At 45.6% G+C, this 63,185-nt stretch overlaps 1 protein-coding gene and 1 long non-coding RNA gene across 2 annotated transcripts; one reads left to right on the top strand and one right to left on the bottom strand.

Annotated features, from left to right (window-relative positions):
- Positions 1-8,933: 8,933 nt before the first annotated feature.
- Positions 8,934-30,011, bottom strand: NAA30 (N-alpha-acetyltransferase 30, NatC catalytic subunit). Its single transcript, XM_063399614.1, has 5 exons — positions 29,885-30,011; positions 28,671-29,600; positions 21,220-21,343; positions 19,130-19,185; positions 8,934-12,322 (listed from the first exon to the last, which is right to left on the bottom strand). The coding sequence occupies exons 2-5, from the start codon at positions 29,595-29,597 to the stop codon at positions 12,185-12,187; spliced, it is 1,245 nt and encodes a 414-aa protein (XP_063255684.1). The 5' UTR covers positions 29,598-29,600; positions 29,885-30,011; the 3' UTR covers positions 8,934-12,184.
- Positions 30,012-31,859: 1,848 nt separating this feature from the next.
- Positions 31,860-47,528, top strand: LOC134551700 (uncharacterized). Its single transcript, XR_010080661.1, has 2 exons — positions 31,860-33,029; positions 33,966-47,528. It is a non-coding gene; the product is annotated as an uncharacterized LOC134551700 (long non-coding RNA).
- Positions 47,529-63,185: the final 15,657 nt, after the last annotated feature.

Raw genomic sequence — 63,185 nt, forward strand, 5'->3', positions numbered from 1 at the left:
TGGCTTTGTGCTCATACCAGGAATTGGAGAGGGACACTCAGATCTGGAGCAGGGAGTGAATCTGTGAGAAGAAAAACCTCCACAGAAAATCTCTGCTCTTAGCCCTGATGTGTCCAGCTTCAGGAAAGGATGACTTCAGCTGACAGTGGCCATCCTTCCTGTTTGTTGTGTGGAGTCAGGGGAGCCCCTCTGCTCTGGAGCCAGGCTGGGAGAGCTGAGGGAGAAACCTCCAGGGAGAGCTCAGAGCCCCTGCCAGGGCCAGGAGGGGCTCCAGGAGAGCTGCAGAGGGACTGGGGACAAGGGCTGGAGGGACAGGACACAGGGAATGGCTTCCACTGCCAGAGGGCAGGGATGGGTGGGATATTGGGAAGGAATTCTTCCCTGAGAGGGGTGTGAGGCCCTGGCAGAGGGTGCTCAGAGAAGCTGTGGCTGCCCCTGGATCCCTGGAAGTGTCCAAGGCCAGGCTGAATGAGCTTGGAGCAGCCTGGGACTGTGGAAGGTGTCCCCATGGCAGGGGTTTGGAATGAGATGATCTTTAATGCCCCTTTCAACCCGAACAATCCGTGATCCTTTGGGGTTCGATGGTCACTGAGGGCCGCTTTCGAGAGCGTGGCTCTTCTGACACGAAGGTTTGGCAAAATCTGCGAGGCCATCACAAAACTCTGCTCAAGGTCCCAAAGCACTTCCCTTCAGACAGCTGCTGTCAGGAGGGAGATCATGAAATGAAATGATCATGAAATGCTTTTAGGGCAGCGTTTTCCCCGAAGTCACCTCCCCTCAGTGTCAGATGTTGGCAGCCGTGTGCAGACTCCCCTGAGGGACCACGGCCGTGAGTGAGGTGGAAAATGGAGCCTCCCCCTGGGGCTGCCTGTCCTGCAGGGCTCCCTGTGGCCACCCGGGCTGCCAGGCCGGGGATGTCACCTTCCACCCCTGCCCCGTGGGTGTCCCCTTCCACCCCTGCCCCAAGGGTGTCCTCTTCCATCCCTGCCCCAAGGGTGTCCCCTTCCATCCCTGCCCCGTGGCTGTCACCTTGTCACCTTCCACCCCTGCCCCATGGGTATCACCTTCCACCCCTGCCCCGTGGCTGTCACCTTCCACCCCTGCCCCGTGGTGTCCCCTTCCATCCCTGCCCCAAGGGTGTCACCTTCCACCCCTGCCCCGTGGTGTCCCCTTCCATCCCTGCCCCAAGGGTGTCACCTTCCACCCCTGCCCCGTGGTGTCCCCTTCCATCCCTGCCCCAAGGGTGTCACCTTCCACCCCTGCCCCGTGGTGTCCCCTTCCATCCCTGCCCCAAGGGTGTCACCTTCCACCCCTGCCCCAAGGATGTCCCCTTACATCCCTGCCCCAAGGGTGTCCTCTTCCATCCCTGCCCCAAGGGTGTCCCCTTCCACCCCTGCCCCAAGGCCCTGCCTGGATGTCCAGGTGGAGCAGGATTCAGCGGCACCGATTTCACCGATTAACACGCAAATCACGCCCAGAGACTGGATGTTTCCTGCCATTAATCACCCTCTTGGCACATTTCAAAGAGTCCAAGAAGGATGGTTTAAAGAAAAAAGGAAAAAAACAACCAACTAACCAACCAACCAAACAAGACCAAAAAACCAAAAAAAAAAAAACCCCAAAAAACCCCAAAAACAAAACAAAACCAAACCAACCAAACAACAACAACAACAACATCAAAACCAACCAACAAACAAACAAACAAAAAACAAAAAAAAACCACCCACCAAACAAACAAACAAACAAACAAAAAAAAACCCCACCCCACCAAAAACCACAAACCTCAGAAAAAACAAAGCAAACAACCGCCCCCAAACATGTGAACAGCATCAGCTCGGGTTTTCTGCTGATGTTTTTTCTCGCAGCACCAACTTCCCACTGCTAGGAGAAGGAAGGAGTTACTTCGGTGACCAAATAAATGCACACGAAGCCCCTGACCTTGAAGAAATGTCCCTGCTTTCAGAGGACAGGAAGTAACCCAACACCTGGAGAAGCAGCACATTCCCCACACAAAACTGTTAACACGAAACCCAGCCCTTCATCGCAGAGATGTGGGGTTAAATGTGCTGGAGATGGGGAGAGCAGAGCCTGGTGTGAGAGAACAGCCTGGGGTTCCTTCCCATCCCCTGAGGTGATGTTATCAGCCCTGACCAGGTTCCTAACTTGCCACACCTTGTGTTGCAGTGAAACTTCTCCTAAAGCTGCATGGATTGCAGCCCCTTGGTCCTTCACAGCCAATGCATCTCTCCCCACTGTGTTTTGTCAGAGAAACACAGTGTTTTGGCAGAGAAACACAGTGTTTTGGCAGAGAAACATCCTCGATTTCAGGATGAAGCTGGTGAGGTAAAGCTGTGGCTGTGGTGGAGGCTCTGAGGGATCCCTGAGCATCCATTTCCTGTCCTTCAGAGTGGACATAGGTGGCTCAGAGGGATGCAGCCCACACCTCCAGCCTCCAGAAGAAAAGGATTTTGCACAAATTTTTGTTGTTGTTTTTTTCCCTCTCAGTGCCTGGCCAGAAACAGCCAATAATCCCTAAAGTGTTCTAAGGACATAGAAAGCTTAACTGAAAGAAAACAACGGAGTTTCCAAATGGAAAAGTAGGATTTATCATTTCAGGTTTCCCAGGTAAAGCTTAAGCTTGTTTACCCAGACAGATTTGGCAGATGTGATTAATTCCCTGCTCTTAAACATGAAAACATTTATCTGCCTGCTTACACCATCCCAGTGGAGGCTCAGCTCTCTGCTGAGCACTCCTGGACGAGGAGGAGATCCTTCCCTGGCCACATGCATGGCAGGGGTGGGGTGGACACAGAAATTACGACCAGCTTTTGGAGAAGACCCTCTGCTTCCCTGCTCTGGAGAGCCACACCAGCCTGGAGGGAGAAAAATTAATCAGAGGGGGCTGGGAAGCCAGAGGCTGAAGGGCAGGTGATTGTCCTGGGGGAGATGGACACAAGAGCAGGGTTCAATCTGGGTTATTTTATAACTGATTTGGAAGCTGCTCCATGGGGGAACACTCAGGGAAGGTGGCCAGTGGTGCCAGCATTCAGCTGGGAGCTGGAAGAAGTCACTGATGGTGGCTGAGCTGCTCTCACAGCCAAAATACCGGGTCCTCCTCTCCCTGCCCTTGTTCCCAGCTTTTCCTCTGCTGGCTGAACCTTTCTGGGAGCTGGCTCAGTGGATCAGAAATACAGCAGCAGATGTTTATTTTTGCTGAGGGACACAATCTTCTCAGAGGAGGGCACACACCTGGCTGCAGACAGGGCTGCTCTTACACCCTGTTTCTGTTTTTCTGTAGTTCTGGTAGCCCATCCTTCAGCAGGAGTTCATTTTTTTCACCACCTCTCGACCTGTTCAGGTATCTCCTGGCCACACAGAATGCCTCAGCTGAATGAGGTGCTGCCCTTTCAGAGCAGACCCTCCTGATCCCTCTGCAAGAGGCATCACGTTGTTGTCATGCTTTGCAGTCCCAAATTATCTGTGAAATTCCCCTCCCAGACCCTCAGAGCACCCATCTCCATGCATGCAGGAGACACTGGGGACCGTTCACCACCTCCACACCTCTGGTTTCCTATCCCTGGCCACTTCCCTCTCCTCCCATCCCTCCCCAAGCCTTACCCCTTTTCTCCACACCTGTGTTACCCCACCCCATTTGAGGCACTTACTATCAAGGAAGAATCTGTTTCACCAGGCTTGGTTTGCCCCAAGTGTGTAAAGCACATAAAAATGGGAGTTCTGTGCCCTCTGCCCTGTGGCACTGCTTCATCCATCAGCACAGCCCTGCCTCCCTGCTTCCTCCTCCACATTTCCTATTAAAAACCAAGTGCAGAGATTAGACCTGAGCATCCCAACCTTCTCTTTCCTCATTTCTGTGTAAAGCTCTTATCAGCCAGCCCTGCTGCTGCAGATTATTCACCCAACACAGATGAGTGGGATCGCCCAGGCAGTGGTGGAGCAGGCTCCCAGCAGAATCCAGATCTGATGCAGATACTCCAGATCTGCAGGAAGCAGCCTGGTAATACTCGCTGAACCACGTAGAGAGCACTGTGGGGCACAGCTGTAGGAGCCAGAGGACTGGAAAAGCAGCTGGAAGCTTTACAGAGCCTTTCAGATGAAGAGTCTTGCTGTAAATTTTGACTTCCAAAGGTGCCCAGGTGGTCACATGGAGCAAAAAGTGGCTGCTCTGGATGAAACTTTACTCTTGAAAAGACAAATCCCTTGTACAGAGTCTGTATCTTGAGATTTTTGAGTGAATACCGTGTAATCAGGCAACAATGTGGAGAATTACAGCATCATTTAGGTTGGAAAAGCCCTCTGAGATCATCCAGCCCAACCCATTTCCCCAGCATTGCCCAAACCACCACAAACCCATGTCCTCAAGTGCCACATCCCCATGGCTTTGAAATCCCTCCAGGGATGGTGACTCCATCACTTCCCTGGGCTTGACAACCTTTTCAATGAAGAACTTTCCACCTGTATCCAATCCAGACCTCCCCTGGCACAACTTGGGGCCATTTCCTCTTGTCCTGTCCCTTGTACCTGGGAGGTGAGACCAGGAGGAGTCGGAGCCCAGCCCTGCATCCACGAGTTCACAGCCAACCCCATCAGTGCCTTCACTGTCTGCAGGCAAAGGGGGAAATTCTGCCTGGTGAACAAGCAGAAACATGGGAAATGTCCAGGACACGTGGGGATATGACTGTGGCTGTAGTTTCATGGCCAGGGGGTCGTTCTGCTCTCACTGCTGGAGAAGGGGAGCCGTGTCCCAAGGCAGGGTGACCACCAGGACGGCTGTGATGGGCAGCAGGGATTTACAAGTGCCAGTTAAAGCTATTGCCTGTTCCAGAGAGGTTTCAGAGAGCTGCTCCAGCTGAGACAGCTTCTGGTGTGGCTGCTGTTCCAGGAGGTGGTTTGCTTTATTACTGTTTTGTTAGCTGTAACCTACTGTGGTTCACCATTTCCCCCTCAAGTCCTAATTTTAAGGAAAATTTCAGTCTCTATTTGGCCAAGTGAGGCAGTCTAAGCCCTGAGCCTCATCTGAGTCACAGGAATCAGAGGCCCTGTCCTGTGTCAGGACCAGCTTTAAGGATCAAACCCCGGGGCTGCAGAAAGTCCCCAGCAAAACCTGCTTTGGCTCAAGTCCATGAGATCAGGCTCCTGTAACAACCAAGAGCTGACAAATGGTGACTCCCACAGCAAATCCTCGCTCTGCCCTTTTTTTGTGCCTTTCCCCTGCTGTGTGACCCGGTGTTTTAAGCAGGATAATGCTTGTTCAGGCCACTCTTGTTTGCACAGAGAGAAGAAAAACGTGGAGGATGAGTAGATTTCCTAAGGACACCCCTCCAGCACATCCCAAGCCTCTCGTCTCTGCAGGGTTTGGACAATCCATGCACTCCAAGGCATGATGACAGCACTTGCCTCTGAAGAAGCAGCAGTTCTGATTTCCAGAATTCATGAATCCAAAGGATTCCAGCAAACCCAGCCTCTCCTGCCTCAGTTTCCCCCTTTTTCTCCCTCTGAGGGCTGCAGCTCCTCCCCAAGCTGTCCTAAGGCAGTTTGCCCGATGCTGACTGACAATGCATCCACTGCACACTCACAGAAAGCAGTCTGGGGGCTGGATACAACCAAAAGAAACCCCAGAAAATAATCTTTGCATTTCAAGGAGCAGAAATTTGCAGCTCAAAGAAATCTAAATCCCCCTGGAAACTATTTACCAAGGAAAACTTACCCACAGTAATCCGTCCTTGGAGTGTTAGAACAGCTTGGAAGTAAAAGTTTGCAGAGCTCAAGCAGGAGGGGAAGAGGGGTGAAGCTGGCAAAAGATCATTAAGAAGATATTTTAAAAATGTTTTTCCGGAATTTGATTTTTATTTCCACGCTTGGATTAAGCTCTTCAGCTGGTGAGTAAAAAACAGGAGAAGTCACTTGCAGGATCTGAGAGAAAAAAAAGGGCTCTTTCTGTAGGTTCAAAATGTTCCTGGGATTTTGAGGCTGAAAGTTTTCCGAGAGCACATCTTGCAAAGGACTTTCCAAGAACACACAGTAAACTGCAAAACAACCTCACAGAGAACTAGAGAACTCCTGTTGGAGAGATAGAAAAGTTATTTCCACATGGCCAGAGCCAGAACACTGCAGTCTGACATTTCAATAAATGTATTTTTGGCCTATTTTGACACAGTACGAAGGACTGAGAATACTGAGATTATTACAGGGCCCAATGCAAGGCAGCACCTCTGTAAATATCTGCTCCATATTCCATTTGTCAGTTTATAAATGGAGCCATTGGAATAATCTCTGCCTCACTGACAGCCTGGAGATGGCCAGATTTTCAATTTCCCTTCAATACAACAAACAAAAAAAAGAACAAACCCAAGGAGATCACTTTTGCTTTTTAATCATATCCAGGCCTGTTTCCTGTAATGAAGAACTACTTTTCCAGTCCCAGGAGAGCAATTCTTCGAATGTCACTTTCAGATAGTGAGATAAAAATCTCTGCTATTTGCAGGAAAAGGCTCCGACTGCCATTTGTGGCTTCAACCACTTCCCAATTTATTTACTTTCTGAGGCTGTTTGCATTTTCAGGCAGCCCAGCTCACTCATCCCTAACAAGCTCAGTTTATTGCTGCAAGAAACGCAGCCCTGTGCCAGCCACAGGAGAGACTTTGGACCTAAGGACACCAAAAGGCTTTTGGATCAAGTCAAAAAATGGGTAAAATTGAGTAAAAAAATGGGTGGAAAAGAAAAAAAAAAATCCCATTTTCTGGTGAATTCTATCACTGACCAGCAGCAGGAGCCACGGATGGTTCAAACCCTTCATTAGGGCTGAACCTGAAACTGCTTTTGATTCCTGGAGAGCTGCAGGACTCCCAGATCAGCATGGAGAGGGGAGATGAGGGAGAAGGACATCCTTAATTTGTCTGAAGAGCAGCTGCTTTTCTTTTTTATATAATTATCTCCTCCTGCTCGGAGTCAATGGGGTTGGAGCACACTTAGCCCAATTCAGGAGTGTCACATCAACCCCTTTCATCAAATGCATCCAGCTCTGAGGGCTCCTTTGTTTGTTCTTGCTGATATTAAAGACTAATTTTGATTTAGACTGAGAGCCTTTCCCATCCCTTGGGAGGGAGCCGTGGCAACACGAGAGCATTCAATTAACTGTGTGCTCTAAATTACTCATGGAAAGGAGTGTGCTCACGTGGACAGGGCAGGGATTCTTCTGTCTGGAAGGGGGCTGCATGGCTAAAATAAAATAAAATAAATAAAATAAAATAAAATAAAATAAAATAAAATACATTTCCAGGAGCTGGGCTACTATGATCTTTATGGATCCCTTCCAACTCAGGTTATTCTATGCATCTATTTATTATTATTATTATTATTAGTAGTAATAACTTCAGCTTTACATAAACCTTTCTTACTTTAGCAAAGCTGCTCTGTCACCTACTTTTTCAACCTTCTTCTTGACTGGTTTTTTACAACCAAAAAAAAAAAGGGAGCAGCAGGTGGCAGCTTGTTACAGATAGAAAGTAGGAACCAGTTCTTATTAAGCTCCTATATTCAATTTTTAGCCACTACCTCCTCTTTGTCACCTTCTCTCAGTCTTTGGCACCTGGAGAGAACCATTCACTTCAGCAGAAAGTAATTTTCTTGTGCTGCTTTTGCTTTCTTTTTTTTTAAAGAAAATGCCCCAAAATCAAGGCAATAGCTGGTGCAGCAAATAGGAAAAACACCCCTCAGAAAAGTTAAGAAGCTGTTTAGGACATTTTTTGCTGGTGTTCTCAGGGTCCAGTTTTATTGTGGTGATTTCTTAAATCCAGGATGGAACGTGTGGTGGATGCAGGAATTTCAATCTGTGTCTCTCCCCTGGAGGTTCCTTATTCCAGCAACCTGCAAAGGCTGGACAGCTGGAGAATCGTTCATTAGAATAACAGGATCATGGAATGGTTTGGGTTGGAAGGGAGCATCTCTTTCCAACCCCATGGGCAGGAACAATTTCCACTATCCCAGGGTGCTCCAAGCCCCATCCAGCCTGGCCTTGGACACTGCCAGGGATCCAGGGGCAGCCACAGCTTCTGTGGGCACCCTGTGCCAGGGCCTGAACACCCTCAGAGTCAGGAATTTCTTCCTCATCTCCAATCTAAATCCACCCCCTGTCAGTCTGAAGCCATTCCCCTTGTCCTGTCACTCCATGCTCTTGTAAAAAAGTCCCTCTTTGGGTACTGGAAGCTGTAAGGAATCATAAAAGAACCTGCAAGAAAAGCCTGGGAGCTCCTGGCAGATGAGCAGCAGTCCCTGGCAGGTTGGTTACAGCCCTCAGTCACCTGCACACCCTGCACAGCCACACAGGCACAACTGCTGGCAAATTCCCAGTTTGAGGAGCCTGGACATAATGGTAGAGGGAATAAAGCTCAAAGTACATGAATAGTACTTTGAGAGGATTTTAAAAGTACATTTTTTCTAAGTACATACAGGACTCCCCTGTATGCTTTAAAGAGGGTCCTCAGCATTGCAAGGGCTGCCAGCAGTTCTCAATTCTTGCTTACTTGCAATCAAAATAACAAACCCTTCTCCTTACCTCCCAGGAAAATCCAGAGTGTCTGTGTTAGTCCTGACTTAACAGCCAGAACAAAAGGACCCATTTCAGTTCAGCTGTGACACTGTTCAGATAAATGATGTTCAAGATGCTCCCGACACAGGCACAGCAATTTTTAAACCAAGTCATGACAGACAGTTTTTCTCTTGTAAAAATTTTCCCACCATTTCTCTGTCAGAGAATCCCGGAATGGTTTGGGTTGTGACCTTCAGGACCAGCCCCTGCCATGGGTAGGGGCACTTTCCACTGGCCCAGGATGCTCCAAGCCCCATCCAGCCTGGCCTTGAGCAAGGGTGTATTTGTATTTCGTAGAGAAAGCAAAACAACCATTAGCACATTCCCGTTGAAAAGGAAATAGATAAACAACGTAACCATTTATTTGACTGCATTGTATTTAGACAACTTGTACATTTCGTAACCCCACTGGTTTTGTTCTCATCAAAAAGGATAAAGGGACAGAAGAATATAATCCACTCAAAACAGCAGTCCAGTATTTTGAGATACACTTGCTATTTTCATAGATGCCCACCTGATACCTGAACTCTAACACAGGTTGTAATGTTTATACAAGACCTGAAGTTTTTTCAACACAGCACTGAGTTGTAGCAATGTCTTGCAGTGCCCTGAAAAATAGTTTGTGACACTCTGCAACACCAATCTGCTGATGCCTTGAAGGTGATGAACCTGATCGTTTCTTAAAAAACAACATAATGAATGCAAACATCCAGACCGACGTGTCAGCCAGTAGCAACGTTTGGGCAAATTTAAATATAAAAGCAATCAACTCCTTAGTTAGATTTGTCAATGCAAAAAGGTGAGGGGGAGAGAACTGTGTTTAGCGACAGGAGAAAGAACCAACCTTTCCTTGCTAGATTCCTTTTGAAAACCTATGCAAATTGAAGGCTTCCCACTTGATTTTCTAATCCCAAGCAGTACAGAGAACAAATCTGTTTGACAGGACCCAACAAATGCAGCTTCTGTGTCTCCTGCAGTGAATTCTGTGACAGCAGCCATGGCAGAACCTTTCAGGCCATGTGCTCTTTGAAAAACAAAAAGAGAGACCTGCACTTACTTTGCTCAGTATTTTCAACACAGGCATGGCAGCAACCAACTTCTTACAATAACCAACCAGAACTGTATTTGAAGTCTGTTCCAGAGGCATATTTTTGGCAGTGAGGAGCGATTTCAGCTCACTTCCAAGTCAGCTTTTGAATCTGAAGACACCCACGGCTTAAATATTAACCAATAGAAAACTTGCCTGTCTGGCTTTGCAGATTGAAACCCCAGCAAGACACACAGGGCAGCCCAGTTTGCAATTTGTGATTCAAGCCCAACAGCTGCTTGCAAGGTCTGAAACCTCCCTGATCCAGCTCCAGAGCAATCCCTACATCCTGCAGCACCACAGCTGAGGGAAACCTGAATGGATTTGCTACCAACATTGAAGCCTTAACAGTGAGCAAAATTGTTGGAAAGCCACCCAGAACTGGCACCCCAGAGGGAACAGGGTAACAAAAGGTTTTGCTGTGTCACAAGGCAGCAAAGGCTACAGGCCGAGCTCCAGCATGGGAGTAACAGACCCCGCTTCCAACACTTTGTCTTGGGCACCCTTTTAAAGATGAGTTTTCTTTACTGAGGGGAACAGACCCCCTCGACAGCACAGGTGGTGTCTCTACAAGCAGAAAACTCAGCAGGGCCACTTTCCATTAAAAATCTTTATTTTCAAATACAACTCATGATTTGTACATGGTAAGAAACGTCCATCACCATGTGTGATTGGTCTGTGCAAAAGGCGGCTTTGCTCAAATCCAGTTTTCCTGCACAGGGCTCTTTTCCAAATGATACTGGAGGTAGGGGTTTTGTTGGTTCTGTTTTTAGTGTACAGTAATTAGCAAAAATGAAAACAAACAAACAAACAAAACCCCCAAAGCCAACCCCAGGACTCAAACCAAACCTTAAAAAGGAAAAAAAAAAAAAAAAAAGTGTAGTAAGGCAAATCTGGAGAATTCGCTCGATTCCGTGAGAGTTCATCCTTTTGATCCCTGTATGGACCATTCACCTCAGAGCTGGACTTGATCCTGGTCGGTCCCTTCCAACTCTGAATACTCTGAGATCTCTGATTACAGAGGCGCTTCCACAAGTCACCTAACACCTTTATTTTTGTCTTTCAAAATAAAATAAGAATTAAAAAAAAACCCCAAAAAGCCAACCCAACTGATTCATAGACCTGGGCTATGGAATCACACGGAACAAGAAAGCCTTGACACTGTCAGTACTGAAAAAATTGATGGGTATTGGTAAAACCTATGTAAGCCCAAATAAAGAAAGGAAAAAAAAAATAAAGAAAAACAGAGCAAGAGTGAATGCAAGAAAGAGACAAAATTCCTTCCCCGCTGCTTTGATTTTAGAGGGGAAAAAATCCCCCAATAATTTAGCTCATGTAAGTTGAGAAAATGAGAGCAGCTAAAAATGAATACGATACACCTTGAAATTTATTTCCAAGACCAAGAACCAAAGATTGAAGCATTTTAGAACACTGAAGCAAAGCAATCTGAATCTGAAAGAAAAAATTGTTCCAACTATCTTGAAATAGCTGTTTCTCAGAGCTTCTAGCAATAATTTTGATTAAATAAAAATCATACCAATTTACATTAATTTTCTATATCTTCTTTTAAAAGAAGTCCCTCACTCTTTTAATGAAAAAAGTGCATCCAAACCCAGCAGAGATTCACTGGTGCCACCAGGTTCTTTTAGCAGCTACTCAAGGTTTTCAAAATAGCTTACACTTCTTGCTGTAAGAAGGGCCTTCCAAACCCTTGTTTGGGAGAAGTATCCGAATTATAAAAATCTGAAATAATTTATTAGCAAATCCAGAATTTAAATAAAAGCAGATTTTTTTTTTCCTTGCAAAGACAACTGAAGAAAGTAAAAGAATAAAAGCATGCACTCCAAACTTAGAGGTGAAGACAAATATACTTATCTATACAGGCACTGGCAGACGCAATTTAATGGTTACTCGTTGTAACACACACCCCACCCTACAATACATTTTTTCATTCACTAATCACTGAGGTACCAATATTTAAGAATGGAAAAATTCAATATTGAAAAATAAAACCTAAAATTGAAGCCTTTTTTTCTTTTTCTTCCTCTTCCCCAGAAAACTATGGCAATTTTTGTATGAAATGTTAGTATACTTATAGAATTTTACAATCTACGTTGGCTTTATTTTGAATTTTCGGGAACCAAAAGCGGCGTTCCCATCCAGGTTTTTTCTCTGATAAAACGTTCACTGTGTGGATGTCCTAAAGAGTCAGCAGACTTGCAAATGAATGAACATATCTTGGCTATCACCTGGCACATCTGGCTGGTACCAAAAGGACTCGGAGTCTGAGACAATCGGCTTTAATTCGGAACAAATGCGCCATGCCAAAGTGCAACGAATGTGTGCGACACTCAATGGGACACTGACAGGTTTAAGAGCTGCATGGAAAGTACTAAAGTCCACCTTGCAAAGCAATTTGGGACAAATTGCATTGCATGCAAAGGACAACTCTGCGCTGCTGGGACGTCGCTCGCTCGCCGGGATGGGGTCTCCTAACGCAGCCATAGTTTCAGACGCAGTGCATCCACTCCGTTTAAATAGTATCTGAACAGCCTCTTGTCTCGCACAAAACCAAGGTTTTCATAAAGTTTCAAAGCAGACTTATTTGTGATTTCTGTTTCCAATACGACCTTCAAGGGAGAAAAGAAATAAAAAAGAAAGAAAAGAAGCGCGTCGTGTTAGTCGGCAGTTTCAAGTACCTGATTGCTGAAGCAATTCCAAAGGTTTCCTTTAAAGGTACGTTTGTTAGCTATGAATGGAATTCATTTCTTCTTATCTTTACTTAATTAAGCAATATTTCCACATTAAGCATCCGTTCCCACATTAAAAAAAATTATCAACCAGCAGTTTATCCACAACTGTAATTGTAAACAATATTCAAGATATTTAGTTCTTGGCTGTAAACAGTATTTCAATTCACCACCTCGTAACGAGGGTAAAAACCACAGCAACAAACAAATCCCCAACAGCCTCTGTCTCCCAACATTCTCCCCCAAAACCCAAGCAACCAAACAGGTTCGGGTCCAAAACACACTTTGAATGAGTAACTGAACTCCTGCATGTCACAAGCACTTGGCACATGAGGATTTACTTAATGATTTAATATCTTTGAGCACTGATTCCTTTGAGTTAGATGTAGATAAAAGCTTTGAATCGACGCCAGCTGTCAGACCCAACATTTGCAGTGAATATTTGTGCTCAACATGAGAATCACAGAGTGGTCTGGGTTGGAAGGCAACTTCAAGATCATCCAGTTCTGACCAGGGACTGGGCAGGGACAGCTTCCACTATCCCAGGTTGCTCCAAGCCTGATCCAGCTTGGGTACCAACAAATATCCTAAACCCAAATCACAGTGCACACCAGAAGAATAAGCAGAGTTTTCCACATTTTTCCCCTGTGTTGGTAAGATCCCAGTTGCAGAAAGACCTGTCAGAAATAACTCAGATTAAACCCAAGTCTAAGAGTAGCCCAAATTAAAACTCAGAATTGTCACAGAATTTTCAAGCACAGGCAAAAAAATACCCTGGCTTAACAAGACATTAATCACAAAACTTCAGAATTTTTCAGAATTGTTTCTCTCTCATTTCTCCACATGCACTGAACAGAGCTCTGCCATAACTGACGAGCTCTGCACCTCCTCCACATAGTAAAAACTAATTTTGCCTCTTTACTGGTGTCCAACTCAATCCTTTAAGGTTCTGCTGTTAGCAAGAGATCCTGGCTGTACAAGAACACGGGCTGAACCAACAAGGACTGGGCTCCATACACCCCTGGCAGTGAACACCCACATAATAGACAGGGGCTGATGGTCACTGTAGAAAGACCACAGAATGAAAATACAGGACCAAAATTTAGCCTGGATTTGTAGAGCAGCTTAAGTCCATCTACTTCATGGCTTCTGTGGGCTCCCTGCCTTCAGGCACACATTCTCATTCCCTTTCCCCCTGGCCTCTCCTGACAGGTTTCAAGGCTGGCTCCTGAGCTAATTCCAAAGCTACCAGGCAGAAAATCTTTCCTTTTTCTCTCCACTGGGTTTGTTTTCTGCAGTCTGAGGAGTGTGAAATGGGGAGGCAACCAGTGGTTAGACTGGCCTGAAACTTCAGTCAAATATATACATTAAATGGATTTTCAAATCTTGGAGGTGACCAGGCTAACCACTGGCTGCCACATTCCAATGGGCAATTCCACCTGTGTTTCTCAGTGTAAGGGTGTTGAAAGAAAAATAAACCTGTGGATAACAATCCAATGAACAATGTAAGACTTGGAAACAGCTCGTTTTACAAAAAGGAACTAAGAGGAACACACATTAAAATATTAATCATCAGAGTTCTTAAATTACAGCAGGGCAGTGTTGTAGCTGCACACTTAAGAGAACCTAATTCAATTCTCAGTTTTGTGACAAGAATGAGAGATTGAATTTCTCTAGTTGGCATTTCCCAGAACATTACTAGAAGTCCTGTGAGCTGATGGAGCACTCCTAACATCCTTCATCCATTAAAATGGATAACTATTCATCTGTAACAAATTATAGAAGCACCATCATTTTGCTGGAGAGGGATATTTCCTACACATTGTAGAACTCCTTAATTTCAATTTAAACAAAACACTGAAGCCAAGGGAGGAATCTGACCTGTGTAAATCCACTGTGCAGAGGATTATTTATTTGAACTCTCAGCTACCAAGGGCATTCACTCTCTCCAAGGTTCAGTAACCTGGCAGAGTGATGTAACAACTCTCTATTCAACTGAGCTCCAGCACCTGGCAATGCTAAAGCACTTCTAGCACTGCAGGTGACTGAGCTGAAGGGAGTGGTTAAATGTTGAAATACAGGTTTGTTGGAATCCCACTACCTGAGAGAATGCTCATCTTGAAAGCAAATGTAACAGATTTGCTCTGGTATTTCTAAGGAAGTCTCAGCACAATGAAAAGTAATTCCCTGATCTCAACATAGTGCAGCTGAAGACATGTTTCTGTTAGCTGAAAAGGAAACAGGCATATTTTATTCAGATTTCATTAGCTTCCTCTGGTGAAGAATGCATCTCTCCCTGTGTTAGATTTTCATTCAAGCTCCAAACCTTCAATTGTTACATTTATTTCTGCTCTTGTGGGTCAATTTTGTTGTACACATATGCCTGTTAAAATCCTCTGATAACACAGTAACATCCCTCCCAAGGGCAGCAAAGCTCTGATTGGGTTTAACAGCATTTTCTGCTCAAGTTGCAACTTCCTGAAGGTTGTGGCATTCTCTTTTATCTTAAATTTCATAAACTAACGTTTTAGCTCAACTCTAATATTAACTGGCTTTAGAAGCATGAAGATTTCTATATTAAGAGTGCAGTGCAATGTTCACTGTTGCTATATTTTCATACCTTGAATTTATTCCTGAACTGAAGCCAACTGGAGTGGTCAGGCTTTCTTGCTTCTTCAGTTCAAACTCTGAAGGAACTCAAGTTTAAAACCCAAGTCATAGAACGGATACAGCCAAATCAAATGAAGAAAGTCCTCTCAGCACTCACAGAGGAAGTTGCTATTCTTACTTTTAAGTCTGATAGATCATCAAAATCAAGTTTTGAGGGTTTGTCCAGTGTCCTTAATCAATTTAACTGCCTTAACCTTTAAAGAGAGGCACCACCCAAAAATCTAACAGTTTATACTTTATATCTTTTGTAGATTAAGGAGAAACTAAAATATCATTAATATAATGATTTCAAATAGGATTACATAAAAATACACATTTCATTTTTGCTAGAGTGGTGCTGAATTAAAATGATACACCTAATAGTGTGGCCAAAAAAACCTACTCTAAATCACCCTGAAGTTTCAATGGGAAGTCCCATGAGAATCTGTGGTTCCCTTTCATGTTCTACATTTTTGCTTAAAAAAGGTTGTTGAAGTCCCCACTAAGTGGAGTCTTATTTTCATTAGTTACTACTTGCATGATACATTATTTCAGCAATGTGAAGTGAATGGATTGTCTGCAGATTCCTCAGTCATTTCTTACAGATGGAAAACCTGCATAAGAACAACTCCTCCCTTCTAATTGTAATTAAGGGATGTAACAGTTATACAGGATGGTCTTCAGCTGTAGAGTTTTGGGAAATTGCTTGGCAGCAAAAACAATACAAAAAGCAGCCAGACACCCACCTTGCTGCAATTAGCATATGCTTTTCTTTCTTAAACTGGAAGAAAAATATCTCCAAAACTTTGGAGTTGGAAGTAAAACTATTCACCTTCACCTGATGATTTATTTCCACAGTTCACCTTTTCTATGCAACCAGCCCACAGTTATCCTAAATCACTGTGACCTACTGCAAACTCAGCCCATTACAGTTCACTACCCCAAATATCAGAATTCATGAACATCAAACACTTGAGAAAGTCACCAAGGTAAAAAACCCCACAAATCAGAGATCCCAGAGTTTTGTAATGTGGCATGCAGACACTCCAGCTGGAAGCTGCTGTCAAGTGCTTTCTTCAGGCCTGAAGGTTATTTCTGGTTCAAGCAGCCACCCCCAACACCAGATCACTTCCCTGGTTTCTATTCTCACGTAGGCCATGGCCAGCTCCTCCCCTGCACACAGATTCCATTCCAGTCCATTCCCCTCCTCACTCCACAGCTTTCCCAGAGAAACCACCCCTGAGCAGGATTTTGCACCCAGCACAATCTGCCTCTCAGGCAGGGTGCTGACCACTGTAAATCACTCATTCCATAGGCCTGCCTTGGTTTATTCCCACTAAAACAGCCTTCAGGGGAAAAAAAAAGTCCTTAAACACCAGAACATTGCAGCAGGCTTTGAAATGCCACCTATCAGCTGTGATTTGTCAAGATTTTCATCTGTGGTGTTGTATAAATGCTTTGTTTTTCAAGACTCAATGCTGGTACCTCCAAAGCCAAATCTGTGATACTTCGAAAAGCAACACACGGAGTGAGGCATTTATCAGATTATATGCCACAAGTTATTAAAATTAAGTCTATTTACTGCATCTATTCCATAATTAGATTGAAGGGAAGAGTTTCCAAGCAGCCTTTGGAAATTTTTCACAACACCCACAGCTGCATATTCATGTTTTTAATCCTATTCCAAGCAAGTTGCAGAAAATAGCATTTTGTTTTTAATTGTGCTCCATCTTATCTCAAAAAAGCATTATCTTTTTATTTTCATCAAGATTCTGATTTTATTAAAAGATGTAAAAGAAATACCCTAAAAGCTGCAGGGATGATTAAACTATTTATACATCTCACACAGACAAATTATTGTGATGCACTACTTCGTGTTTGATGAATTTTAAGCATCAATTAATCAGAAACTCATCTCCTGACAACTGTTGTGAAAACTGGTGAGGGCCAAGAGTTGGGCAGAGTTTTTAATGGGTGCCTAGTTAGATTTTTCAGATTCTAGTGTGACTGAAAATCCAGCACTCCATCACATAGCACAAGTGTCCCACATCCTTATTTTGCACTTGGTGGCAAAGAGAAAAAAAACATGAAAACATTGGCTGCTTGGCTGTGGATCACCTACATGTGGAAAAGAACAACATAAATAAAAACAAGTGTGGGTGTGCCTCAGTTGATGGTGCAGAAAAATCAGTAAAATACTCTGCTTGTATTCCATGCTCCCTAAAGGGCTCCCAGTCCAAAATTTTGTGCCAGCACAAGACTCAGGAGGTGCAAAAGCCCCCCCAAAAGCAGAGAATGAGTTTGGAATCATCATCCTACAAACAGCAGTTCCAAAATCAGCACACAATTCAAGGAGTCTGAACTGTAGTGCCTTCGAATAAAGAGAGAGAATCTGAGAAGTGCCCTCTGCCCCTGGTCCAAAGCATTTATACAGCATTATACAGCATTTATACCAGAGATGAAAATCTGGGACTAAGACTTAATGAGGCCTCACTGCAGACCTGCAACCCTTATCACAGTTATTTCATGTTTAGGGAGATAAAAAAACAGCAAAAAGGGATCTTGGATTAATATGACAGTGGTAGAGGAAAAAGACAGACACAGAGAGGTTACTGTTAGAGGTTACTGTTAGACAGTCCAATCTAGAAATGGATTTGCATGAGAAGTAGCACACAGACATTTAGAAATTATACAGTAATTACTGCAACTCAGAGCTTGAGTAGAAATATCCAGTTCTACTCCTGACTCTCTAATAACAGTAGGCAATTCACTTCCCTTCTCTGCATCCCACTTCTGCAGCTGTGGTGTGAACACTGTAACCCTGATCCTCAAGTATTTTGCAATTTTTTTAAAATCTTGACTAGTCTAGAAATGGGAAATCAACTCAAGACCATAGCAGAAAGCAATGGGGAAAACAAACCAACCTCTTCTTGATTAGTTCAGTGTAGGTAAGTGGTAAAAGAGATTCGAGGAAAGCATTTTAAGAAAGCATGATAGAAACAAGAAGCCAAAATAAAGAACTTAAAAGAATTACAGACTGCACTGTGCTGCCCAAGTACAACATAAATTAGAAGGTGAGGGGGAAGAAGACACCAGCAAGCAGAGGCATGAAGGGATCTGAGGGGAAGAATAAATCTCTCAATGAATGCAGCCAGGGCATAGGCAGGGATGCTGCAAGAAGTGAAACACAACAAGTGGAAAAACAAACTGAAGTGTTGTGCCAGAAGTCCTGTGACACCAATTGTAGCTTTGCATAAGAAACTTCCCACAGGGCAGTGGGACAATTGAGGGAGCAGCTGAAGTGAGATAACAGAGACATCAAAGGCTCATTTACTGTGACACTGAAATGACAGTGCTCCCGTATCAGGAACAACTGCATTGTGCCACGGAGCTGGAAGTTAAAGGGACAGATAACCTGGTTAAGGAAGATGGATGGATGCAGGCAGAGCTCCTCACAAGTTAAACAAGGCACATAACAATAGAGTTGCTTTATGTATATACTTATATTTAAAACAAAAAGCAGGAACTGTAATCTGGTAAAAGAGTAACAACTTTTAGGGCAGGGAGGTCTGCCAGTGATTCAGTGACTCCCCTTGCACGCCTGTTCTGTGCAGTGTCAGAACAGGCTGACGAGTGGCTGTGATAAATCCACGCTCTGCAGCAGCACAGCACACACTGTTCTGTGCCTCTGTGTGCTCTGGAGGGATGGCAGGGCTACACAGGACATGCTCAGCCCACAGCTCAGCTGCACCTCAGACTGGGGCCCTTGCAGGAAAAGGAGCCTGAGTGAAGGCAGCTTCACAAGGTACATTGCTAAATTTCAGCATTTGGGACAAATTTAAAAAGTCCACCTCCTATTTCTGCCATACTTTTTTTTTTTTTCTTTGAGGTTGTTTTCCCTTTTATTATAAAGGAGCTTTTTACCAATTTATTTCCCATCTGAAAAAAGTCCTGTAGAAGAAAAACCTGTGAAATGAATCCACATACAAGAGAGTGCAAACCATTTACATTATGAAAGTTTTGATTATAAAATCTTACCTCATCACAATCTCCTTCAACCATAGCATAAATAGCTTTCTTAACCAAGTTTGTACCTGAAACACAGATTTCAGTAAGTGTCAGAGTTGAAGTGCAACAAAAAAAAAATCAGTTTATACATGACTAATGTGTGCTACCTACATGATATGACACCTGGGGAAAGCAGAGAGCAAAGAAAAACAAGGAGTTGCAGTCAAGCTGCAGTCTCGAGTTTGAACACTAAAAAAATCTGTGAAGTTATCCAGAGACTCAGCTCAAGTGCAAGTACAAGATTCTTGTAACACAAGGCTATTAGAAACTGGCTGCTCTGCTCAACATGGTGTTATATATAGCCTTCCAAGATGTGATTCATTCTTTTTTGTTGCATTTAAAGTCAAAATCTGCTGGCAAGTACTTGAAGGACATTCATCTTCCAAGGGAATTTCCTCTTACTAAAACAAATACTTCTATTAGTAACAGAACTTATGAAACCACTGTTCTTATGGCTCACTCCCATTTGGGTTTGCTAGTATCTAATAATATTCTTGAAGCCCATCCCTTCCCCTCAGTCAAGCATTAGTTTAATTTTTTAATCATTATTTGTCATCTATTTCAGAACAGTTCTACAAATGTAATATCCCTGTCTGTAGAATTAGGGTGAAATTGGAAGTTGATTTCAAAGTTATTAGTGGAAAAAACTGCTGTTCAGTGAAATTGCATAAATCTCACTTCCATAAGAAGGCTATGGAAAAAGGAAAAAAAAGGAAAAAAAACCCCAAGGAATCTACAGAATGTTTTAAAATATTCTCAAAACTTTAATCAATTAAGATTTTGCATTGAATGTTATGATAAAACTGTTCTACATTTAAAGCAGATCTTCAGATTAACAGCACACTCTGAGAAACAGCCAGGTGGCAAATGTATGAAACAGTCAACATACACAATGCTAAAGAAAGCAAGGCTTGAAAGATAAATTCTATGTATGTAATTCTAATTTAACAAACTGACTAAAGTGAGGAAAAAGTCTTGCAGTCATCTTCATAATAACAGCATTAGTTCTTATTTACTTCTGAATCCAAGCACCTGCAATTAAATTATGGCAGACTCCTTCATGACTCAGCTAAAAGGAAAGGAGAGACAGTGATTTCTCAGTATCCTCTTCCTCTGCTCCACTACAGAAACCAACAATGGCTTTTGAATTACACTGGGGAAAGAAAAAAATCTGCACATGCTTGAACAGTCGTGGTAATGTGTTTTTATGGAGGGTTTTTTTCTGGAAGAGAGCAAAAACAGTGATACATTCTGCAATGGATCACTGTATTTTTCGATTGCAAGTAATTTTCTGTCTTTAATCACGGAAACATGAGCTGTTCACTGTGGATCAGTGGTGAAGCACAGTTCTAAGCTTTGGAGCTGATGGCTACATTTAGTTAAAAATACCTCACAAAATGTAATTTCACAATAACCAGCATGAAAAAATTAAGTTCCATAAGAACAGATATTTAATTAAGCCAACTTGGCTAACTGGTGTTAGAATGAAAATCCCTTCACCAGGGCAAAACTGATTAATGAGGAAGGGCAAATTCCCTGCCAAGAGTGATTTCTTTACCACGTAGCTTCCCAACAAAACAGATCTCCATCTCAATCACTCAAGTAACAATATACAGCTATTTTTCTTCCCTGATTAATACAGTAATCAGCTCCATACATTCTCCCTGATGGGTGATATATGCATAATTTATAGGGGGAAGTAAGGAAATCAGTTCACTGTAAAAAAGGAGCCTGAACACAACATGGAAATACAGTGATGAGGGCACACAAAACCACAAAGCAGTTCCCACTGTTGTTATTTGGTAGAGGCAGAGGTAAGGGGCTGCTGCCTGCCTTCCCTTTTGTCCTTATCAGACCCCAGGTGAGAAGCTCACAGGGCATTTCAGGTTATTCTCACAAAATCAGAAAAGCCACTGGGGAGCTCGTGTGGTTGAGGAAGGCAGGGATGACACACAAAGCACCACATCCTGAAGTTCAGTTCAGCTTAAATCTTTATGACAGCTACAGTTATCCCAGCTAGAGGATTTAAGGAAGAAAGAACAAAAAAAGGCTATTCTTACCAATTCCTTTTCTTCTGTATTTGGAATCCACTGCTAACATGGCTATATAACCTCTGCGGAACATCTTTTTGTGCATATCCAGCTTGCAGACGATGGCACCTACACACTCCTCACCTACCATGGCCTTAAAGACAAACATACACGGATGGAATTCTCAGTTTGGGATCCACAGTGCCACCAAAAGCAGTCAACCAGTTCATTTTTCAAGGGAAGGAGACACACAAAATTTGTTTGTATAAAGCCATGAAAAGGTAACGATGTAAATTTTAAAAACGTCTCCTGAAGTATTACTACGATTAAGAGACTCAATTGCCTTATTACATTCTAATAAAGTTCCAAGTCAATTACCAATCAGTGAATTATTCCTGGAGAGAACCACATTAACATTTCACAGAGTCTACAGGCAAGAACACATGTGATTAAAAAGGGAAAAACAAATAAAAGACCAGGTTAAGGCATAAATTACCCCTTCTTATGGGCTTCTGCAGAGGAAAAAAGTCCATTCCTGTTTAATAGTGACCTGAATTTTCCTGTACAAGGGCTGTGGTGGATAACATGCTTAATTTTTGTCTGGTTTTAATGTCAAGGTCACAAAGGATCAGAGAAAAGTGTTGCTGCATTTAATCTTTAGACACTGTCGTTTTCAGTCATATGACACCCAGAGAACAAACAAAAAAGCACAGTTAATTTCACACATTTTAACTATTGGGAGATTTCATTTGTTAAGAGCAATGCACTGCCAGTTAATCCCAGTGGCATTGTCACAGTAACCGTGGTCAAGGAGACGTAGGCATTCTGAAATATTAACAAGAAAAATCCCAAAAAGGAAAGGACCCAACCCCTCCCCAAACATTCATCAAACCACTTGCACACCCACTGCGTTCACCAAAATTTTACCATGAGAGAAAGGAAAACTAAGTCATGTTAACTGAAGGATTAGGCAGCATAAGGGATTAATGACATTATAACCTGCAGCAGTAAAACTGAGTAATGCTGCAGAGTGGGACAGCATCCAAGGGGAAAACAAATTCCTGTGCACTCCGGAAAGATGGGCAGAGATAAAAAGAAACTCATAATTTTATATATGGGTGTGTGAGTGGATCCACAGCCTCTGACAGACCTGCAGGGAGGGCCAGCCTTAGGCTCAAGTGCAGCAGCTAAACCAGAACTACAGCACATGATTGGCACAAGCACGTGCTGGCACAGGAGCTGCTGGATAATCCAAATTTACGACTCTGAGACATGTCAAATGAAAAGGACTTGCTAGAGCCAGTGCTGCCAGGCCTCAGAGCAGCCACCTGTGAACACAGAGCTCCCTTCTCCCAGGACTGCGGTACAAACTCAACCCCCTGAACCTTCGTGCACAGCTTGTAGGTTAAAGCTCCATGGACAGAAGATTCCTTCCTGCGGGTCACACTGCAGGCACAGTCTCTTCACCCCAAAAAGAAGAAAGTCTTTGAGCATCTCCAACTGGATGGTGGGTTATTAACCCAGACAGCTGTCAACTAGGAGCTGCAGCAAAGGGGAAATGAAGCAGCCAAAAAAAAAGTACAAGCTGCAGTTCCAAAGCCCTATGATACAGCACGATCCTAACTCCATTTCTAATGCAGCTGAAGCAAATATAACTATTGCTAAGTTTTTATTTGGCAGGAAAACACATTTCATCAGTATCCAAGAACAACCCTGAACAATCTTAACGAGTGGTTTTTAAAACAACAAACAAAAACCATAGCATGATCTAACTGGACTGAAACACAGAGCCTCTAAGCAGTCTTTCATTTGTTCTAAAACACAGTTTATTCCACAGAAAAGAGGAGCTGTGCCCCTACTCAAACCGTGTATGCAAAGTTTCAGCTCAAGGCAAGTTCTGTATCTCGGCTCAGACCTGAGAAAAGTGGGGAGTTAAATAAAGAGTATCATCAGACAGACTGCTCAGAACACTGCTATAATTATGCAGAGTACCTAGATGTAATCTTATACCTCACTTAAAAAAAAAAAGCACACCACAAACTAGCATGTTATAGTTGTGCTTTGCCCTGGAGTGAACACGTGCAAACTGGGTCCTAACAGTTCTGTGCAGAATTTTCAAGATATATGTATTTTTTTTACATGCTTCAGGAGCAGTGACAATCTAGACACTTCATATCTGAGCTCTTTCTTGTTCAGGGCACTTTTCAAGAAAGTTATATTCATGAATCATATATTTAAAATGCTACATGAACAGCAAAGAATTTTGTTTCAGTGATCAAAGAAGCAAATACCCACTGGTTTTACCACTGCTGCCAGAGAGCTGAATAAAGAATGATTCTGTTACCAGTTCTCCAAACACTGAAATCTATTTCTCTCTGTCATTAGGCAGGTAAGTCTGGTAGCTAATCTACAGCTGTTCCACTCACAAAGGGAGTGCTCATTTAGAGGGGGTTTTGTCGCCTTTCCTCTTCTTTCTCCTTCTTTCCAACCTTATCTAAAGCTGGAAATGAACCTAAACCATGATGCAAACTTTGCAATTTAATTTCCTGGAGAAGGTTAAACTGTGTGAATAAAAAAAACACCAGACCAGACCGAAATAGGGAGAGTCGTGAGGAGGGAGGAGAAGTAGCTCCCACACAACATCACTTAGCAAAAAACAATCATGGGCCAAATTCTCCTTTCAGGTATATGAGGGTACTTCTACACATGCAATTTTCTACAAATAGAATTCAGCCTAAGTCACTATTATATATTATAAACTCCACAGAATAGTATAAGATTTACTCCAATACTAGGTTATTAGTAGCAGGATTAACATACATGAATCCAAATCCAATATTTGCATCATCTTTGTTCCTATGAATAAGTTTAAATGCTTAAAACAAACCAGATTTTAATGTACTGGAAGAGCTAGTAGAGAAATGTCTGTTAATCAGCAAGAACATTACTTTTCACCAAATTAATCAATTTGTATTAATTTCATTATCAAAGATGACATTATGTCTATCAGCCAGTCTGAGTATGCATTTAATATCCAGATCCTGTAAATTTTGTTTAAAGGAGATTAAAACAGCCAAGTAGCCCCAAAGGGAAATATTTTGCAACTCAAACACTGCAGAACCTGCACTACTGCACTGCATTTTCCTTTCACACCTGCCCCAACGCCCACCCCAAAGTACCCCAGGCACAGGTGGGTATGAACTGGTTCACATTTAGGGATCACGTTACCCAAAGCCATCAGAGGATACATTCAGGGTAATGGGTTTAACCTCACACTTCAGCCACAGCTTTCCCGGTACCTGGCAAATCACCACAAATCACCACAAATCACCAGGTCCCTCTGCTTCCATCCATGAACCTGGACAGCAGCAATTCCCTCCTGTGTGAGGAACACCCTCTGGAATGACTGTCCTGGCTGTTGTCACCTGCTCAGGTGCTGTAGGGACTTCAGTTTTCACAGTGCCACTGACACTTGAGACACTGTCTGATGTGTGTGATCACTCCTAAAATCAAACTGGAATACAAGGCTTGCAAATTCTCCTATGAAACAACTTCTTCCTACACCTGCCACGAGGCCAGGAAGACTTCTCAGACAACCTCCTAACTTTTTTGGTTCTTCCTTTAAGCCCCAGGTTTTCCATAGCTGAAGAACAGGGATGATGTCTTACAAGTCTTAATTTCAACATACCAAGACTCTTGAATCAAATCCAATTTAAAAAAAAATGCAAAGCACTAGTATAAAACAAGACTTAACTGCAGTCATTTAGGATTTACAACACATTTAAAACCACTTACATGGAATTAATAGGTTATTTTTAAATTTGTGAAAGTTTAAATTAAATGCTGCTATAGCTGGTAGCAAAGTTAAGGACCCAATAAAAGCACAGATTTTCTAGATTTTTCTTAAAAGGCAGCTGACTGGTGCAGTGAGTTACAGGAGAAGTTACAACACTCAGCCAGAACTCTGCTTTTATTATGTTCTGTCTTATCCAAACTCTGGCACAGAGCAAGGTTTCCTAAGCTCACCTCTCCCACGCTAAAGGATTTTGAAAACAATTTTCTGAAATATTTAATTTATCAGTCTGAAATGCAAGCTTCAGAACTTCAGCACTGCTAAGACTAGAAGCTACAAAACCACTTTAAAAGAAAGCTACAACGTCGAAAATGCATTTACAATCCATCTGGGGACAAAGATGTAACACTGCTTAAAAACACTTCACATGAAACAGAAGATGCCCCTTGCCCCTGTCATTTTTTGACAGAGGAGTGGTTATCATTTGAGGAGAAACTTGGCTGACAGAGTTTCTGAGCATAAGTAAAAACCAGGCATTTATTGGGCACCCACACCTAATTTACAGTGCAAAGCTGCTCTTCTGAAGACAGGCAGAACTTGAGTTTAACCAGACAGCTGGAGCTGGAGAATCCCAGAATGGTTTGGGTTGGAAAAGACCTTAAAGATCATCTAGTTCCAATCCCCTGCCATGGGGACAGGGACACCTTCCACTGGAAGTTTATTATTACCTTGTCACAGTGTGACACCTCAGCACTGAGCAGTATTCCCAACTTGCTACCCCTGAAGTCAGGATAACACTTATGTGGATAAGTTTGATATTTAATTTAACAGAGTTTGGAGATTTCCAGGATCTCCAGGTCCTCTTAAAGTGGAATATTAACAACTTCTTTGAGTGTGCAGTCAGGAATTTGAGCCTGAAAAACTCTGGTCACTACTGCTCAGCCAGGGCTGGTCCTCTGCCTCCCCTCCAGCTGAGCTCTCCCACCTCTCTCCTTGCCCCGGTGCCTGTGAAATCCTACAGGAATAAATCTGGAGCTCTAAACCAACAGAGCATCACCCTAAAACATCTAAACACACACACATTTACAAGGATATGCTGGTCACAGGGGTACCTTGGCTCCCAAAAATCACAGAAACACTAAACAGGCAAGAAGAGGGAGTTGAAGAGAAAGGAAGAACAAGCAGCAGCCTGGGCTGCACCAGCCCTTAGAGCAACTGGGCAACTTGGGAAGGCCAAGCCAAAATTGAGTATAAATACAAATTAATACAAGTTTCAATAACGTTAATAAAGTCCCCAGAAATTAGCTTTGCACTGACAGAACAGGGAAATTATGTTTTAGATGGTTCACTGGATAAACCATCAGAAAGAGGCAAGTGCTGATTATTTGGGGAAAATACACATCCCATCTTAGATTTCAGTGGTGTCAGTCCTTTCCCCTCGCAGGGAGAGAAAAGGGAAGGTGCCATGACAGCACTGGGGAGACAGGTGAATGTGCTCTGGAAGAATTTCAAATGGTAATGGGGAAATTCAGTAAAGGAATTGATTGAACCCTTACAGATCTTTTTCCAAATACAGTCAAATCACAGGCTAACCCCTCTTCCCAAGACAATCAAAACCCAGCCAAAACCTGAAACCAGAGGGGTGTGAGGCCACAGAACATTAAATCAGATGATTCTGTGAGATCAGGCACTGAGCTTCATGTTCACCATCCTGACACTTCTTGCTAATTGAAATATGCAGTCCCTGACTGAAGATAAATATTTTATAGGGATTTATTAGAGAGAAGTAGTTCAGGAATCCATTAACTGCAGGAACAAATTATAGTTTATAGAACAGAAAGTTTTCAAGACAACCTCTAAGAAACAAACCTCAAAAATATTAAAATCAGTCACAAAAAACCTCAACCCCTCACACATAAATTTGACTCAGCATGCTGCAAGACTTTCAAATTATTGAACAGATCACAATTTGTTGGCTTTAGATATTCACAGCCATATATTATTCTCTACACTTTTATGTACTTTACATCGTTTCACATTTAAAAAAAAAAAGCAAATATATTGAGTTCAAGGAAAGTTTTGTTGATTCTTCAGGGCTATCAAAAATGAAGCTGTCATTACAAAATAAGCTTTCTCTTCCTTGAGTGATATCTCACTCTTTAAATGCACTTATTAGAAATCATCTGTTTTAGTTCTCTGTCAAAAAACTTGTCACTGCTCTTCTCACCACAAAATTCTCCAGTTATTCCCCGACAAAAAAACCCCCATAATGACTGAAAGTCTAAACAAATGCTAATCTAAGAGAGATCTGAGAGTACCCAACATTGCCTTGGCTTTTCCAGGGGTGCACCTGATGCTCAAAGTATGGACTTGTGCAGTTCTTGAGCATTTTACTCTCAGTGTGAGGCAAATCAGTCCCAGGCAGAGCTCAGTGTCTGAAGAACATCAGTGTGCTCTGATGAGCATCCTTGTCATGGCAAACATGACTTTGCATCCAACAAGGCTCTCCAGTATTTTCATATTCTGTTTTGTTCCAGGTCAGCTTTTCTCTTTGCTCAGTTTCCTGTAATCCCACTGTATTCCCTCTGCAGGGTTTTAAGAGGCACAGTTCTGAAAATCCTCCTATAAACCATATCAATCCTACTATAAATTATACCAGATCCCAAACCAGGAGCATTCAGGAAGTTTAAGGCCTCACCTCTTGTACTCTATCAAAATTTCAGAGACACCCCTGAACTGAAGGATGTCTTGGCTCTGCCTAAATCAGACCTGTCAGATAGGTCCAGCCTTAATTAAAACATCAAGAGAGATGAATTCATCATTTTCTTTATAAGGAAGTGCCACAAACTCCCCTAAACGTTCTGTTTTGCAGCTGTAAGTGTTCCTATGAGTAAATCGAGCACAGCTAAGCTCTTGCTATGCACATACACTCCTCAGGCCAACTTCTACTCAGTTTCATTTACCTGTGGATGAATTATCATCCTAAAAGCGTGCAACTGAGACACAAAAAGTGCTAAACATTTAGGAAGGCAGGGGGCAGCTAAACCAGCCTTTCAAGAGTGCAGCAGGAAGAATACAACACTAAATACGCTGTTAGTGCAGGGAGCCAACGTGAGAATTCCTGCATGCTGCGAGCGCTCTCACACCCGTAAAAGCAACACAGTTGGACTTGTCTTTGTCAAAGGAAGCTCACAGATCAAAACGTCTACCAAACCTTTCACGGTGCCTCTCCACCTAGCACTTCACATTTACGTGCCAGCCCTGCTTTAGTCAGTTTTAAAACCATTGTGCAAGAATTACCAAGCAGTTACAAGGCATTAGTGGACTAAGTACTTTCTTTTATAAATCCAAGCCCAGGAACTGAGACAGAATCATAAAATGAGCTACCAAAGGTCACAAAAGTCAATGTCAAAACCAAGATTAGAAGCCCTGAATTCCTGAATCCTAGCCTTGTGCTGAAACCCCTTCCCCATCCCTTAAAACATGTGCTAACAAATGCAGAACTTCTGGCCCATGCTTTACTTGTACCTGCACAGCTCACAAGGGGACAGGTATTTCCAAAAAAGCTTGGCCTTACCCACAAAAATATTATTAAAAGTATTTCCCCAAACGTCAACCCTTCCATCCTCTCCTCCCCAGCCCCAAACCACTCCCAGCTCCTGCCCTCCCTGCTCCCTCTGGCACTTACCAAAAAGCAAAGTTGTGGCCAGTTGTGGATAAAATACCTATATGTGTAAATGGAGTAGGGTTCAGACAGATCTTTGGTGATCAGTCTCATGATATCGGGCATCTGCAGCTCTGACTCATACTGGACGTATCGTATCGTTAGGTCCTCCTCGGGCTGACAGTCCGTTCCCGAGCCTTTCAAACTGCAGGCCGCTGCCAAGGACCCGGAGAGAAGCTGCAGGGACTCCTCCTCCTCCTCCCCTCCTTCATCCCCCTCCTCCTGCTCTTCCTCCTCCAAGCCAGTCTCTCCTGCCAGCCCATTGCGGGCTGCAGTCTTAGCAGCAGCAGTCGTGGTTGTGGCAGCAGGCTGGCCCCTGTCCCCCTGCGCCGGGGGAGAAGGAGGAGGAGAGGGTGCAGTCCTTCCCTGGGGAGGCAGGTGGTTGGCGTGGGGGGACGAGCAGGGCGCTGCGGTGGGGGGCGACGGCTGCTGCTGTCCGGAGCCCATTGTTTTGCTGGCTCGCTTGTTCTCCAGCCCCTCGGGGGCCGCCGCTGCCTCCGAGCCCAGGATCTTGCCCTTGAGGGAGGCCCGCAGGTGCCGCAGCTCGGGGCTGATGAGGCCGTTGAGCTGGTGGTTGTGGTGCGGGGGGTGGTGGTGGTGGCGGTGGTGGTGGCGGTGCTGCGGGCCCCCCTTGCCGCCGTCGCTGCCTCCTCCTCCTCCTCCTCGCTGCTGCTGCTCCCGTCCGCCCGCGGGTCCCTCCTCTTCCTCCTCCTCTTCGGCCTCCTCGTCCTGGGCGCCGGTGCAGGCGGCGGCGGCGGCGGCATAGGAGGAGGCAGAGGAGGAGGAGGAGGAAGCAGCCCCCCCTCCTCCTCCTCCTCCTCCGGGGAACGGGGAGAGCGTGTCCCCCTGCGGGGACAGGACGCTGCTAGGCCCCGGCGGTACCTCGGCCATATCCTACGGGAGAGACCGACACAAACTCACCGGGGAGGAGGAGGAGGAGGGCGCCAAACCGAACGGGAGCGACGGGAAGGTGGGGGGGAGGCGCGGCGGCCTCACGGGCCGCGCTCGGCGGGGAGCGGAGGGGGGGGGGTGGGGGGGGCGCGAACAAAGGCACGCACGGTGCCCGGGCCGCGCCTCGCCGCCCCGCCGCCCCCTCTGGCGGCTGCCCCGCTGCCCCCGCGGGCGGGGCCGTTCCCGGAGCGCTCGGGGCCCGGGGTCCCCCCGCCGCCGCCACTCACCGCCGCGTCTGGGCAGCTCCCGCTCCGCCGCCGCCAAGCGCGGCCGCCGCGGCCGTAAAACCCGCGGCCAGTTCCTGTCGGGATTACGACACTTCCTCCCTTGGCGGCGGTGCCTGGCGACGGCGGGGCGGGGCGGGGAGGGGCGGGCGCCCTCAGGGCGGTCCCGGTGCGGGGAGCGGGCCTGGGACGGGACAGGGGGACGGAATCGGTCACAGAGGAATCACAGAGCCAGCTGGGCTGGAAAACACCTCTGAGATCCCCGAGTCCAGCCTGTGGCTGAACACACACAGTCTTTCATAGATTCAGGGCATCCTGAGCTGACAGGATCACAGGGACCATGGAGTCCAGGACACGCCAGCAATGCCACCCTGTCCCTGAGAGCGTTGTCCCAGCGCTGAATTCTGTCGAGTTTGAGGCCGTGCCCATTCTCTGAGGAGCCTGTTCAGTGCCCCAGCACCCTCTGGGGGAAGAACTTTTTCCTGCTGTCCAACCTGAACCTCTCGTGACTCAGCTTCCTGCGGTTCCTCGGCTCCTGTCACCGAGAGCGAGCGGATCAGACCCTGCCCCTGCTCTGCCTCTCCTGAGGAAGCTTTGGCTGCTCTGTGCTCTGACCTCTGCTCCGGGCTGGACAGACCAAGTGTCCTCAGCTGCTCCTCATGAGGCCCCTCCAGACCCCTCCTCATTCCTCTGGATCCTCTGGAATAGCTTAGTGTCTTTAGCTTTCAACACCTCCAGGGATGGTGACTCCACCACTCACCTGGGCAGTCCAATCCAATATCTAATCGCCCTTTCTATAAAGAAATTCTTCCTAACATCAACCTAACCGTCCCCTGACACATCTTAGGAGTATGTCCTGTTGTCCTGTCCCTGTTCCCTGGGAGCAGAGCCCGATCCCCCTGGATGACCCGTCCTGTTGTGCAGAGCCACAAGGTCCCCCCTGAGCCTCCTTTTCTCCAGGCTGAGCCCCTTTCCCGCTCCCTCAGCCTCTCCTGGGGTTCCAGACCCTTTCCCAGCTCCATTCCCTTCCCTGGATTTGTTCCAGTCCCTAATTGTCCTTCCTGACTTGAGGCATGCAGCTCTGGACCCAGGGCTGGCAGTGTGGCCTCAGCAGTGCCCAGCACAAGGGACAGTCTGCTCTGGGTTGGTTTGACCAGCCCAAGCCTGAGCAGGCACAGGCGCTGCCCACAAGGACGTTTCCAGCTGTGTTTAGTCTGAGGACAGGCGCCAGAGGTGTTTTGGTGACACCCTGTTGCAGATCAGGGCTCAGGAGTTGTTGCTTTTCCTTCCAAAAGCTGCACGAGCTGCCTGGATAAGCCTTGGGCTGCGTTGTGTGACTGCTAACTGGAAATTCAGCAAGGCTCAAGCCATCCCTGCTGCCCTTCTGCCTCAAATAACCTCTTTTAAGAGTGCTGCTGATACCACAGCAACAAACAAGTCCCTTAGATGTGAATATTAATACGCACACACAGCCCCTCAAAATGCAGAGAGAGTGGGGTTTTTCCCTTTTCTCACATGAAGCTTTGCAGGGCCCTGGTAAGAGTTTCTCATTTTCGTTTGCTACAGGTATTTTTCAAGGAAGTGACAGATCTGGGCTTAAAAGTAAAATCCAGGAACTGCTCTACATGTCCTAACAGGATTCTTTAATTAGGAAGAATAAATGGTGTGGGGTTACAGCCTCCTGTTTATTAACTGCTTAGTGCTGAAGTAAAGTGGGAAAAGAGTAGAAGACCTGTTGGAAATTGAGTGAATTATAGGCTTTTATTCAAAGTAACTACATATGGAAATAGTGAAATTTTGAGAAAGAAATGGGTTTCTGAATCCTTTTAGATCTATTTATTCTTTTCCAAGTCTCCTTTGCCCATCCCTGGAAGTGTCCAAGGCCAGGTTGGATGGGGTTTGAAGCAGCCTGCTCCAGTGGAAGGTGTCCCTGTCAATGGCAGGGGCCTTGGAACAAACTGATTTTTAAAGTCCCTTCCAACCCAAACCATTCTGTGATTATTCTATGAATCAGAAAGGTTAATTCATATTATCTCTATCCATGTTGGCTTTGTGTCCTGCAGTTGCTCTGCAGATCTGCTTTTAAACACTTCTCTCTGTTCCACAGAGGTGTTCACATACACAGCTGTATTCAAAAAGTTTTCATTTTTATTCTTCTGTGTTTGTTATCAGGCACCCTTGCGGGCCCGATGGAATTGCTCTGGCACAAGTTCACTGGCCTGGGGTAGTTTAAACAGAAAGAGCAAACAAATATCAGTGCAGGACTGGCCCAAATTCTGCTCTCACTTGCCATGTTGCTGCTATGGGACTGGGAGAGTCAGAGCCACATGTTAGGGTGATGTCTGTGTGAAGAAGACAATCCAGGCCAGGAAGCAATGTTAGAGAGGGTGAAGATGATCTAAATTATCATGAAGGCCTGGTCTAGTGGAAGGTGTTCCTGTCCATGGCAGGAGGGTTGGAATGAGAACATCTTTAGGGCCTCTTCCAACCCAAACCATTCCACAGTTCTATGATTCTGTGGCTACTGCTGAGATATTCTCAGTCTAAATTCCTACTATGCTTAAGGTTGTCTTAATTCTCCTGTCTATTATGAAAATGCACATTTTCTAATATGAAAACATGCTTGAAAATGCATGTTCTCAATAAGAAGCCACACCTTTTTATTTTTCCTCCTAATTTTAGGTAGATTTTGCTCCTTAGTTTTCCTCTCACTGCTTTTTGAACATCCCTCAGCCCTGAGCACACTCATGCCCTCGTGGTCACAAACAACATGTTCCGAGGCAGGGATGGGGCTCAGACACAGGCCTTGTTGTTTGTGACTCTTTGTTCAGTAACTCTGTGACCTTGGAGGTAACCATGGTTAATTTGTTAAGGAAACAGCAACTCAGCAAACTTTGGAAACTTAGTTCCAATATCTGTGAAAAGAAAGGGAGCTGCTGGTGGCTTTCGTCTTCCTTGTTTAAGGCAAGTACCTGCACTTTGATTTAGTTTCACAGTTGCTCTCAAGGTATTATAGTAGAAAATGAAAATATAAACATGCCTTTGTTCCCTATGGTAACAAAGTGACGTCCCAGCTGCACCAGAAATAAGGATCCTGGGGACAAAATATTGAGCTGTACTTAATCTGGGCAATAAAATGTAGGAGCAGGTCAGTGCTTAATAAAGAAATTGTTGGGTCTTTTTCTCAAAGAAGGGAAAGTAGTTTGATATGAGTGTTTGACAGGCAGGTAGAACTGAAAAGTTCTCTGTTCTTCACTTATTAACAAAAATGCTTTTAAAAAGTTACTCCTAATGGTGACAGCATTACTTGTGCTCTGAGCACACCAGCAAAGCAGTAGCTAAGTCTGTTTTTCCTTTCTACCTGTCCAAATCAAAAATAAATGATATATTTTGGAATCTGCTTTTTCACGTGGGCAAGTAGAAGTTTTTTTGGGACTTCTCAGTGCTATGGCTCTGAGGGTGGGTTTGCCCATTTGGGGTCAAGGTCAGCTTTGAGATAGGTCCAGCGTGACCATTCCTGCTTCCCCCTGTGCTTCCCCATGGACTTGTTGGGCCATCTGGGCTCTCAGCTGAGCCTGCTCACTGTCACCAGGGTGTCTCTGCTTGCTTTGCTCAGGTGTGTTGGGCTGTGCCTGGCATAGCCAGGCCACCCTAATGTCCTCACCTCTTCCACCCATCCCACCTCTCTGCCACGCTCAGTCCCCAGCTTCCCTTCCCTTCCCTTCCCTTCCCTTCCCTTCCCTTCCCTTCCCTTCCCTTCCCTTCCCTTCCCTTCCCTTCCCTTCCCTTCCCTTCCCTTCCCTTCCCTTCCCTTCCCTTCCCTTCCCTTCCCTTCCCTTCCCTTCCCTTCCCTTCCCTTCCCTTCCCTTCCCTTCCCTTCCCTTCCCTTCCCTTCCCTTCCCTTCCCTTCCCTTCCCTTCCCTTCCCTTCCCTTCCCTTCCCTTCCCTTCCCTTCCCTTCCCTTCCCTGTCCGACCCTGCCATTTCCTGAGAGCAAGCCCACACCTCTCCATGGTGAGCAGGAATCCTGCACTGATTATCTTTTTTTTTTTTTTTTTTTTTTTGGTGATGCTTTCAAAATTTAGAGACAGGCACTGTGTGGGCAAAGATGCTGTCATTCCACTGAAGCAGCCTGGCTCTGGTCCTCTGCAGCTCCAATAAATACAAGAGAATAGCAAAGATGCAAAGATGTACCTGCAGATCTGAAATTTCTGCACTCAACTCTGCATTTAGAGACGAAATGCAACACGTGCTGGCAGAGATGGGAATGCCAGGTCTGTCCAAGTTCCTGAAGTAGCAAACAGAGAATCATATAAAACAATAACACAAAAACAATAATAAGGGTTATAGGCACAGGGAAGGAGGAAATCAGTAAAACCAAAGTGTATGTGCATGTTTCAAATGGCGTTGTTCAGTTCCCGCTGAGGAAGGTGGCTGTTCAAGGGCAGGGTTCGTGCTCAGGGAGGGAATCTGCCGTGTAAAAGAGGTTAACCGGGAAAGGCTGCGGCTTGGAAAGTGTTGTAACGAGAGAAATCACAAGAGGGGGGTGTTGTACAGCACTCCGGCGTCTGCAATCCCCACAGCACTGACCCCGTGCCATAATCCGAGTTTATTTTACCAGAGGAAGATACAAAAGTCACCGCCTGCATCTCTTTTGACAGCAGTAACATTTTTCTCCGTGTGAGACAAGGATTTGTCATGTCAAGATCAATAAGCAGGAGAACTGCCATCTCCACCTCTGTAGCTGTGTTGAAACCAAGTGTGAAATGACAGTGAGAGAGGTTTGACAGGTTAAAAAAGAATCCAAACCAGAGATCTGTGAAGGATGAGTCAATCATGACGATATTTATTTCATTTCTTGGTCTTACCTCTTTTTTCATCCTGTGAGTGAAATCCTGTGAGTCTTTGATCACTGACTGGGAGCTGGCTGCTCCTTCCCTGTCTACTGTCAGTGGCAGGAGGAAATCATGACTCAGCAGGTGGAAAAGGTGTGTCCATAACCTCATTCTCCTTCTGATAAGATGCTCTTTAAGCTTTTCAGGAAGAGTTTCCTTCTGTCTGCCACCCTGCCAAGACTCCTTTTACTTCTCCCTGTCTCCTGAGAACACAGCACCCTTCAGTAGTGTTGGAAAAAATGATGCAAGGAGCAGAGAAAATCTCTTTCTGTCAAGCCCCAGTGTGATGTGAAAATGCACTTAAGAGCTGAGATGCTGCTCAGAGATGACTTCATGGAAGAGGATTGACTCCACTGTGTCTGGCATCTGGCCTGGGAAGCTGATGGGGAATGATTAATTTCAAATGATGCACTGCACTGTGGATAGCTGGAGACAGCTCTCCTCTTCCCAAACCTTAATTGAAAATGGGGAGAAAAGGAAGAGTTTGGGGCACGGGGCAAGTGTGACCTCCAGGAAAGCTCAGTGTGTGGCTGCAAAGCTGATGCTGGCAGCTGATCTGAACTGGACCCACTGCACTGGGGGCAGGCCCTGGCACAGCAGGGAGGGTGCTGTGAGAATCAGGCACGTCTGCCTTTCTCATCCATCATTGTTCCCTTCTCCCAGCGTTGCACAAGGAGGGATTTGCACTTGGGCAAGTCAGTGTGTTGATCTCCTTGCATGAACTGCTCACCCACACACTCTGACCCATCCCACTTCATTGTGGGAGAGGAGAACACTGGCAGGAAATTCAGGCCTCCTTTCTTGCAGCAACACCCAGCAACAGTGCCAGGCTCAGGCTGGCCACTTTGGCTGGGTTTGGTTTATGGCTGTCAAGGAGAACAGTTACAGCACATTAAAACATCATGTGATGCTATAAGCCAGCTTGCTGAAAGCTGTACAATAGGGACAGACCAAAACTGTAGTGTTTGAAAAAAAAAAAAAAGAAAACCAAACCGAAACCCAATAATAGCCTGCCTAAAACTGCTTAAAATATCATGCAGTCATTAAAGTCATTAAAATATGATCATCTTTTTGGAATGTCCTTTGCTAGTTCCTGATTTGCTGATAGATTCTCTGAGATATGAAATATTTGATGAGTAAGTACCTTAAAAAATTGAAGGTGAGGATGGAAACTTAGTAAATAAAGGGAGGGTTGAAAGGAGCTAGGGAATTACAGACACATCAGTTTACCTCCAATTTCCTGAGAAATCCTGGACCAAATAATCAAACAGTTTGTAAGCATGTAAGAGAAGACAATGAGACTAGAGATAGTCAACATGGATTTGTCAAGAACAAATCATGTCAAGTCAATCTCATTTCCCTCCATGGCAGAGCAACAAGCTTTGGGACAGAGAGAAAAACATTCCAGTTGTGAGTCTTGACATTAGTTAGACCTCTATTGGGAAAGACATAAGCAAGACAAGGAAATGTAAATATGGAGTTATAAAGAGCTGAGTGCAAAGTGTTTCAGGAAGGTGTAAGAGATGTGTCTGACCAAGAGAATTCTGAAAAATGTGACCTGTATGAGGAGTGAAGTGCTGTAATAAACTCTTAGAGAGGGTTATCACGGGAAGCTCTCGAGAACAAAAATCTCTCAGCTGCTCCTGCCCTGTTACACAGGAACAGAATAGAGAAGGTTCTTGAAGTCTTTGTACTCTGCTTCTATTGCAACTCCAGCCATATAAAAATCTTTGATTGTCTGAGGTGGATTTTACCCCACAGAATTGCATGTCCAGCAGGAAGCTCAGGCCATATCACTCACATTAATATCACTGGCAGAACACTGAAAACAGAATTACAAAAGCATTTTGTGACTCCTAATCTAATTTAGTGAAAGTTACATTACCTGAGTATTAATCAGTGTTCCAGTGTAAAGTGGTGGATGAAACTGTTGCTTTCTTCTCTTATATGACACCACAGAGACAAATTCCCCTTTCAACAGGATTCCCTCAGGGAGCAGAGGGAAAATAGCTGGCCTGGGAAGTGAAACTCCTGCTTGCTCCACACCACACTGCACCAGTGCTGGGCTTGTCACCCTCCCTTCACCATGGCATAGATATTTGAGATAACTAGAAACAGAAACTCCGAAGTGCTGCAGGGAATTAGGCAACTTAAAACACCATCCTCACTAAAATTTATTACTGTGCATGCAGAAACCCATTTTTAGGCACTTAAGTCCAGTACATCCAGTTCTGGTATTTTACTTGAGACTGTTCATGACCTTAAGCTTAGATGTGGATTTAAGTGTGGTGCTGGCTGTGATCTCACAGTTTTGCTTGGATTCTTTATTCTCCCATTCACACTGAATCAATTCCTGATGCCACTGAACAATAACTCAGCTCTGGTTTCCCCAGGGGAGGAATTCAGCTCGTGGTGTGTATTCTACGCTGAGGCTCAGCTGGCTCATGCATGGCCAGGGACAGGCAGAGGTATTTTGCTTTTGGGGAGGAAACCCAAGTTTCCACACTCCCTTCTGAGGCAGAAAAGAGCTGCCTGCAGTGCTCAAAATAGTTCAAGGGAATTTTTGTAATGCTTCAAAAATATCCTCCAAAGTGAGCCTTGGCAGTGTCTTCTGCACCACCTGCTACTGGTACTCTGGAAATCAGGAGTGGCTGAAGGAGGATGGTTGCAGTAAAAGCTCCCTGAGAATGTCACCTTTGCACTTGTTTTGGTGCTCAGCAAAGCCAAAATAAAATAACAAGGTACTTTTTCCTCTGAATGCTTTGACTCTGTTCTTTCTTTCAAAAGTCTGATGGGGAGATTTTAACCACAAAGCTTCAGGACAGAGGATGTTTCGTTGATTCTTGGTTCCTGGATGATCTCTGGATGTTGGTTTTGCTCTGTGCATGCACAGAGTGACCATCCAGCACAGGCAGTGGCAATGCTTCTGCCCAAAACTTCAGAGGGCTGGGACACGAGCCTGGTGAGGGCAAAGGGCAGCTGGGAACCTGAACCTTGTGTGTTTTGTTGGCTCGGAGGGCAGGAGGAGGTGAGACTGAGGGCATGTTGGATGGACAGCAGCTGTTGGATATTGGTCACACTCAGTGTGTGAGCTGGGCACAAGTTTGTCTGGAACAAAGTTTCCAATATCCCATGCAAACCTCGAAACCCAAAGGAGTACTACGTGTGCGTGGAAAAGAGGAAGACAGCCTAATTCAAGAGGGAGAGAAGTCAAACCTCTCCCACAATTACAAATGGGAGTACAGGTTTGGATCCATTTTGGTCTGTGTATCATTTCCACATTTTCAGGTAGTGGTGTCCAAAGTACTAAAAATCAGGGATGGCTCAGGGTGAGCTTTTCTTGTGCCTGTGTGGTCAAGGAATGGCCTGTGTTGGAAGGGACCTTTAAAGCCCATCCAGTTCCAATCCCCTGCCATGGGCAGGGATGCCTTCCACTATCCCAGGTTGCTCCAATTCCCATCCAACCTGGCCTGGAACACTGCCAGGGATGGGGCAACCACAGCTTCTCTGGGCACCCTGTGCCAGGGTCTCACCCCCCTCACAGCCAAGAATTTTTTCCTAATATCCAATCTAGTCCTACTCTGTGCCAGTCTGAACCCTGCTTACACTACATGGGAACAGTCAGTCTGGCTTAAGCCATGGATTGACCTTTTTTTGGCCCAGAAATGTGTGATTTTGCAGTGAGATCAGGAATTGCAATTTCCTGGTGCACGAGGGGTGTCCAAGTGTTTGCATCAGGACCAGCTGGGCACTTTAGCACTATGGATGAGTGTTGGATGCTGCAGACACTGGCCCCAGCCACACAGAACTCCCAAATCTTGTGTGTGCAGGCTCACAGCCCAGCTGAGCTCACTCCAGCCCCTTCACTGAAGGATCCTTGAATATTGCCTAATTTGAGCCCGGGGACTCAGCCATAACGAGTGGGTGATTGAGTGAATCATGCCTCGCTTTCTCTTCCCCAACACAGCAATTCACCCACATTTGTTCATTACTCAGACTTGTTTGCCAAATAATTTATGCACATAATTTCGGGGTCGGTAATTCATTCACATGCAGCCTGGGTGAGTGTTTAGCAATTGAAATGAGAAAGTCAAGATGTTTTGTTTGGGCTCACAAGTTTTTGTTTCTTGATTAAACTCTCAAAACCGTGTTGTAGGGGTGACTGCTCGTGTCAGTGAATTCAGAATGTAATTTCTGCATTTACCCTCTAATACACACATACATTCATGATGTCTTCACTTGCTAGTAAACACGTTGATTGCAAAGTCTGTGAAAGGGGGACACAAAAGGAGCCTAAATTAAGCCAATTATTTAAAACAATGAAACATATGGAAAACTAACCTGTTGTGTGATCTTTTTATTCTGTGCAAAAGAAAAAACGCTACACTGAAATCTGGCCAAAAAGCAAAGTGATAAAATGTGTACTGGATGCTTTCCAGCATCCTCTGAAACATTCAGGGTAGAAAATGTCAAACTGCTTGAATTTGAATCTTTTAAAGAGAAAAAAATAAGCATCAGAAGTGTAACCAAGAAATCTCCTGGGTATGGTGATGCTTAGCAGAGGAATGGAAAGTGGTAAATGTGGCACCAGATTTTAACGCTGTTGTGTCATGATGGAAATCCATAACTCATAAATCCTTCTTGGGTATCCCAGCTCTGGTTCCTTTATGGATGTGGAGGGATATATGTGCATATATACATACAGGGGGGTGGCAAAAGGCTGTAGATAAGGCGGAATTGGGAATTACAACACTTTATATGTGTTCAAGAAAACCAGAGGGAAGCAGCAACTGAGGGTTTCCAACTATCTATAAGTATTTGGCTCAGGTAGTTCCCAAGAGGAAAATTATTGGAGGCTGAGAGAGCATCAGAGGAAACATTTTATGCTCATCCTGCTGCTGTACTTTCCTAGATGTTCACTTTGGCCAGTGCTAGAGACAAGATAAAAACAAGTGTGGGTTGGATGAGTCTGGATCTGTGTGGTTGGAGCTGGGAGAGGCAGGAGGTGTCTGGAAACCACAGCCTGGCAGCTCTTCTTTCTGTAGCAGGCAAATTGGCAGGGATCACCTGGGATACTTGGATATACTGGAGACTGTGGAAGATCAGTCACTGTAGAAAGATTTTTAGCAGTTTTATTGCAATCATTTTTTTAAAAATTATGTTATTATGGTGTAAGATGAAAGCCCTGTCAGGGATTTCTAATTGTTCAATGAAATGAGAGAAAATACAGAAACAATGATCATTTTTCACTACAGAGAGGTGTGAAAGCAGGATGCCCTAAAGCTCTAGATAAACTCTTCAGGAACTGACTGGAAAAGAAGGGGATTTCTGAGGTGCCACGGCTTGCTGGTGTCACACAATTACGTGGGATGGTTTAAGATAAAGATTTGTGTAGAGGAAGAGAATGGATCCCCACTCCTGGTGACTGCTGGGTAAACTCCAGGGAAATTCTGTGTTGGTAAGTCCCAAATAATAAACATGGGAAAGAGTAATTAACTATATATATGTAATCATAGTCTCTGATGGGTATTACCTGCTCAGGAAAGAAATCTGAGTGGCAGTATTGATAACTCCACGGAGACAAGAATTCAACTCCCTGCAAAATGCAAGAAGAGAAATAAACCACGAGACAGAGAAGGGAAAATCTGTGTCCTAATAATGTATTTATTTTTTTAAAAATACCATAGAATTCCTAATAGACTTTAAGTAGTCAGATAGCTTCCAAAATGTTCTCTGCTCTCATATTCTCATAGCATGAACATTCACATGTTCTAACCTCCCGTGTATTTGTGCAAGAAAATGTGATATCAGGAACAATGGAGAGATAGGGCTGGTCACTGGTCCTATTCCAGAGAGTCAGCAGTGACCAGGAGTTCCTTGACCTTCAGATGAGCAACATGCCAGCTGAGAGCACTTTTGGAACCAAGTGTCTGTCTTGGCTGTCTTGTTTTTCCTGGATGCCGTGCAGATCCATGGCCATGTCCAGGCAGGTGCAGATGGCAGCTGCCAGCAGAGTTAGGTCTTCATTCACAACTGGGAGATAACAGGGAGCTGCTGCCAGCCCCAATCCATCTTCCCCATCACCTTTGCTGGGAGGGAGATCAGCTTCACACCCAGCCCAAGACTTGGCAGCTCAGCCTGATTCCTTCACTGGCTCCCACCAGGGATGTGGGAGTGCTCAGCTCCAAACCAGACCTCAGCTCCTCGCTAGGAGCCCTCCAGATGGAGCTGGGTGCTGGAAATTCCCAGCCCTGTGGAGGTCAGCAGTCACTGGTGTTGGTCTGGACGTGAATTTCAAGGCTCAGAGCTTTGCTCCCAAGCCTCTGCAGACAAAACTCTCTGTGTTGGGCCTTGCAGCTGGTGCTGGCTGCAGAAAGCTGCCCATCTGTGCAGAGGGAGAAGCCATCAACACTGACTCACTGCTCCACCACCTCCTACTTTTGGCAGAAACAGCACAAGCACACTCAGAGGACCCTGGCAGAACAGAGCACTTGCAGTGAGGGGCTGGGGTTGATGCTGAAGGGATGTGACATCAAACCATGCTCAGAGCAGTCATTCCTAGGTGAGTGAGTGGTGTCCATGGTCCTGCATGGACTCATGGAATCACTGTGTGGACTCACTGTGCCCTCAGAGAGCTGATCTGCTGGAGGGCAGGAAGGCTCTGAGAGGGATCCGCATGGGCTGGACCCATGGACTGGATCCATGGGCCAAGACCACAGCGTGAGGTTCAACAAGGCCAAGGGCTGGGTCCTGCACTTGGATCACAACAACCCCAGGGAATGCTCCAGGCTAGGGCAGAGTGGCTGGAAAGCTGAAAGTGGAAAAGCAGTAGGTTGGCAGTGGCTGAACATGAGTCCAGGTGTGCCCAGGTGGGCAAGAGGCCAATGGCACCTGGCCTGTAGCAGGAACAGCGTGGCCACAGGACCAGAGTAGTGACTGTCCTGTGGTGCTGGGCACTGCTGAGGCCACACCTCGAGTGCTGTGTCCAGTTCTGGGCCCCTCGGTACAAGAAGGACACTGAGGGGCTGGAGCATGTCTAGGGAAGGGAATGGAGTTGGGGAAGGGTCTGGAGCACCAGGAGAGACTGAGGGAGCTGGGAAGGGGCTCAGTGTGGAGAAAAGGAGACTCAGGGGGGACCTTGTGGCTCTGCATAACTCCTGACAGGAGGGGACAGCCAAGGGGGGTTGGGGTCTGTTCCCAGGGAACAGGGACAGGAAAAGAGCAAACAGCCTCAAGCTGCATCAGAGGAAGTTCAGGTCAGGTGGACATCAGAAGGAATTTCTTCACAGAAAGGTTGTCAAGCATTGGAATAGGCTGCCCAGGGAAGTGATGGAGTCCCCAGCTCTGGAGGTGTTGAAGAAATGATGGAATGTGGCACTCAGGGCTCTGGTCTGGTTGACAAAGTGGTGATCAAAGGCTGGGCTCAATGATCTTTTAGATCTTTTTCTAACTTTAATGATTTTATGATTCTGTGAAAGCAGGTCTCAAACAACAGGAGCGATTTTTCAGACCAGTTTCTGACCAAACACAATATCTGACTAAACACCAACCCCTAGAGCTGGACTAAACAGCCTTGGCTCTTTACATGCCTGAAATACACTTTTTAACCCTGCAGTCTCATCCTACAGTCACTGAGTGAAGTTTGGATGGGCTTGCCCTAGAAATGCATATTCCTAATGAAGAACCTGAGTAACCAGCTCAGATCATGGAAATACAGAATCATTAAAGCTGAAAGGTCATCAAGGCCAACAATTAACGCTGCACTGCCAAGGATGAAGTTAGGACATCTCATAAAGATTGGAGAGAAGAACCTCACCCTGCAGATGCAGGGACTCATCTCCAGAGTTCACAGCTTTAAGGAGCCTGAAAATAAAAACATCCTTGAGGCAGAAAATCCCTACCCAGGCATGCAACAAAAGACTGCCTGCTCCAAAATCCTAATCTTTCTCTCCAGCCAAGACTCATGGCTGGTCCTTAAAGAGAGGGGGATCCTGTGTGGGTAGGAGAGCAGAACCAGGACCCTTCTCTTGCAGAGGAGAGTTTTTATCATCATCACAGCTCCCATTTCCCAAAGCTGTGGTGCAGGCACACTCTTGTGGCTGCACAGAGCAGTGCACGCTGCTCGAGGCCAGCTCTGCTCCAGGAGCCCGCAGGAGCAGAGAGGATTTTGTGGCTCGTCCTGCCCCTCCGAGAAGGCACCGGCTCCTTCAGCCACCGCACCCACAGTGATCCGGGATACTGCGGCAGCCCCCGGGATGCTGTAAGAGCTTTCCTGAGCGCTTTTCTCCAGCTCTGGTCAGAGCAGGGTGTGTGCCCTGAGGCAGGGAATAATTCAGCACTGCGGATATTAACGCTCCACCGCGGGAATGAGCCTGGTTCTGGGAAAAGGGACAGCCCAGCTGCTGGGCTAGGGGTGAAAGTTTGGGGTCCCCAGTCCATTAAGAGTCATGGGATTCGTGTCACCCCACACAGGGCATCCTGTATGACTTTATTTATCCTGGGAAGAGGCTCTTATTTACCCTGGGAGGTGCCTCCTCATCCTGCCCAGGTGAGCATCTTTGGATGCTCTCCATCTCCCACCCTGCAGCCTCGGAAGTTGGCTGGGGGTGCTGAATCTCCTCTGCCTCTGCTCTTTGGGGTTTTGCTGAAGGAGCAGCAAAACCCTTCCTTGCTGGCAGCCTGGGTGAAGCCCATCAGCCCTGCTCACACCCGAGTGAGGAAAAAGCTGTTGGCAATTGGCTGTGAAAATCAGAATGTCACCAAGTGGTGCTGAAAGTGGATTTTTTCCCCTTCCCTTTCTTTTTTTTTTTTTGTTTTTCCTTTACTGTCAGGACATGCAGATCCCAACCAGGAGGCTCCACTGTGCATTGCTTGGGGTCCTGGGGTCTAACAGAGATGGAGCATCAGTCACCCCACTGAGTTCCTTGCAGTCGGAGCAAAACCTCCTTTTCCCCTATTTTTGGGAGTGTCTAGAATCAGGAGGATTCCCCTTGTTTTTTCCCCCTCCTTCTCAGCTGCTTGCAGCATATCCCTGCCCTCTGGAAAACACAGAGGCTGTGGCTCTGCTGTACCTACTCCATGAGCTGTGCTGCTCATCCAGACCCTCTGCTTCCCAAAAATCATCTTGGTGTAGCTCTGATCTGTGGGTTTCAGAGCAAGCTGTGTAAGAACAGGGATCCCTGAGACATCCCTGAGAAAAGCTGTCTCATGCTGCCAGTCTGAGCTACACGTGGACATGAAAATGGATGGGAAACAACTGGGACTGAAGTGGGATTACAAATGGCAGCATCAGTTGTCTGCTCTGGATGCATTCAAATACATACTTCAACATCAGGTTGTTCTCTGAGAGATCCTGGGGTTGTTCCCTGTATAAATCACCTTGTTCCCATTCTGCCCTAACACTGGAGGCATCATTTGAGAAAAAATGATTTAAAAACCACCCCCAAAACCCCCAAGTGCAGCCCTGAACTGTTTGGTGGGGCTGTAAGACAGGGAAGTGGTTTGAACAAACACAGTGCCTTGTGATGAGACTGGCAGAAAATCCCAGAGACCCTGGATCCCTGAATTCCAGAACCCCAGAATGGTTTGGGTTGGAAAGGGACCCTAAAGTCCACCCAGTTCCAACTCCTGCCATGGCAGGGACACCTTGCACTATCCCAGGTTGCTCCAAACCCCATCCAACCTGGCCTGGCACACTTCCAGGGATGGGGCAGCCTCAGCTTCTCTGGACAGCCTGTGCCAGGGCCTCACCATTCACAGGGAAGAGTTTCTTCCCAATATCCCATTTAACCCTGTTTTTTTGTCAAATTGACACCATTTCCCCTTGTCCTGTGAATCCAGGCTCTTGTCCCCAGTCCCCCTCCAGCTCTCCTGGAGCCCCTTCAGGCCCTGGCAGGGGCTCTGAGCTCTCCCTGGAGGTTTCTCCTCTCCAGGTGAGCACCCCCAGCTCTCCCAGCCTGGCTCCAGGGCAGAGGGGCTCCAGCCCTTGGAGAATGTTTGTGGCCTCCTCTGGACTCACTCCAGCATCTCCACATCCTTCTCAAGCTGGGCCCTCAAACCTGAACCAAGTACTGCAGGTGGGTTTCTAAATATTAATTTTTATTTTCTTGCTGATGGGAGCCATGGCATATTTGCATTTTTGAGCCTGAATAGTTTTAATTCGGTTTTTTATTGTACAAACTCAAGAGGAACATTTACTTTGTTTTCACTGATTAGTTATACAATTATTCCTTTCAGATACCACATGAACCATGAACCATAATATTGTATTCTTTGCTAATACATTTTGGCTGAGGTATTTACATGAAAACACAATACATAAATGTAATGAATTTTTCAAATGAACACATCGGTAATATAAAGTAATCTTTTTTTTTTCCCATACACCGAAAATTCATTAAACTTTTCTCAATTAGCAAACTGACTTTTCTAAATAAGCTGCTGATTGAGCACGAGCCACGAGCTGGATTTGATAATGTTGGATGGTGCCTGTCACCAGGGAGGGAGAGATTATCTCTGCCAGCCCAGGGCAGGAATCTTCTGCTGGATCTGTCACCTCTTGAAGGGGGTACCACTTCCAGCTGCTCACCAGTGAGGAGTCAGGGCTTCCCAAATGAGAATAAATGAGAATAATCTTCCAACTAGGAGGTGAAATGAAGTCCTGGGCTGAGTCCAGCCTTCAGGCCTGTATCAGCATCTGTGCTGTGGCCAGCCAGGTCAGGGAGAGGAGGAAATGGGAATGAGGGAGGACAAAGCCTGGTTAATTTTCAGCTGGATGAAGGCACAGATGTGGCTGTTCATGTTCCTGCAGAGCTACAAGTGTTGTGAAGGTGTCCAAGGCCAGGCTGGACAGGGCTTGGAGCAGCCTGGTCTGTTGAAGGTGTCCCTTCCCCCTGGCAGGGGGTGGAACTGGATGAACTTTAAGGTCCCTCCTAACCCAAACCATCCTGTGACTCTGTGATTATGTTCCATGATGACACAAACTGTTACAGCCTGGAGAAGTAAAGTCATGCTCCTTCTGAAGTCAGCACCTTACTCTTTTATTTATTTTTAATTTTATTAGTCTTCTTTTTATTTTCCATAGAATCCAGAGGTAGTAATTCCTTTTGTGGACTCCTTTAAATATGCTCTGCAGAAACCAGGGACTGATGCTGAAATCTTGGTCTCACTGAAGTTAGTGGGGATCTTGCTCCTGGCTTTGTTGGGGGGATTTGGTTCTGGCCGAGTCTCTTTGTGTGAAGTGGAATAAATCCATCAGGAGTGGAGTGTCTCAGCACAATGAACACCTCCCAGTGCCTTTCACACAGATCACACTGTTATATCATGTGCCTGACCTACTTTGCTTTAATAAGCTCATCTGTGTGCAGTGGAAGATAAGCAAAACCACTCTTCTGACACGAAAATCCATCCTGCCTATCAACACGTGTGTGCTGCTCTTGGCAGGGGCTGATCCTGGGCTGATAAGGGCTGCTTTTCCCTCTCATGGAAGTAAAACTTCCACTGGCATCCAGTGAGACTGGGAGGCACTGGAAAAGGTTGTCCAGAGAAGCTGTGGGTGCCCCATCCCTGGAGGTGTTCCAGCCCAGGTCAGATGGAGTTTGGAGCAACCTGGGATAGTGGAAGATATCCCCAACAGGGCTGGATGATCTTGAAGGTTCCTTCCTACCAAAACCATTCTAGAATTCAGTGATTTGACCCCATTACAGGGGTGGGAAGGACAAGAAGTCAGCTTCAGGGACTGGCTGTGGACAAAAGAGCAAGGAGTGGGATCAATAGTGGGATTCAAAAGTTATATCAGATTGTTTCTCATGTTGGGATACACAGGGCTCAGGTGGGGATTTGTGTCCATCTCCTCCTGGATGAGCATGAATGTTTCTCTTTGGACACTTTGTTCTCCTGGTACAATTCCCCAGGATCACCATGGGGCCTCCCAGGGTTGTTGCTCCCATGGGACAGTCCAGGCTTTTGCTCCTGCAGAGCATCTTCATGCTTGGGTTTCCCACCAGGCTGCAGCTGAGCATGGGCAGCCCCATCTCCAGCATCTCTGCCTGACAGGATCAGAGAATCACTGAATATCCTGGATTGGAAGGGACCCACAAGAATCATCAAGCCCTGCACAGCCCCAGGAATCCCACCTTGTGCCTGAGATCATTATCCAAATCCTCCTTGAGCTCTGGCTGTCTTGGTGCCTGGACCACTTCCTTGCAGAGCCTGGATCTCCATCCTACCCAAAGACGTTCCCGTGGAAAATCCCAGCCTTTCCTGGGAAAGCCTCCCCCATGAACTGTGCTAGAAATGTCAGGGTGGGTGTCATGGCTCTCACTGTCAGAGGCATCCCTGAGACAACCCCTCTGAGTTCAAAGCATTTCAGCAGTGCAGAAAAGCTGGTTTGGCTCCCAAAATAGCTCCACACACGACGCCGCTGATGACAAAGCTCATTACCTGGGTCATGTTCTGGCAAATTCCTTTGTGAGAGAAAATCCTGCCTGCTGTGGAATGCCCTTGACCAGCCCCAAACCTGCTTTTGCTGGGCTGGGAAGAGATGAGAGCACAGACAGACCCTGAGCAACAGGGAGGTAAGCAGGACCCTTGTCGTGAGCATGAGCACAGAACCAGGATGCATCTTGTGGTGCCCTCCCTCTTTCTTTTGTTTTTTTGCTTTGCTACTGGATTTGGGTCAGTATTTTTATCTTTGCTTCCCCCTTTATTTATTTATTTGTTTGTTTATTTGTTCCCTTTTTTTTTTTTTTTTTTTTTTTTTTTTTTTTTTTTTTTTTTTTTTTTTTTTTTAACAGTGAAAAGACAGGAAAATAAATAAATAAAGCTAACAGCATGGAGGACAGAGATTTGCATTTCATGTGCTCCCTGTTTTGGAGACACAGGGATTTTCCAAGTGTTGCTTTGATTGATTGAGCCTTGAGGATGAGAGGTGGAAATAAGAGCATCATTTCAGCCACTGGAAAAACATGATGGGAGCATTCTGCATGAGCTTTATCCCAGCTCTGGTCCTGACTTACCTCTATTTATTTTCTCCACCTGAGGTGCAGCAGGATAACCTGGTGTTGTCAGGGTCTCAGGGCCTGATCCTGGGTCTGATGGGACCACTGGATAAATTCCTGTTCACAGGACAATGTTCCTCTGTCATCACAGGATTAGAGAAGGCAGAAGAACAACAACATGGACTCTATTCTCAAAGGCAAAGAGAGCAATCTTTTATTTTTGTACCATCCTTTTATAGACATTTCTGGGAAAGAACCACTATTGGACACTCAGAACCACACCCCTTGACTGTTTTTTCCAAGTAAATAAGTTCGAAAAAACACCACCTGCTCACAGTTTTCCACCTTAAAGGTTTTTCACCTTCCAAGGATTGTTTTTGATTCCTCCTCACGATTTCTCAGGCCAGTGTGAGAAAGCTACGTGACTTAATTTCACACAGACTTGGCTGCTGCCTGATTTCTCTCTCTGATCAGGTTTTCAGCATCCATATTCCTCCAGCCTGGAAAGCTTCATGGCTTGCCCTGACCCCAACTTTCTAAAGGTCTGAGGCTGCTGCTATGAAAATATTGGTCTGTGACTAAAAGTAAAGCACTTTCCTCTGGAGCAGGGGACAAAAGGAGCAGCAGCTTCTAGGTGGAAAATATGGAGACATAAATAAGGTCCCTGCCAGCCTCTGATTGAAATAGCTGCTTGCAGGGTGTCATCCATGGAAAAAAATATTATTTTTCAGCCACCTGGCAACAGCAGCTGTGACATACAAGCTGCTTGTGGATACAACAGTGGTGTTTGGGGGGAAGGATCAGGTCTGTTCATGCCAAACCAGTTCAGGGCCCTGCAAAGCAAAACCCCAAAGCAAGAACTTGAAAATAAAGCACAAGTGTAAGTGCTTTGCTGAGTGGGGCTGGAATATCCCCCCTCACCTACAGGCTTTGAGGACCAGCTATGGTGGGAGGAAGCGTGGAAAACAGCCTGGTCCACTTTTGGTTGTCAATGTGCTGCAGCAGCTCTGAAGATGGATTTAACCCTTTGTGTTTTGCCAGTGAGATGAGAACGTGCCATGAGAACCCACAAAGGTTGTTCTGATTCCTGGGAATTGGATACCAAGGTCCCTTCAGGGTCAGCAGTGCCTTTGTTTGCCGTTCCTGATGTTAACATTTGGTCCTGTGGGACATCTTGGGCTCCTGTTCTTTCTGGTTAATCACAGCCTTTGTGCAGTCTCCCCTTTGCTGGGGGGGAAAGGCTAATGCAACCCTCACTGTGCTGCAGCTCCTGGCTGGGAATTGTCAATAGGTCATAAATAAATCTACCACTGCACAGGAAAGACAATGAGATTATACATCCTCCTACTACTGCCAATTACAGTAAGAGCAACAATTATAAGGTAGCACTCCTACAGCTACCCCGGGGAGAAAATGAGAGGAAAATGTTCCATTAGCCTAATGAAGAGAGAGTGGTGGAGCTACAGTCAAATTTTCTCACTATTAGCCCTGACTGTGTGCCACTAACACACGAGGGAAGCAGGAGTCATAGGGTAACAATTAAAGTTGCTGGCAATTAACCCCTGCCACGTGCATGCCTCTAATCTGATGAGAAAATTAAAAAGAGGCATGGTTACATTTTCTCACCGTTAGCCCCCAGGGTGCACTAAGTGGCATTTGCAGGTGACAATGAGGGTTTGTCACCACCGAGGCCTGGGAAGTGCCACGGGTGCTGCAGATTTGGTGTTAAAATGCTCTCGGGAGAGCTGGGGTGAGGAGGAGCCGTGTGGAGATGGCTTAAACCCCCTCCATTTAACACAGAGGAAAGAGTTACTGCTGCATTTCCTCGTTAGCCCGAGGAAAGGATGGAGTCACCCTGGGCAATTCTCTGGTGCCCAGCCCCTGCGATAGCCCCAGAGGAGAAAAAAGATCAACTTTGGGAGCAGTAATGGGAAATGTAAGAAATATCTTGCTGGATTGATCTTGTCAAAAGGACAACCTGAGGACTGGCTGGCAACACCCACTGGCCACGCCAAGAGCTGCTTCATTTCTCTTGGGGTAGTTTGGTCAGTGCAGCCCAGTATTTACCAAACTTTCCCGAACTATTGCTGTTTCCAAGACTTTTTAAGGGAAGAGAAAGATTAATATCTTGAAAACCTGCCCAGAGCAAGCATTAGGTATTCTGATGTTTAATGGTGGCTCCTGAGGTGTGTTGCAAAGCCACAGATCAATATTCACACCAAAAGTTCTGGACTAAAATTCCAAACCCACGCTAGCATGGACCCAGGCCCACTCTTCAAATTCCTCATTTCTGCTGTTGCCTCTGTGTCAAGTTAATATTAGCTTGAGGATCACAGTCGGGAGCCAGATTGGCATCTGGCTGGGGGATTTGGCCTGGGATGGGAATTGGCTTTATTTCCACACCCCATAAAATGTGAGAAGGGAAAAATCTGTTTTCGGACCTCACACAGACTCGTGGTGTTGGAGTATCTCGGGCTGTAACAGAATTATCCTCAAAAAGCCCCTCTGTAGGGGATGTCAGGACCTTCCTGGGATCACTTACACATCCTGCCCTCAGGGGAACAACAACCATGCCTTTACTGAGGGGCTCCTGGCCAGGCAGCTTTGGTTTGGAAGCCACATCCTGGAGCAGGAGCAGGAGCAGGAGCAGGAGCAGGAGCAGGAGCAGGAGCAGGAGCAGGAGCAGGAATTAACCCATGGTGTTGTTATGGGGTTTTCTGTCAGCAGCTGCCCCTGCTCCATCTGTACAGGACTATGTGCACTTGTCCCACATCCCAGGAGGGTTTTGGCACCTTCGCAGCACAGATTTTTAAGCTGGGAGGGTCAGCTGGGCCATCCCATCTCTGCCACAGGAGGGGTTGTAAAGGCAGGAGAAGGAGCTCCTTGAGCTGGGCATGGTTCCCAAGCAGTCCTGGATCCCTGGAGTGTCCCTGTGGGACCCTGGCACAGGCTGGGGCCCCTTCAGTGCCATCCAGGCACTGGGATGTGCAGCTCCAGCCTCTCCAGGGCTGAGGTGCCCACCCTGGGGTGCTCCTGCCTTGCCATTTTGGGGGGCAGCCATGGACTAAGCCGTGCTAATTCCCTTGTACAGCTTTAGATCATCCTCCCTCAAGCTGCACAGGACCACGCTTTTCCTCAGCAAAAGGGCAAAAAGCAGTTTTTGCCATATTTACGAGCACAAAAAGGCTCTCCATGCCTCTCCTTGCCTTTCTCTCCCACTGCGAGCTCTCTGCCTCCCGAGATGTCCATCACTGCCACAGATTCACTTGGATTGTGGTAACTCCAGAGTTTCAAAGAGAACTTGGCATCCATTTATTTGTGTGACACTGGGAATGAGAAGCAGGGTGGGAGTCTCAAAGCCAGCAGAGAGGTCTGGAAGCACAAAGGAATGATGGCTAAATCCTGATTACCTGCCCAGAGAGGGTGTCCCTGCACAGCCCCTGGGGGATTTGTTGCCAGAGTGATGCTGGGGCAGGAGGGAGCTGGGGGAGGAAGATGATGGCTCTGAGACCAGGTTGAACTCTCCAGAGAATCCTTTCCATGAGTTAGAGGTGGTGGGGCTAAAAACTTCCCTGCTCTGAGTGATTTGTGTAGTAATTTCCGAGCTGACATGCACTGCATGGCAAATCTGATTTCCACTTTTAGCCCTGTTAAGAGATAAGGAACAGTGATTATTATAATTACGATGTGGTTACTTTATTGGTTAAATTAACATTTCGTTGTTGGGGTTGCTGTGCAATATACAATATTATTTTACCTACTGTGCCTTCAAAGTCATCTTGTCACAGCAACAGCATGGCAGCATGGAAAAAGCCTTTTAACAAGTAGGTAAATACATGGCTTTGGGGGAGGCAGAGCAATAATTATGTCAGCTTCAATACATTTGACAGTGGAAAAAAAAAAAGCTAAAAATAAGTTGAATCAAAAATGAGAGAAAATATTGAATGCTTGAAATAAGGCCACTGCAATTAAAAAGGTGCAAAGTATTTAATACAGTGGCCTTGCTCTTTGGATCAGGTGTCAAGAGTCCAACTACTCAGAGTGCTGGGTTGCTTTAGGTTTGCAAGAGTGTGTAAAGGGATCCTACAGCCCTTCCCTGGGGATAAAGGGAGATTTATTGCAAATCCCACCTGGAATTGAACAGGTATAGAATCACAGAATGGTTTGGGCAGGGACACCTTCCACAATCCCAGGCTGCTCCAATCCCCATCCAACCTGGCCTTGGGCACTTCCAGGGATCCAGGGGCAGCCACAGCTTCTCCGTGCACCCTGTGCCAGGGCCTGCCCACCCTCACAGGGAAGAATTTGTTCTGTATATCTGACTTAGATTTCCCCTCTTTCAGTCTTAGCCCATTTCTCCTTGTCCTATCCGAACATTTCCTGGAAAGAGTCCCTCTCCAGTGAGCTCATTTTGTTTCCTACGTGGTCATGAATGAAAGAAAGCCAGGGGGGCACCTTTCCTCTCCATCCTTTCTGAGTGCATGATGATGCTCCAAGTTTTCCTGCAGAATCCAGTGTAGCTGGGCAGGGACAGGAGGAGATTTTTGCTCGGTCAAATTGTTTAAGGTGGGGCTTTTGTGGAATTTGATGGCAGTGTTGTGCCAGACACAAAGCAAAGATGGAGAAAAGATGGGAAGAAAAGGACACAAAGGGTGTTTTATGGAAGTTTTGGGCTTTCAGGAGGAAAACAAAGCCAAATCTCCTTGTAGGCATGTGAGTCTTGCAGCAGAAGCTCTGCTGGCCAGAGTGGCCCCATTGCCACTGAAGCTGGGGCAGCTTTGGAGATCAAATGAACCTTGGTGACCATCCAAGGGCTGGCTGAGTGTGGCAGCATCCCCCCAGCACTGGCTGGAGTTGTTATGGCTCATTCTTTGCCTCCTGGGGAGAGCCAGAGTGGACATCCAGTGTTTGCTGCAGGGCTCACCTTGCTGCGTTGCCTTGGGATTCGGGAGTGTGGGGCAGGAGAGATTTTGTGGCCCATGGAATGCTCCAGTTTGGGATCTATAGGCAAAAGATCACCCCAAAAAGCTGTTGCCTTTCTAGAGAGAGGTGGCCAAGAGCAGCCAGCACACAAATCCTACCCCTGGGATCAACACTCCCCTTGCTGATGGTCTCTCTGGTCTTTCCTTCCACTCTGTCCCCAGATACCAAGGAGAAAAGAAGGAAACCCCTGAAAAAAATAGAAAAAGTCTTTCTGTGACCAAGCACTCCCTTCAGCTCTTGTCTGTGGGCGAGCAGGCACGAGCAGCAGGAGAGAGTAAAGGGATTTGGGGCTTAGCTTTCCCAAATAATTGACAAGGACAGAGCAGGATTTGAGGTCATTACTGGGGAAAGCATCAGCACCAGCCCTGCTCTGTGCTGTGTGCCTGTCACGCGAGAGCCAAGGAGGAGGGTGCCAGGGGGGACTGTCCCCTTGTGGCAGCTGTCCCAAGGCTTTTAGGGCATTGTCCTGGAGATGGTGCTCCCCACTGGGACATCCCCAGGCACAGGAGTCTCCATGGGACCAGCACTGCCACGGGAGGAACTTCATCACTGTCATTGTTGTTCCAGTTCAAGCCATTCACTTGGGTCCCAGCTGGGCATTTTGCCTTTTCTCTTTCCCAGCATTTTATCCTACAGCCACACTGGTCCTTTTTTATCTATAAAATGACGTCTGGGGCATAATTCAGAAGAGGGATGTCTCATGATGTGCTTATGATTTCCTGCTCGTGTCCATTCCCCCAGCAGAGATTCCTCTCCCTCTCCTTCTCCACAGCTCACTAAAAGTCAAAAAGGTTCAGTGAAATTGCAGCTGTGAACTTGGAATTATTCTTTTTACAAACGACTGAGTTTCCCATGAATAAGGGGCTACACAACCACAATTAAACAATGTCCACACACGAGTTTTTATCTGTACAAAGCATTATTGGACACTTTGAATGAATTATTTGCTATGTGCCCTGGTCTCCATGAAGGAAAGCAGCAGGACTTTTGCATGAAGAACATGGCAAGTCAGACATGTGGATAAAATGACATTATTTTTGAAAAGAACTTAATTTGGAATCAGAAAAAAATCCCCTATAATGTGCTTTTTTCCTTAAAAGGAGTCCTTGGGGACAAAAGCTTTCTCCTGAGGGTAATCTTCAAAATCTGACCATCCTTTCCTTAGGCTGGGAGCAGGAAATATGATTTTATTGTCTTTTTCCCCCCACAATAAAATGCTTGTTCCCACTACTCTCCTCTCCAAACAGCGCAGCCCATCCCGAGCGGCCAAAGATGAGACTAATCTACCTCCAACACCCCAATAAATAAAATGTAAATGTTTGTCATAAGAATGCCTCCATTGTCAGCACCATCCCGGGATTTTTCAACCTTTGACTCCCAGCAGTGACCGACTGAGTAGCAACAGCCGAGTGCTGAAAGAATTTTTCAACAGCAATTTGCTTGTTCCAATTTGCTTTTCAGGGCTGCTGCTCAGGATTGCTGGCTGGGGCTGTAAAAGGATCTTGTGCTATTAATTTGGCCCAGCTTCCCCTCTTGTTCTGGCCATATTCAGTTTCTCTGGGAGTTCCAGTGAGTAAGTTAATTGAATTGGAAGTGCCACCAGGCGCTGGCCGGCGGAGCTATGGTTTCATGTAGGAGAAGCAGCTCCCACCGGCCACAGAAACAGATACAGGCACCTGTTGGGGAGGTGAAGAAATGCCTGGAGAGGATTTATTCCCGTGGCAATAGCCCCCAGTTCTGCTCTCAGGCTGGTCAGACAATACAGCCCCCTTCACCTGGCACCCTTCATTCTCCAGCCAGATCCCTGGAGAAGCACGGAGGAGGCTGAGGAGCAGGGTTGATGTGTCGGGGCAGGGAGTGCAGAGATTTTATAGGAATGGGCTGATGTTTGCTCCATTCTGCTTGTTCTCTCTGTGGCTCCCAGCCAAATGTGTCTATTTTAGCAATGCAAAGTGTTATTTTTCCTAATTGCCCAGGCTGCATTCCCAGCTCACCCTCTGGTATCCATAAATACAACCAGCCTGACAATGACTCTGCTGGCACTCAGGAAAGCTCAGGGATAAGTGTGGACACACTTTTTCTGCCAGGAAGCAGAAAAATGGAAGCCAAAATCAGTTTATGATTGCTATTGCTTTTTTAGTGAGGTTCAGAGGTGAAAGGTGCATAATACTGCACTCCCAAGTCTTGAAATTGGGAAAATTCTTCTGAAAACTGGAAGAAACCTTGGAGTCCTGCCAGTGGCAAAGCGATTCCGCAGAAATTTGTGAATATGATCCTGAGTCTATTCCTAAGCTTCGTTCAGATTGTTGTAGCCACCAGAAGTTTCCCAGAGTGAGGGACCTCTGCTCACCTGGGCCATCCCAGGGAGCTGCTGTGGCCTGGGATGAGGCTGGATCTGCTCCAGGCTCAGAGGGGACAGGAGCTGTCTTTAGGGGTAATGACCCTAAATGCTTGCAAAGGCCAAGCTGTGATAACAAAGTCATTCCCAACTTTCTCCCATCCCCAAAATTAAGCCAGACTCTGAGGAAATGTCTGCCTGGATGAGACACACACTACAGAATAAAATAAAAATGGGTGAGGATGAGGGTGGCAGGGTTGAAGGAGCAGAGTGAAGATGTTTGCAGCACTCACACCATGGGAGGCTGCAGCGAACCAGTCCCACCAGTGAATCACACAATCAGAGGAAGGTACATTAAAGCTCATCCAGTTCCAACCTCCTGCCACAGCAGGGACACCTTCCACAATCCCAGGCGGCTCCAATCCCCATCCAACCTGGCCTTGGACACTGCCAGGGATCCAGGGGCAGCCACAGCTTCTCTGGGCACCCTGTGCCAGGGCCTGCCCACCCTCACAGGGAAGAATTTGTTCTGTATCTCTGACTTAGATTTCCCCTCTTTCAGTCTTAGCCCATTTCTTCTTGTCCTATCCGAACATTTCCTGGAAAGAGTCCCTCTCCAGTGAGCTCATTTTGTTCCACACATGGTCATGAATGAAAGAAAGCCAGGGGGGCACCTTTCCTCTCCATCCTTTCTGAGTGCATGATGATGCTCCAAGTTTTCCTGCAGAATCCAGTGTAGCTGGGCAGGGACAGGAGGAGATTTTTGCTCGGGCAAATTGTTTAAGGTGGGACTTTTGTGGTTGCTCCAAACCCTGTCCAGCCTGGCCTGGAACACTTCAGGGATGGGGCAGACACAGCTTCTGTGGGTAACCTGTGCCTCACCACCCTCACAGGGAAGAATCCATTCCCAATATCCCACCTAACGCTGCCCTCTGTCAGTTTGAATCCATCCTCTGTTATCCTGTCACTGCAGACCCTTTGGGAAATGTCCTCCAGCTCAAAATAAAGTGACCCAGGGACCCTCAGACAGCCCAGAGGAATAAATGTCCATCCCTCGCTGCCGGGCGGGTTTGGGGCTGCAGCGCTGGTTTGGAGCCACCACAGGGGGGCAGGAACGGCCTTTGGAGAGCATCAGCCTTTCCCAGGAATTCTGCGGCAGAGCTGGAGCCGGGCAAATTCTGCCCTCATCAATACATCCCTGCCCCTGATCGAAATTGGGAGGTTGACCCACTGCATTTAAAGCAGAGCCCTGGGAGGTGGTTTGGGGTATTTCTCCTCTAGAAATGCTACTGAGGGTGAAAAATAGAAATTATCCACATTTCAGGGATGTTGGGTTGCCTTCTGGTTTTGAACAAACCCCTGTTTATTAAGCAATTAACGATCAGATTACTAGAAATAATTAGTGAACGGTTTTTAATGTCATCAGAATATCGTCCTATATCACGTCTTTGATGAAAATTTTTTATTGCTCAATTTGGGAAAAACAGCCAACAAGACTGACAAATGCCATTCGGCTGTTTTGCCATATTTCCCATCTTATTTATGTATTTATATATGTATTTATTGTATAGACATAAACACAGACTCACATAAATATCACAAAGCAGCAACACTCCCTCCCCACTCTTCTTTTTGCTCAAAACGGGAGTGAACGTTTTCTGAATCTCGTACAGATACACCCCAATTTTCTATGTAATTTAATGTAAATTAAATTTTCTAAAATTATTTTCCAAATAATTGAATGTAGCTAAACCAAATCATCAGTTATCTGTCACTGATGAGGCACTGCAGAGACCAGCATGGGGTTTTTGGCTCTTTGCTTTGACTGCTTGCAGTCCCCCTGTATTTATTATGCAGACAACAATTTGGGCTCATTTTCAAATATAAATTTCTCTCCCTCACTGGCTCATTGCAGAGTTCATATAATCAATAAATCAAATACATACAATATTTTAAAACCCTCCCATCTTATTTTTTCCTGACTTGTAAGTGGGTAAACTTCCCTTGGAAAGCACGTGTAACATTATATTTGCTAGAAAGACCCTAAAGCCTTACGGACTATCACGTTACTCCAGAGCCTGGCATTTCTTAAAAGGGATTTCTTTCTTAAAGCCACTACACTGTAATGGCTCTTGAGAAGCTGTTACTGTCTCGAGTGCAAATCCTTCTTAGTTTGTGTATTATTGACCTGATGGAGTGTGATGGGGGCCTTCGATGAGCCTTTGGGGGGATTGTGAGGCTCTGGAATCCCACGAGGAAAATTTCATTGGAAATTAAAATTTCCCTGCCCGTGGCTGGTACGGGGTTGGAACTGGATGATCTTTGAGGACTCTTCCAACCCAAACTATTCCAGGACCCTGTGATTCCATAAAATAGAAATAAACGAGGAGGGGATGCAGCTGAGATGGGGGGACCCCAGGGCTGGCTCCAGCCCTGTTGTGTGGAAGAGCTCATCCTGCAGAGCAGCTTTTTAAAAATCCCAATTATTTCACATAAGGGAGGAAAAAAACAACCCAGATGAAGGATGGTTTACAGTTTGCCTGTGGAGTGGAGAAATACCCAAATACAACCCCAGTTCTGGAATTATGAGCACAGTTATGCTTTAGGAGGTTGATTTTAACAGATTCTCCAGACAAGGAATTTGAGCAACTGCCTGATAGATATCTCAGGATGGATAAAGTCCTAAAAGTGAAATGAGATAATTTTCCTCCCCTCTCTCAGCCCTATTTACACACAAACAACCCCCTAAAACCAGCGAGTCCTGCGTGGAAATCCCGGCAGCCACTTTCACCACGGGGAGAATCCCACGGATGATTTTGTTCCGCCTTTCCCCTGGGACAGGGAAATGCAGCTTTGAGCCCAATCCCGTAATCAGCTTCTCACGGGCTGCCCCAGCTAAGCCCCGGATCAGCACCGCGCTTTTGGAGCTGATGCTGCTACAAAATGATGTCATAATTCAGCAAAAAGGGAAAACACATCGGCAAATGGATAAGCAGAGTAAAAAATGCTTTATTTCACATGTCAGGCAGCCACGCAGGAGTCACCTGAATTTTTCTTTTTATTTTAGGGCATGATTCTGTCATCTGTAGTGATGTATTTTCCTTCATGAGTAGGTTTTGGCATACAAATTTGGAGGTATAAATATGCATCCAGCCATATAAACCTGTCCCAAAATGATCCCAAAGAGCCCTGGGAATGGCAGCAGGCAGGACCTGGTGTTCCTAAGACAAAAGTCAAATTAAAAAAAAGGGATGCTAATAAACAGCCCTCCAGTTAAAAAGGAGCTTTTTTTCCCCCTTTTTTTCCTTTTCTTTTTTTTTTTTTTTTTAAGAATTACATCTTAAATTCCAACAAATCAGGTTTAGGAGTTACTGAAAGTGAGATTGATCCATCCCGCAGGAATACTTTTTTATTCTGATGTAATTTTGTTCTATTATCAGTTTTTAAAATATATCCATTTATAATTTATGCAATGTAGATAACACATTAATTTATATTCTATAATATATTTGTATATAATATATATATGATTTGTGATATGGTGTGTCTATTATATATAAATAAATATATATACTAGCTGGAGAAGGGCAAAAAGGCATTTTTTTAGCAAAAATGAAGAAATTATGGCTCGAAATCAGGAAATACCCTCTTTTCCCAAAAGCAAAGGTCTTTTCCACAGTGCCACGCGCTGATCTGAAATAAAGAGGCAGCTCTGGAAGAGTGAAAACCTGGCTGAAAGCGGGGTCAGAACAAAAATATCCCGAGGAATGGGAACACCTCGGGTCGGTCAGGACCCAGCCCCACTTGGCATTCAATTGACTTTCTAACTCGGGAGACAGCACTCTCCATCTTCAAATATTGAGGAGAGATTGCATTCCTGGCCCTTCCCTTTGAATAAACGCCCAGGCCGGCCGTGTTCTGGTGATCTCCCTAATCTCGGTTGCACTTTGTCAGGACGAGGTAACTGGTAGTTAAGTGAAATACCTTAGATCAAAGGGGGATTAATCGCCAACTGAATCCTTGCTGAATAAACCTGTCATTCAAGAAAATTATTTCCACTGAACTTAGCAGAGGATTGAAGGTATTTGCATAACAGGGACCCCACCGTACTTCAGCCAGGTTAAAAGGTTCAGAATTCAGGCAGTGTTTAGCTTTTTGGCTCCTTTTCCTTTCAGCGGCCCTGTACAATGGTTTTTAATCTGATAATGCAGCTAACTATCTAAATGATGTCAGAACAGGAAAGTATTGCAAAGTTTGGCTGAGGGATGGATCAATTTCACTTTCAGTAACTCCTAAATCTGATTTGTTGGAATTTAAGATGTAATCCTTAAAAAAAAAAAAAAGAGAGAAAAAAAAAAGAAAAAAAAGTCCCTTTAAACTGGAGGGATGTTTATTAACATCCTTTTTTTATTTGACCTTTGTCTTAGGAACATCAGGTCTTGCCTGCTGCTGTTCCTGGGGCTCTTTGGGATCATTTTGGGCAGGTTTAGACCATCAGTGATGCCCACGGATCTGTGTGCCAAAGATCAGGTGGATCTGGGCAAACACACAAACAGATTTTCAGGGTTTTTGATTTTTGGTTCTTTTCCCTAAGCCCACATTTCGGAGGTCACGCTGAATTTGAATGTAAGTGAGAGGCAGATAATTAAATAACAGGACCCAATAGGCTCCCATCAATTTCTAGGATCAGCCCTTGGAGGAGATTTAAGCACCACAGCCTCACTCAGTGTTTGTTATGGGGTTGTGGCAATAATTTTAAACCTCATGAATTATCCCTGTTTTATGGCAGTTGCTTATGGCTGGGACTTTTCATTGGGAATCCATTTCTCCAAGAGTGAAAAGGGGCCCTGCCAGGGCTGGAAGGCAATGGCTTTTTAATCTGTGCTATAAAAATCGGGAAAAACTGTTAAAATATATATCTATTTCTGGAGAATGCTTTATGCCATCTCCCTCCCCAGCCTTCCTGGGGTTCATTTGCAAGAGCTTCCACCTCTCCTTCCTTTGGGGCATGTGGAATGATGTCAAGCTACACGGAGGACGTCAGGTTTCATAATCAGATTTTGACAATAAATGGAATTTAGGCACTTCTGCATCCAGCCCGAGCCCGACACCATTCATTCTTTCGGTGGGCGCAGTTCATATTCATCACAAACTCAAAGCATCTTTCAAGTTAAAAAAATCACAAAGAATGGTTATCAAAGAAAATGAATAAAATCCATATTGAGATAATTTTTTAGAAAATGATTGAAGTTTTAACCCAAGAAAGGACTCTTAGAGTTTCTTATAGCTTAGAATAAGAACATGTCAATCACGATTAAGCTTCTGGAATTGGAATCCCTTTGAAATGCAGCTGTTTCTTCTTTAATTGTGGCAGCGGACTCAAAAGAAAAGAAAGGTCCAGCCTTAAAGATGAGTAAGGAATACAAAATAGCTCAGGATTAGTTGTGGAGTTCAAAGGTCACTAATTACACTAAGGAGTTCCCAGACACAGGGAAAACATTAAACAGGTCACCTACCAAACGGGAAACAGACTTTGACTTCAAAAAAATAAAGAAAAAGGAAAAAGAAAGGTCTGGAAGAGATAGGTTTCTAGAGAAAATCAAAAGCGACCAGCTGATCTCATTGGGGAGAAAATGGGTTGGGTTTAGTTCTCTGCTGTTATGTGTCTCTACAAATGGCATCAGGCTTTCAAAAAATTATCTAGAGCTCGACTAGGTTTCTTGGAGGTCTCATAAAAGCAAGAAGGAGAAAAGGGGGCAGGCCTGTGGCTTAAAATGTCTGATTTTCAGCTGCACTGTGGGTCAGGAGTCCTTGGAAAAAAGCATCCCTGAGGGCTGAGAGCTCCCTGCAGTATTTGGGTTGATTTGTTGAGGGTGTGGCACCCTGGAGGACAGGTGCATCTTCAGTGGAAGCCTTTGGGAGAGCCTCTGGCCCCTTTGAGGACAGTGAGGTTTGGCTGGGGGAGCCGTGGGCCATCCCAATCCTTGGGAGAAGAACAGCTCCTCTCTTTTCCAGCTCCTCCCTGCCCCCCTTGACCTGGGATAGGCTGGTGGCACTGCTGTCCTCCCGCACATGCAGTCCCAAGGATGCTTGGTGTCCTTGGAAAGCCGCTTGGGAATTCTGCCTGGGTGTCCTGTCTGCTGCAGGGCTGCAGTAAGCAATGACCCCGAGGTCCTTTGGGTCTGGGTGAGGGTGGAGAGACAGTGCTTTAATGCCAGCCTGCTCACAAGAGAGACAATCCCCATTTTTAGGGGAAAAGAGCCTTTTTTTCTCTCAGGTCCTGCTCCCCTGCAGGGGGAATGACCACCTTATTGAATTACCACCTCGTTCCTGCAAAAGTCAGCAGATTGGTGCAACAGGAGATTTAAACAGGGGAAAAAAGGAAGAGGAATTTTAGGTGGCTCATGAGTGGCACCTATCCCCATGCTGGGGGTCCTACTTGTGCCCCAGAATGTCCAGAGGAGTCACAGCCAGAGCTAAATCTCCATTCCCTGGACCTGAATTGTTGTATTGGGTTTGTGTGGCAAGATTTTTTTAGCAAGAGGGGAATACAGGCATGAGAATGAAATTTAGAAGCCACGCCAAGGTGTCCCTGTGGGATTCCCACTGACAGCCTACAGCAGCTCTCCCAGGGAAGCTTGCACTTCCTAAATTAGGATCCACAAAATTCTCATCTAAAGTCTCATTTAGGGATTTCCTGCCATGGCACTCTCAGGATGCATTCAGCTTTGTGTGGGCTTGATTTTCCCACTGTAAAAGGTGTTGGCAGCACCTTTTATTTTGTCCCCTAGGCATGAGGGAACAGGGAGGTGGTGCTGAGGGAGTCAGCAAAAGTAGGGAGGGACAAACATGGACTTAGAAACTCTCTCCTGGCTTAAATCTCAGCAGGGCTTGTACAAACAGGACAAAGTGTGGCCAATTCCTAGCACAGCATGAATAAACAGGGGACAACCATGGAATGTTTATTGCCTCGTTGTTTCAGTGTCTATTGGTAACAAGTGGCCACAGCAGTTAATTCTGGTGAAAACAGGGAAAAAATGCAAGAGGTGGGAAGGGCTGAATAATGTGAAAAAAAAAAAAAAGTGACTACTTCCAAATTATCTGAAGGAACAGGATTTACCCCAAAGTTCTTGAGGAACCATCTTGGAGCTGTCACCAAATACCTTGGTGGGAGGAAAGGGCTTCCAGAAAATTGGAAAACCTTCAAATGACTGAGTAGTGATCAGTGACAGATTTGACAACACGGAACTGTGTTATGGGGACTCATTCCCTGCTGTGGTGAGAGGAACAGGAATTGCAGCTTCTCAGCCTCTCAGTGCAAATTCCACATTTCCTTCCACACCTTCCACAAATGTGAAGCAAAACAGCTGGGCTCTACAACATGTTTGATGAGGGTTCCCCAACACCACTGGATTTGGAAATCTCAGCCTTTTTTGTTGTGTTTAGTGGGTTATACATGGATTTTGCATCATTTTAATTTCTTAGAGATCTGTTACATCTGTTCTCATTGCCAACTAACGTTCTGTCTCACCTCAAAAGCTTTGGCAGTGTGTATTTGCTTTAAAATAATTTCAATTGCTGTTCCTTAAATTACTCCCAAATTTTAATGAAATGAAACAAATTAATTTCACTAATGAAATAAGTTCCATATTAACTCCTTAATATTTATACAGAGTATTTTTTTTTGGGGGGGGGGAGGGGGTAAATGTCAGGTTTGCAACCCATTATTTAAGTCCTTACATTTATTGTTTTCAGTTCTTTGCATCTTAGTTTGCTTCTGGCCCTCTGAAACACAATACAAAGTCTGGAGAATTCATTGGCCACTTCTTTTGGAAAGTCTTCATGTAAAGTTACCTTCACTAAGATCTCATTTAATCTATGCCTGTGACAAAATTATAAATAGAAGCACTTCAAGTAGCAAGCACTCTGGGAGAAGAAACAACACTCTGCACCAAAAGAAAATTTTGGGGTTTTTTCCCTTTAACAGATTTTTGAAGAAACTATTGTATTAAAAACTTGTTTATTAAAGAGCTAAAGGAATGCCACTGAACTTGATCACCTTTGGAACCCACCAGAATCTCTGTTAGGGAG

This window comes from Prinia subflava, chromosome 5, assembly GCF_021018805.1.
Source record: "Prinia subflava isolate CZ2003 ecotype Zambia chromosome 5, Cam_Psub_1.2, whole genome shotgun sequence".
Taxonomy (NCBI): Eukaryota; Metazoa; Chordata; class Aves; order Passeriformes; family Cisticolidae; genus Prinia; species Prinia subflava.

Excerpts from the sequence above, each read along its gene's own strand:
- NAA30 (XM_063399614.1), bottom strand. The coding sequence starts at position 29,597 with ATGGCCGAGGTACCGCCGGGGCCTAGCAGCGTCCTGTCCCCGCAGGGG. Across the intron at positions 21,344-28,670 it reads GGCCACAACTTTGCTTTTTG|GCCATGGTAGGTGAGGAGTG; the intron begins GTAAGTGCCAGA and ends TTTGTCTTTAAG. Across the intron at positions 12,323-19,129 it reads TTGAAGGAGATTGTGATGAG|GTCGTATTGGAAACAGAAAT; the intron begins GTAAGATTTTAT and ends TCTCCCTTGAAG.